The following is a 72,089-nucleotide window of genomic DNA, read 5'->3' as shown; positions in this document are numbered from 1 at the left end:
CTTGTGTTTTTGACTCTTTTCGTTTTGCGTGATTTTTCCTTTTTTGTTTTGTTCGTTGACTGCGAGTGTCGAAGTAAGCCAGCGCCTAATTGATTAATTGCACGATTTGATTGAAGTCTTATGCGCATGTTAGGAATATGTGCAATGTTTATATGCAAGTGTGTGTATGTGCATGCATATATACATATATTTAATAGCAATAGTGGCAATTATTGAAATTTACTCAGATAGTTACAATTTTCGGCTCAACAGGGAGCAAAGCGGCAAATGGCTTTTTTCAGCGCCTCGAGATTGGTGAATCATTTAGTTGGGTCCTTGCTCTCCAAAATGGCCCAAAGAGAATAATCCATCGGAATCGCGTATGGTGAATTTAAGAGCCATTGTGTGGACATTATGAAGTTCGGAACGTTATTTTTAACCCTTCTTGGTTTACTCGAGTTTTGTGAGACGGTGCCGGTCCTATTGAAACGTCTATGCTCTGCCACTGAAATATTTGTCTGCCCACGGCTTCAAAGCCACCTCCAGAATACTCTACCGATAATATTTCAATTTGAAAAATTTTCTCGTCACAAAGCAAAATGTTCGGAAATTGACCGCTTTCGGCTAAGCGAAGGAACTCCTTCGCTCTCGCAAGTTTGACTTGTTGTTGCTTTGGTGTGAGATCATGCGCCTTTGGATCTTGTAAGGCCTGACCTTGAGATATATTTTCAGTATTCGGCGGATGCAATGGTCAGATATTTGCAGTTCTTTCCCCATTTGATTGAGACTTCGTCGGTGATTTCGCTCAAGTCGCTTCTTCACTTTTTTAATAATTTTACGTTATGTTGCAGTCTTTTGAGGACCACCTCCATGACGTTTCGCGATGTTACCAGTATCATTGTAACGAGTAATGGAGCGATAAACAAAAACTTTATTTACTTAAAGTACTCGAGCTCACAACCAATCGCTGGTTGTGATTTTCCAGCCAAATATAATGCAAACACACTATTACGTTTGAAATCCATTACTGGTTTTCTTTTTTCGCGTTTACTCTCGACAAAATGCTTCCGCGCTCTGGTAAACAATACCCTAGACTGTCATTTAGCCAACTAACAGACATCAGCTGTGCGAGTGGTCTGAAGTTGGTTACTTCGAGTGCCGGACTCTGTACATCACAAACAAACATAAGACCCTGAGCAGAGAACTAGTTTTCGAGTTGCTTTACACTAATTAACTTATAACATATTGTAAAATATAAGAAATAAGTGGCTCTTGAAATTTCAAATCATCTGCAGAAAGAAGAGAAGAAGAAAGGAAGAAAAATTGAACTTTTTGGAAGAAAATTTCAATTCTTTAAACCGAAATATTAAATTTTATTAATAAAAATAATAAATAGAAGACTACTTTATGGAACACCTGAAGATGCTATAAAAAGTACAAGTTTTTGAAGGCTTCGGAAGCATAGCGTGCCTATTGAAGCAAAACGTGATCAACATCTTCTACCCTCTCCGTAAAGATTAGATAATTTGGGGAGTTTTCATGGTCAAATCTATGTAGGTATGTGCGAAATACTACGTGTCCTGAAAGTAATGGCGTTAGGTGGTAGTTTGTTCCCCCACAGTTCGTTTCAAATCAAATCGTAAGGATTGGTACTATACATAAGTCCATGATCAAAAAGTTTCGGGCACAACCAGTCAGGTGACACTCTAAGTCAACTGCAAAGAGTTCCCTTTTTTTTGGTTTTTTAAATTGCAACCTTTGTGATTAATATTTCTACTAAAATTGTATCGCTATTGCTTGACAGTTGTAAAAGTTACGCGGCCTTAAGTCAATTTATTTCTGTGATTGTTGTCAATTCTTAGCAGTTTTAAAAATGGATTTGAATTTGCAGCAACGAGTTTGTATTAAATTTTACATTAAAATTGCGATGCGAATATATTGGTGTGAAAATGTTAGAAATGTACGATGCACGACATGAACGCTTCAGAAGAGATCGTGAGTCCATCGAGGATCACGAACGTAGTGACAAGTTGTCGACATCGAAAACTGATGAAAACAGCGATAAGGTGAAAGAAAAGTTGGTCAATAATTGTAAATTAACCGGCGAAGAGCTGACAGAAGATTTGAACATTGCTTATGGATCCTTTTAGGACATTGTACTTAATGAAAGTTGGCCCCGAAAGGAACTGAATTTCATGCAAAAAGGGACTGCGTAGATATCGCCAAAAACAAAGGCTGAATCTGACCCAACACTCATCAAAGGTATCACTACTGAAGACGAGGCAACGAACTTTGTACCGCACCAGAATGTGAGACAGTAAATAAGAATTATTTTTGGGCATTGTGAGATGTTTACGTGAAGAAAGGATTTGTAAGAAAACAACTCGTAGATTTTGCATCACGATAACGCACCGTTGCACAGTGCCATTTTTATCCGTGAATTGTGGACCAAGAGCGAACCCCCTACCACCCAACAGCCAACGAATTCACCTATTGAGGCTCACTACGATTTTTTCTGATTGATCGAGTCCAAACGCCACTACGGGGAATGCTTTTTAACAACTGAAAGCAAGTAATGGAAAAATCGAAGACAGTTCCGATAACTATACTGAAAATAGAGTTCCAGAAACGTTTCGAGAGCTGGATCAAACGTTGGCATAAGTGCATTGGGGAGTACTTTGGAGGCGATAATATCATTTTTGAGCAATAAACTTGTATTTTCAATCTTCTGAACATATTCCGGGACCTATTTGATCAAGGCGGTATCTTCACCAGGGTATCTTTTAAACACAGTTAAATGGGTTTGAATTATTTTATTTGTACAAAGGATTTAATTCAATCTGAAGCTTCTCAAAATTCCCTTCCAAGTCATCATGTGTATGTTGTATGTGTTTGCGTGCTCACGCTTAAACATGCGCCTGAATTTGGCACCATGTCAATTTATTTTTTCTTTTCAGTTTATACTTTTTTTTCGGTCCAATTGTCTCACGCGGTTTTCATTTCAATTCCACAGACTCGCTGTCGCGCTTTACTCACTGTGGCAGCTCTCTTTTCCTATTTTCCATTCAAAGGCATGCCTTTTTTGTTACATATATTGCTTTTTGTTTTCGTAGTAATTGCTGTCAGTTCTTTTCAAAGCCTAGTTAGTCGCTACTTTGCCTGCTTTGCATGGCCATGGCCAATTGATGACTTCTCGATTCGATCGTGGTTGGGTAATTTGAGTTTATTTGCTTTTAATTGCTATTCAATTTACATTTTAATTCTTGCCATTTGCCTGCTACACTCGCATTTAGTGTTCTGCCACTGGCAGAGTGGAGTTCACTTCTCTCCGCCGTAGCAACAAAAACAAATACTTGCAAACACTTTAATAGGGTCTGCACGTATGCCAAGCTGTCTGCGGCTAATTCGATTTGCTTTTATTGCTGTGTCAACAAGTTTGAAATTATTTTGACATAAATTTTCGTAGCGTTTTTCAGAATGAAGGAAAATATTTAAAACAAATAACACTGTGCGACACCAAAGTATTTTTAGAATGGGGTTATACATATGTAAATACTTATTGAACATGCGAAGAAAGGCGTAGTACTCTACATAGTGGGATACTTTTTCTTTAAACGTCAAAATATTTGTTTGCGCCCTTTTCAACTTTTCAAAATTTGCGTTGTTTTGCTACAATAAAGTATAGAATCGGCGAAATAGAACCAGAAGTGGATGAAATAAAAACGTACACCTTTTGGAATTTTTTTGGACCAATAGACAAAATTCGTGGTTTTGTACTCCGTTATTACTCGTTCTGGAACAAAAATGAGATAAGACGGAAATTACAAGGTGAAGTCCTATTATTCGTGATTGTTCGTAAATTTGTCAAAAATGAATCGACATAATCGTTGAAATTCATGAAATCGAAGTTGAATATCTCCAAAACATCGATTTATCGCATTTTAACTGATCATTTTACGAAAGGTCTGTGCACGTTTCATTCTGCACAAGTTAACTGAGGACCAAAAATTGCTCGGAATTCAAGATTCCAAAGACCTCATTAAAGAGGCGAGAAAATACGAGAACTTCCTTTACAATATTGTAACTGGTGATGAAACTTGGTGTTTTCAACATTAACCTGAAACTAAGCGTCAAAGTGCCGAATGGAAATCCCCAAATGAGCCACCACCTAAAAAATCGCGTTTGGAGAACTCAAAAATTAATTCGACGTTCATTTGTTTTTAAGATTCCAAGGGAATTGTCCACAAGGAGTTCATGCCAATGGGCCAAACCGTCAATGCAATTTTCTATCCTGAAGCTGGTGCTTATTGCATTATAATGCATCATTTCATCATGAATCGTTTAACGCCAGAACAACGCATTCAAATTGTGGAAATTTACTTTGAAAATATAAATCTGCTCACAAAGTTCATAGAGCACTGGCGGCATCATCAATCCTTATTTTTTTTTTTTTTAATGAAGAAGGAGATGCTGTTATGGTAAATGGGGTGCGCTATCGAATCATGCTGACTTAATTTTTATTTCCAAAAATTAGTCATCTAAACATCGACGACATTTTGTTCCACCAAGACGGTGCAATTTGACATGCAGCGGGCTTCACAATCCATTTATTGCAATAATCAAGCCACCATTGACGCCATACAACCAGATTTATTCAAAAAAATAGTCAAAAATTGGACCGATCGAATGGATCATGTAACTCGCAGTCTGAAAAAATAAATGTCATAAAATTATGTACCTGATTATAATAAAAAAAAAATGTATTCCGACGATATTTCTGTTTGGTATTATAGTATCATTTTAAGTTCTCAAGCTCTTAAAAAAATAATAGTACCCGATAGTACTGGGTTTGTCTTTGGTGTAAACGTATTATTATTATAAATATATAAGAGGTGTTTTCAAAAAGTATCGGGAATTTTGAATTTTCGCAGGTTACGTATATCCGAATTTCCATTTTTTTGTGGCGATATGTTGGTACTCATGTCTCTCACTCATGCCGACGAGTTCGGCCATTTTGAATGTGCAGTTAATTGTTGACAACTGCTTTGCTTGTACGTGTTCCGGCTAGTCTTTGATTTTTACCTATTCAAAAAGATGGATCAAAGAACCTGTATCAAATTTTATGTGAAAAACGAAATTAACTGCGCGGATGTATTCCGAATGTTGACTGTGTCATACGGAGAGAAGTAGCTGAGGACCTAGACATATCGATTAGCTCGTCCCATTCGATTTTTTTCAATGATTTGGGCATGAGACGGGTCGCCGCAAAATACGTACCAAAACTACTCAATTTCGACCAAAGGCAGCATCGGATGAACATTGCTCCAGAGGGTCATAACTGGTGACGAATCGTGGGTTTATTGTTATGACGTGGAAAACAAAGCTCAATAATCTCAATGGAATGGAATTGGTTCGTGGGACAGCACCAAGACCGAGAAAAACGCGTCAAGTTCGGTCGAATGTAAAAGTTTTGCTTTCCGTTTTCTTCGATTGCAGGAGCGTTGTGCATCATGAGTCCTTTCACAGGGTAAAACAATCAAGAAGAAATATTACCTGCAATTTATGCGCAGTTTGCGCGAAGCAATTCTCCAGAAACGCCCGGATTTGTGGAAGGACAAAAATTGGCTCTTGCATCACGATAACCGCCCTGCTCACACATCGTTGCTTGTGCGCGACTTTTTGGTCAAAAACAACAGACTAATGATGCCACAGCCACCGATTTCCCAAGATCTGGGAAACTGTTCCCGAAACTGAAGAGGCCCATGAAAGGACGACGCCACGCTACGATTGACGAGATAAAGACGGCATCGAAGGAGGAGCTGAACAAGATAAAAAAAATAATTTTTTGAAGTGCTTCGAAGATTGGAAGAAACGTTGGCACAAGTGCATAATATCTCATAGGGATTACTTTGAAGGGGATAAAATAGATATTAATGAGTAAATAATAATAATTTTTGAAAAAACACAAAATTCGAGATACTTTTTGAATACACCTCATATATATATTATATAATTAACGAGCACACCCTTTTTTGGGTATTTAGCCGAGCTCCTCCTCCTATTTGGGGCGTACGTCTCGATGTTGTTCCACAAATAGAGGGACCTACAGTTTAAAGCCGACTCCGAACAGCAAATATTTTTATGAGGAGCTTTTTCATGGCAGAAATACACTCGAAGGTTTGCCATTGCTTGCTGAGGGGCGACCGCTATTAGAAAAAAAATTTGCTTCATTTTGGTTTTTCACTGAGATTCGAACCTACGTTCTCCCTGAATTCCAAATGGTAGTCACGCACCTACCAATTCCGCTACGGCGGCCGCCAAGTATTATTATTATTATAATATTGTAATATTTTATATCAGTAATAATCGGCCGCCGTAGCCGAATGGGTTCGTGCGTGATTACCATTCGGAATTCACCGAGAGGTCGTTAGTTCGAATCTCGGTGAAGGCAAAATTAATAAAAACATTTTTCTAATAGCGGTCGCCCCTCGGCAGGCAATGGCAAACCTCCGAGTGTATTTCTGCCATGAAAAAGCTCCTCATAAAAATACCTGCCGTTCGGAGTCGGCTTGAAACTGTAGGTCCCTCCATTTGTGGAACAACATCAAGACGCACACCACAAATAGGAGGAGGAGCTCGGCCAAACACCTAACAGAAGTGTACGCGCCAATTATTTATTTTTTTTTTTTAATAATCGGCAAATTCAACGATCCGTTAAGCATCCAATTAAGGTTCACGTTTGGAGCTGCTTCTCCGAAAAAATGTTTGGCCGTTTATTTGTATTTACCGCCAATATGAATGCAGTTTTGATTAATAAAATTTGCAATATTACCGTCAGCTGCAAGGATGTTCGGCAGAACTAGGCGACCCTGTAAATTACAGGAAGCCAATAATCCCAAGCATCAAAGCTGAAATGTGTAGGGTGAAACCAGTAAAATAGGATTGAAATGTTTGATTGGCCTTCACAGTCATCCCATGCCAACCTTTTTGCAACTGCTTGGGCAAGAGTTAAGCAAAGTCTCAAAGGAAAAAAAATATGGATGATCAAAGTCTTATCAAAACAAATTCGATTGATATGGAGCCGATCATCTCCACAACTTGCGCAGAAATTAACACAAAGTATGGCTCGAAGATGTGAAGCCATTATAGCTAATGGTGGCGAATAAGTGGCGCAATTTATTGAAAATGTTGCGTTATAAAATTTTAAAAACCCATACAATACAGTTTCTTAAAATGATTGCAGTTATCCATTTGAAAAACAGCGGAAATATAATTGAACTTTTTAGTAAATAAATAAACGGCGCTTCTCTCTCGACGGCCTCGATTTGTCGCACAGCGTAATAGCGCTCGTGAGAGGAGAAAAAACAACAACTTAATAAATAAATCGAACTATTCTAGCTGCCAGGCAATATAAAGCCAATATTTTTGCTTTCAACCGTTGCTGTTTTTAACTGCTGCCTTCCACGCTCAACTACTTGGCTTCTACTCGTCTTTTTGGGCACTTAAGTGGATATTGTATATTTTACATTTTCTCGATGTTGTCTTGGGGTTTTTTGTTTTTTTTTTTTTTTTGGTATGGGTACCCATGTTTGTCTTAACATTTACATGCTAATTAAATACGCTATCCGCACATAATTATCTCGCTTCGCACAGTAAAAACATAAGAGAACATTTTTTATATATTTTTACTCTTATCGCAGTTTTTGCTAAGCCTCATTACCTCAACTTACAAACGACCTTGATGGCATACAAATAACAAAATAAACGAAAAATATATCGCATTTATAAAAAAATACATAAAACTACATGTTTGTATACAATAAATATTGTAAAAATAAATGTATATGCCGGCATACATACATTCTATAGGTAACTACGACCACAAAGTGGCCACTTTAGTCGCACAAGTGTTTACTTTAGTTGGCTGCCTGCAGCTACAATGTCTCACCACCTATTTCGATTTTGTGTTTTTTTTTTTAATTTTCGTTCTCTTTTTTTGATGCTGCTTCTTTTCCAGCAACAAGCACTTGTTTGCCGGCTATTTTAGTACAATACATTAAGGGTCTGGTTCTGCTTTTTGATAACTACAAATTATTTTTCAGCTGCATTTACATGACTTGCAATTTTGTATACACACATGCACATACATCCACATAAAACTTGTGTACATAAATGTAACACCAACTATCCTATTTCTTCGTCTGGCTTGTAAAAAACGAAGATTTTTATTAAATTTATAGCTGCAAAAGTTAACTATAAAGTAGGGGCAATATATAATATTTGTTGTTGTTTTCTGTTTTGTGTATATTTAGAGCTGTGCTGAGAGCAAATATGATCAGATTGCAATTGTTAAGTCAGGTACAAGGTGGCGCATAATTAAGCATCCAATTTTGTTTACAAACAACTTTTTGAAGTGAAAACTTCTTTAGAATCGTTGGGAGTGATTTGAGACTCGATGAAACGAAAAAGCGACACTACGAAGCGTTATATGTTGATATACGTATATGTGTGTGGCTGCGTACTGCTGAGCCACGCTAGTATAGTGAGTATTGTAGTATGTATACTACACTGCCTATTACTTGCTTTGGTGTTTAGTTCAAGCGTCATACGTATGTATGTTTGTATGTATGCTAGTACGTATGTGTGCGCGCCTGCATATTACGGAGCCACGGTGAGCGAGAAGGCATTATGTATACCTATACTACACTACCAAATTCTTGCTTAGACCAAGCGTCCTACGAATGTTTGTGTATATGTTAGTACGTCTGTGTAATATACGCGTTACGACGCTCATAATAGCAACCGCGTGTGCTGTATTGCGTCCTTATTTTTATATTCGTAAATATTTTCATTTTTAAATATTTACCGCAATTGCAGGTGGTGTTGCAATATACCACAATCAAAATGACGGTGCTCGTATTGTAACTCCACAGATATGTTAGATCTGAATGCACAGCAACTAGAATCACTGTCTGTTGAGCTCTCTAAAGTGGGAGAAATATGTGCATGCGAAACCAGATTGAGCAATGGAAAAACAGTTTTAATTGTGGCAATTTATATTCCACCGAATCAATCAATAAATAGCATCACGGAATTCATTCACGAAATTTTAATAAAGTATACACCAGAAGTATCGCGAATACTTAGAAAAGATTACAATAAAGTTCCAATGATTTTAATTGGCGATTTTAACGTAAATTTTGCATTGGACACAGCGGTTCCTTTAATTGACTTTCTCAATACAACATTCAATTTAAAAATATATAACAATCGCACTGAATCGACAACACGATCAAAAACAACAATTGACGCGGTATTTCAAAGATATATTATGACAACATCGAAACCAAAGCATTTGTATCATGTTTTAGCTATCATAAGCCATTCGTATCATTTGTTGAAATTGAAAACATTGAGCATGAATAATTATACAATGAAGAAAATAAAATATGAACTTTATAGCAATATTATAATGAACCTATAATTGTCCCGCCCCTAATGCTGCTTTCGTCTCATTCTCTCTCAGTTTGTTTTACGGAAGGTTTCACTTCTATCGCGTCTAACCGTTAGACTGGTATTATTTTTACTAAATTAAAAAGTTATAATTTTGAAGAATGGAAATCTGGATTGAAATCATATATAAATATACATATACAACATATGTCAAGATGAAAATAGCAGTACTCTTAAAAAATTATTTTGAAGTCTTTACTTTTTTTCTATAATTCATACAAAAGACAATTTCAATACCAAATATCAACGACGGTGTAAGGAATTTCAGATATGTTGAGTTAACCTCAATAAATCTTACAACTACATAAATAACGGTTGCTTATCGACGTCCTTACGTTTTTAAGTGCAACATTGAAATAGCAGTGCCTTCAGTTTTTTATTTGTTATACAATATTAATCAAATTTAGCACAGATTTAGACGAAAGTAGGTTTTTAAACAACTACGTTCTCCCGCTTTCATCGGAAGGTATCTTGGAGTGCTACACGTTGAAAATCCGATAAAGAAGGTCAGTATAGCCTTCTACTCCTGAAAATCTATGTTCGGTAAAAAATGGGGACTCAAGCCACGGGTCGTTCAGTGGATGTACGACCCAGTGGTTTTACCAACTTTAACGTGTGGATGCCTGGCTTGGTGGGCAGCACTTCGGAATGGCTATAATATCACTAAACTGGAGAGGGTACAAAGGACTGCATACATTGACATCACCGGAGCATGTAGAACTTGCTCCAGTGCTGCCCTTAATGTCGTTTTGCACTTACTTCCCATCGACTTTTACGTTATTTCTATCGCAGCTCAAAGTGCAAACAGGTTAATGGAGGTTAGCCAATGGAGGCTATCTTGCGAGGGACATGGTAGCATTTAGGCAATTAACAACGCATTTCTCTACACTTCGTACACACCTCTCTATTCGCAAACTGGAGTTTCAGGGTCGTGCCAGGTCAAACTCTTCAAGTAGACAGGATTCAATTATGCGAGGGGAAAATCTGTACCGAAGCTGATACCTCTGTCTTCACTTCAAGCTTCCAAGATGGATTCGGGAGTCGGAGAAGGTTTTCTCTAAATCAGCCAATTTATCTATTTCCTTTAAATTGTCGAGTACTGCTGGTGTTTTTCAGGTAGAAGTTTTTGCGATCCTGCAGGCATGCAGAAGGCTTAGGGAACGCGGGAGTATAGAAAATTTTACATTTGTTCCGATAATCAAGCTACGAGGAGGAGCTCAAATCTCTTGGGTGTGCAGGTAACATTTCCCTGATCTTGGTTCTAGGACATAGGAACATAGAGGGAAATGAATTTGCTGCTGAGCTTGCTGAATTGGCCTCAGAGACCTCCTATCCAGTCATCAGCAACCCCCCTGAGTTGTTAAACGGGAACTGCAAAAATTATTTCTCAGGAATGCGCAAACAAGATGGAGCTCCATTTCTTCATGTGCTATTTCGAAAACCCTTTGTCCCGAGTACAATATACGATGGACTCAGAAAGTCCTTTGGACTCCTCGCGATTCAATTTCCAAACTCGTAGCTGTGTTTACCCGTCACTGGACGATCGGCACACACGCGGAAAAGCTGGTGTTACCATTTAACCCCCATTACAGATGCTGTGGGGACCTTTCAGAGAAGGAGACTGTTGAGCACTTTCTTTGTAAATGTCCGGACTTGACAGCTAGACGATTAAGGTCACTGGATGCTCCTTTCTTCGACAGTCTAGGGCAATGCGCCAGCCTAAATCCCATCAATCTTCTCCATTATATCAACAGCTCTAGCTGGCTGTAGATATCTGCCTGTTGGAGGTCTCATAATGGTATCAAAACGCCGCTTCAGTGCTACTTGAGGAGTGACAAACTGGCACTTCAACCATTTCACCTATCTATATTTTTATTTATATATATTTTTTTATATTTTGATGAATGTCATGCATATTTTTCTTACGTTTTAACTGTAGTGGGACGAACAAAGAAAATCGTATGAAGCCAGTCAAACAAATTTAAAAAGTAGTAAGTTTAAATGTTTCTGGCATACCAGTACGTAGAAAACTACGGGAAACTTTGTAAGCAGCTCACAATCCACGAAAGAAGCCACTCCTGACACCAAAGCATAAGGCAAAACGTTTGGAGTTTGCCAAAAAAACAAGCTAGCTGAACAGTTGGGATATGACGTTATATTTCATGGACTGACGAGTCAAAAAAAGTTTTGTATAGCAGCACGGGTTCTCGACAATATGTTAGACGTCTCTTGGCACCCAAAATCAGCCACAATACACTCTAAAAACCATCAAACATGGGAGCTCAAAAATAATGGATGGGAATGTTTCTCATATTAAGGCGCACACGCCATTAACAAAATTGATGGCATAATGGACACCAATAATACAAAATGTGGAAATAATACAAAATGTTACGTTGCCGAATTGCACGGAGGAAATGGCAATAAAATGGGTCTACCAGCAGGACAATAATCGTACGCACACGAGTCGGAAGGTCAAGGATTAGTTTCGCGCAAATAAAATTGAGATTATGGAATCGCTAGTTCAGTCCCTCGACCTCAATCCTAAAAAAGATCTGTGGGGGAACTTAAAAAGAGTCGTACACAATTCCAAGCCGAGTAAGAATCAACAACTTTGGGAAAGTGTTAAAGATGCGTGCCTGGAGACTCTGAAGTAGCGATTGGTGGACTCAATGCCCCGCCGTTGTGCTATCGTAATACAAAATTGAGGAAATTCAGTAAATATTAGTTACAACTTAGTATCCGCAAACTTTTTCAATGCAATTTTTCATTTGTTTATAAACTTGGAATTTATATTTTTATTCAGCTGAAGGCATTGTTGCTAGTGCTGCCACAAATATGTAATATATTTATTTATAAGTAAATTTCATTATATTAAATAAATAAATAAATATTTTTTGTTATGAAAAGCTTTGTTTTTCGTTATAGAATTTATTTAAATTTGTTAAAGAATGGAATAACATTTGAGGATAATAATAATAATAACTTTCTAGTCACATCATATATTAAATATTTTTTAAAAAAATCTAATTATTTTTGGTACTATTGTTTTCGTGTGCGCAACTGTATATTTATATATATATATATAAAATTGATTAACTTTTTTACTAAATAAGAAAAAAATATTTTGAGTGATATAAATATTTATTTTGAACTTTTACGCGCTCTATTGCCCGTCTGTTTGTCTGCTTGTAGCTGTCTAGTTCACATTTTTTTCACTTACATTCGGTAACGAATTGCAAATAAACAATAAGATAAATATAGCGGCCTAGATTAAAATGTGTTATTTTTTCCGTGTTCGAGTTTTTCTAAACTAAACGCTCTTAGTGCTGATTTCTTGACACATTTCTGCCATTTTCGACTACTCCATATTTCTCACTCGATATACTAGATATTTCTCCAGTTTGCAATTCTCACCATTTACCGGCTTTTCTTTATGTGAATTAGCAAAATTTCCATGCAAAAATTAAAATCGAATATTGGCTAAAATTATGATATGTAGTTGAGGTCACTCAACTCTGGCGCATTCATCGGCTCACGAAATAAAATGAAAGACTTAAGCAGCGAACCCGTATACTCCATAAAGAATACTGGCATACATTCCCCTGTGTATTTGAATTTTTTCGATAAATTTTTATAGCTTTATACAATATATTTTTATTTTATTATAAAAGCAGAGAGAAAACAATTAAATATACAATGCATGTCTACATACGCACGTATAAAGCCATTGTTCGCTCAACACAATTAACTGTTTCAAACCGTTTTGAAAACGTAAAATTCCTTTGCCATTGTTATTATTTATTACGAATTTTAATTATAACAGACACATGATTTTGCATATACATATGTATACATATTTATTGTGAACACATATAATAAATGAGATATTGTAGCAGAACTCTTTTGTTTGTGATTCACGATCGCCATTGACATATTAAAGGGGCAGATACCTGTAAACGGCCATATTTTCCTAGTTTTTCATTAAGATTATTTAAAATGAAGAAGTCAATAAATTTTTTTCAAAGTGGGCATACAGTTTATTTATACATTAAAATAATATAAATTTTTCTCTTTTTATTTTAATCTTTTAAAATGGCGGATGTACACTCAATTCTTCCAGGAAGGTCGCAGCGGGGCTTCTCAATCGGCGGGCATTGTAGCAACGGCGTCAGTGACCTGAACACAAAAAACCAAACATTTGTTTCTTTATTAATGTCATAATTTCTATATGAATTAACAATAAATGGAAAAAAAATTCATAAAATAAAATGTTTCAAAACACAAAAAATGAATTTTGGAGCGAATTTTCCTACCATTTTTGATTCCAAAAAATTATTTTTTTGAAAAATTTTCGAAAAACTTGAAACACATAGAAAGTAATATGCTAAGAAAGATGTGTGCAAAATTTCAGGGAGATCGGGCAATAACTTTTCGAGTTATCGTGTACGCCAATTCGGAAAATGAAGTTTTGAGAAAAACGCGTCTAAAGTTTGAATACAACGTAACTATACCTCTCCGAGTGCTCAAACGCAAAGAATAGAAACGTCACGGTTGACGATCTATAATATTTATAAAAAATACTTAAATTTACGTTCTAAAAATTTTTGACATATTCTCAAAGAATTATATTAACATTTTATGAAAAACAAAAATGTTTTTTCCAAATTTTACAGGTATCTGTCCCCTTAAGGTTGATATTGGAGTAGTCGAAAGTTTGCAAATTTCATTAAAAATTCACTTTACTGAAAGTTTATTTATGTCCCAAAATATTGAAAGAAAAGATAACAAGTCGAAATAGAAATAGAAAACATATAAAGGGCCGATGTTGAATGTGAACCACACATAATTGTCAAGTTTTTTTCTGCATTTCATTTGACATTTTTCAATTTCAGACTAACTTAATTTGAACCATTGAAAGATACACAATCGAGCAACGGGTTAAAGTTATTCAGGCTTATTATGAAAACGGGCGTTCAAATCAAAATGCATATCGCGCACTTCGTGATTTTTTCGGTCAATTTAATCGTCCAAATGTGCGTACAGTCGGAAAACGTGTACAAAAGTTTGAGCAAACCGGGTCTGTAGGAGATGTGAAAACACCGGTGCATGTTCATACAGCTCCCATTGCAGAAAAAAGTTGATGCTGTTCGCGATAGTGTGGTTGAAGAGCCGCTCACCTCAACTCGTCGTCGTGCCCAACAATTGCTCCTCTCACGCTCGTAGTTGATGAACATTATGCATAAAGACTTACATTTACACGCTTACAAGGTGCAATTGACACAAGAACTAAAGCCTCTTGACCATTTCAAGCGTCGTCAATGGTCAGAATGCTGGCAGGAAATGGCAACAGTGAATGACCAATTTTCGAAGAACATCATCTTCAGTGATGAGGCACATTTTCACCTCAGTGGATTCGTCAATAAACAGAATTGCCCCATTTGGGCGAACGATAATCCAAGAGTGATTGCTTAAAAACCAATGCACCCACAAAGAGGGACTCTTTGGTGCGGTTTATGGGCCGGCGGAATCTTTGGGCCGTATTTTTTCCAAAATGAGGCCGGTCAGGCAGTTACTGTGAATAGTGCTCGCTATCGTGAGATGATAACGAACTTTTTATGGCCCGAATTGGAAGATATGGATGTGGACGATATGTGGTTTCAACAGGGCGGTGCCACTTGTCACATAGTTAACGAAACAATGACTCTTTTGCGCAAAAAATTTGATGGACGAATAATCTCACGTCGCGGCGATGTCAATTGGCCGCCAAGATCATGTGATTTGACACCGTTGGACTTCTTTCTTTGGGGTTATTTGAAAGAAAAGGTATTCGTCGATAAGCCAGCAACAATTCAAGAGCTAAAGGATGAGATAATTCGGCACATTAACGGCATAGAAGCTCAATTATGCCTCAGCGAGGACGCGGCGGTCAATTGGCCAATATTTTGTTTTATACGGAATTGAGCCAATATTATCATAATAAAGAGAAATGACAATAGTTTCCTAAAAAAATTGTATTTTATTCAAAACCAACACCGACCCTTAAAACTTAACCACCCTTTATATAAAACAAGATATATAAAAAAACATTGCAATACTTTAAGCCTGGATGAGATTGCCGAGTAAAGAATTATTTTCAAAATAAGACATATGTGTACTAAATAACAACTAGTGATATGTGAAACAGCTTGAATGAATAAAGAAAGGTAAGATGAAAAATGCAAAATGGTCTTTTTTAAGGAAATAAATATTTTATGTTATTTGCCTATTTTTCCTATTTACTTATTTATTTTAATTTCAATTATTTCTTTCCAAAAGTATACTTCACTCTATAAAAAAAAAACAATAATATTGCAAATTCAAATTTTGAACAAGATTTATAGAAATTCGAAAAATTTTCATCAATATTTCCAAATTTTTACTCAGCATTTAGTTGCCAAAGATTCCAGTCAAAAATCCTCAGAATGATTTCAAACGCACCATATTACATCACAAATGCACGCATACATCTTGATCTCAAATTTCTCACAATAGCTGAAGAAATAAGAAAGCCACGTCTGGCAATAAAAGACTTCAGTTACACACAAACCCTATAATCACAGAAATAACTCTCAACCTACCATCTCCTTTAACAGACTGTCAACAATGGCCTTATTACGCTAATAAACAAACATTTTAGGAATTGTTGCAACACAGGATGCTGTCCATACATGTCTAATAAAATGTCTTAGTTTTAAGTGCAAATATTTCTGAATAACAAATTGCAATAAACAAATGGATTCAAAAAAGGATTTATTTAAAAGCACGCTGTTTTATAGCACATTAATTATTTTTGACAAAGAGCAAGTCGCTTACAATTTTCATTGATTTTTGATAATTTTTATGCACAAAGTTTTCTCCGTCAAAAAAAATTTCATACATTAGTTAAATCGAAAAAATGCGCAACACCTTCAAGGAAAAAAAATTATCAAAAAATTTAATAAAATCGTCTATTCCTCTTCCTCATTTAGACAGCTTCTGCAGAAGTCATGTGCCTGCACATCATCCTCTATGCGAGGCAGTGCCTTATTATAACGGAAATCGGTATGCGAAGGATATGCTTATTTCGACTTAGCACAGATTCTGTGCGTTTAGCATTGAGAGTCGGCCATAATTTTTGGAGCGATTCTGCTTGTGGGCTTTTTCCGCCATCTTTCATTCGCTGTGCTTACAACTCCCTCAAAAATAAGTAGCTTACTTGTCTGTAAGGATAAGTCTCTGTCATTGACTATGTACTCATTAGTCTGCTTGGTACCAAGTTTCGCTATCTCATCAGCCCTTCGGTACCCCTCAATGTCACAATGGTCGGGAACCTTAGAGATTGTCGCCTGGTTTTTAAGGGATTTCATTGCCGTCCAGCCATCAGTGAAAATGTAGATATCATCTCCAGGTATTGCGTCATTTAGCCTAAAAAACACTGCAGTAGTCAGTTAGACGAAACCTGAAGGAAATCGCCAGATGTTCAGCATATATACCCCAGCCCACCCAACTCTCGAGCGCTGATTTAACTGTGTGTATATGGACGCACTGTCTTCCATCACTCTTCCCTTGGGAGTAGGAGGTTCGTGCACCTTGTGAAGACAGTTGTAAGCGAGAATGCATGGTGCACCAGGTTGGGTAGCTCCGAAATACCAGTTAGGATCTTATCGTTTCCGTAGCCCATGTTGGGCCACTTACTTAAGGTGTTCAATCTTGTTTCCGCACTGCTAGAGATACATAATATTTTGCCTGCAGATCTACTGGAAGGAGGTTTGTTGCCGCACATAATGCTTTCGATGGCGTGGTCGACATTTCGGAGGCTATGCGAGTTGCGAGTCTTTGAACCTTGTCAGCCCTTTTAATGGCCGTACGCTTTTCAAGGACATCCCACCACACTACTATGTGGTGATTTTGTAATAATTTCGGAGGGTGTATATTTAATACTGGAATACTGGAATCTATGAAAATAAATAAGTCACAAGCATTGATGGTATTACGGCTAAAATACTTAAGGCAGATGCAATGACAAGTGCTAATATGCTGCAGCATCTTTCAAAGCTATTTGGGAAACCGAGGAGTACCATCTGATTCGTTACAGGGCATACTAATCAAAATACTAAAAAGGGATCGCCAACTGATTGCAATAACTGGAGAGGAATCTTGCTGCTTAGCTCAACATTGAAAGTCTCCTGCAAAATCTTGCTTAACCGCATATAAGGTTGAAAAAAAGCACTCCGGAAGGAACAAGCTGGTTTCCGAGCCGCGCATTCATATATTGACCATATTGTTTCCCTTAGAATTATTATTGAACAACCTAATGAAATGCAACATGCTTTCTACATGACCGACCTGGATGTAAAAGGCAAAACCAAGAAACTCTGTAATCTGATAAAAACGCAGTATTTCAACTGCAAATGTAAAGTAATGCACGAAGCAATGCTGTCACCCCCAATCAAAGTAGCTGCGGGCGTCAGACAAGTATGCATTGTTTCTCCTTTACTGTTTCTGATTGTAATTGACGAAATTCTACACAATGCACTTGACAAAAATCCCCGAAGAGGTATTGTATGGAACTCCTTAACCGTTGAGCATCTAAACGACTTGAATTATGCTTACGACATCATTCTTTCTCAAGTAAGCCGTCTCATCTACGGTCCAAACTGAATGATTTGCACGATACGGTCTCGAAGTAAATATAGAAAAGATGAAATCAATTAATATAAATGCTACCCAGCCTAACAATATTATTGTGCCATTGCTGGCCAACATATTTTTGTTTTTTTTTTATTAACGCATCTTAAAGTATAAGCAGAATAACGTTTAGAAATTACAACTAGTACAACTAAATAAAGATACTAACGAGCAATTTTTATTGAACATATCGCACCCTAAATACAAAAGGGTCACAACTCAAAATTTTCCACACTCGAGCTTGACTTGTTTACAGTAGCACAGAAAACAAACTATGTGACATATCACGCTGAAATTTGCCATGTAAGCTTATAACAGTCCTACCAAAAAACAAAAAATTTACTTTTGCCATATGTCATCCGCGGACCGTTTTATTGATAACGTCTCGTTCATATTTGAGCAGAAGGAACATTTTGAGTTGTGACCCTTTTGTATTTAGGGTGCGATATATATTAAAAAATGAAAAACTAAGATGCCTCAATATTCATAAATTCATTATGAATGTATAAATATATAAGGTACAGCTGCTACTGGGTGCCCATCTGGTCTAAAACTGTTTTACGCTTGAGCCGACGACGATGAGTATTTGGCTGAAGCAAAGCCAATGCTTCAGCGTTGACATGTGCACTTAAACGTTGTCTGTGAGCCATGGCGTATTTTTTCGCCACGTCAGTGATGAGTAGGATATCAAGATCACGATAGAGGTCGAGATTTCTCACATAGTATGGAGCATTGACGACGTTGCGCAACACTTTATTTTGGAATCGTTGCACAATAGTCATGCAAGATTCGCTTGAGCATCCCCATAGCTGAATGCCATACGTCCAGACCGGTTTGAGTATTTGATTATATAGCAGTAGTTTGTTGTTCGTTGACAGAATAGAGTGTCTGCCAATAAGATAAAGAAAGTTTTTTGTTTTTAATTCCAGCTCTTCACGCTTTTCCTTGACATGCGCCTTCCAACGCAGTTTAGCATCAAGGGTTATACCAAGATATTTTGCCTCGTTGGCGTACGGTATATTTACGCTGTTTAAGTAGACTGGCTTGTAAATTGTTTTTTCAGGCCGAATACAATGCGATCTGATTTTGAATTATTTAATTTTATATGCCATTTTTTTGCCCATGTTGCAATAGAACGCACCGCTGATTGCAATTTCGTCGTTGTAGTCTCTATCACTTCTCCAACTGCTTGGACAGCCGTGTCATCTGCAAAGGTTACGGTAACGTGTTGCTCGTGAACCGGTAAGTCATACGTATACAAGAGGTACAAGAGAGGGCCTAGGATGCTTCCTTGAGGTACCCCCGCGCGTGCTTTTTGCAATGATGAATAGGCGTTGTCAAGTCTGACACGAAAGTATCTGCCATCAAGGTAGGAAGAAAGGATTTCGCAATAATTCCTGGGCAAAATCAATTTTAGTTTGTGGAGTAAGCCAGTATGCCAAACTTTGTCAAACGCCTGCAAGACGTTCTAACAACCCTGTGAACTTGGTCGATGATGGAGTGATTTTTTCGAAAGCCAAACTGGTGCGTTGGAATAACTCTCTTTTTTTCTATAATCGGCAACATTCGAGTCAGTAACAGTCGTTCATAAAGTTTGGACAGCATTGGTAGCAGAGAAATAGGTCGGTATCCTTTGGCGATTTTCCGGCTTTCAGAATCATATTTACTTCTGCTGTCCTCCAGTACATAGGAACATATTTTAACAAAAAACACAAATTAATCAATTGAGACAGACAGGTAACACAATTATTGGGCAATCTCTGAAGAATTTCTGCAGTTATGAGGTCGAAACAAGGCGTTTTTTTTTCGTTTTCATTTTGAAAATTTCGCTCATTACTTCTTCGTTCATAACTGGCTCAATGCTGGCATCGCTTTCAATCCAATTTGACGAGATGTCAATATCTTCAGATTCATCATTGGCATAGAAGGTTTTACGAAGATTCTCTGCAAATAAATTTGCTTTTTGCTCATTGGATTTTGCCCATTGGGTGTCGTTTATTTTGATGGGTGCTATGTGTTTTATCGGTCGATTAAATGACTTGCTGCCTTCCATAAAGAGTAGTCAGTGGATTTATCAGATGTGATGCTCTTAAGAAATCGATTGAAATTATCATTTTTGAATGTCTGAATTTGAACGTATGGTTTTTTTGTTGTTTGGTTGAGTTTTAATTTGTCCTCAGGATATCTGCTTTGCTGCCAGCAGCGTCTAAGTTTTCGTTTTTTATTTATCAGCAACTTGATATATGATGGGTATTTTTTCTTATTTGATGTGACATCTTACTGGGTCGTACTGTTCCATGCTGCGTTTTGAATTATTTGCGTGAACTGAAGCACGGCGTCATCAAGATCATCAATAGTCACGATACGGTCGGTGTCTACCACTACAGCTTGTAATTGCAGTTGGAAGTACTGCCAGTCGGTGAAGTTATTAAATAGACGAGGAGACGTTTTATTTAGTACCGCATTCCCTGATATTTCTAAAAGGATCGGTGAGTGGTCGGAGTTCAGATCGAAGCCTTCGGAAATAGAAAGATGGTTTGTGGGAATATTTTTGAATACAAAAAAGTCAATCAAATCAGGTGCTTTGTTGGTGTCTGAAGGCCAATATGTTGGCTTGCCAAGCTCTTTGTCTTACGGCAAAAAACAAAATTGAGGCAAAACGCAAACGATACAAATAAATGGAAATCATTAACTTAATAACATAACTTAATACTAATAATATTTAGCACATTACATGTAAATCACTTAATCGAATTGACAACCGACCACCTATTTTGTTTACGTTTTGGGAATACAAATTAAAATACAGGTACTGTTCTCTGAAAAAACAGAAGCCAAACCAGTCATGCCTTCTGACATGGTTCAGAGCAGCCAGTAATCGGAAGATTCAATATCTGGTGCTTACGGCGCATAATGTTGAAAAACTCCTCGGACTTCTGTAATACTTACGATATCCAGTTTCACTGCTTTTCAGTCATGCCAAGTATTTCCAATACTTTCGTAGGCCTTTTTGTGTGACTGTTCATGAGTCTGAATAATTTTCAATTGCATTTCACACAAGTCTTAATCGAGTAATAGGTACCAGTTCACGACACGTTCTCTCAGTGGTAGCAGAGAGCAGAGGTTTCTTAAGATTAGATAGAGTTGTCAATCATATAGGCTGGATGGATAAGAGAAAAATTACAGGGCCTTCCAAATTGGAGTATATTTTTTAGCAAAGCTTTGTTTTCACAACGGTAACAGCCGCAGTATTTGACATTTTAAAATTTTTTCCTTTGATCCTCCTTCTTCTTATATTGAACAGAGCGAGCAACATCTACACTAAGAAAACTTTTTTTAATACAATTTCATCAAAACCCTTAGTCAGAATTTTTCTGAGTTGCACATCTAATTCAAATAAAGGGTGGTTAAGTTTTAAGGGCCGGTGTTTATTTTGAATAAAATACAACTTTTTAAGCAATTATTGTCGTTTCTCCTTATTCTGATAATATTGGTGTGGCTCAATTACGTATGGAACAAAATATTGGCCCAATGACCGCCGCGGCGTTGGCGGTACACCTCCATCCGATGGTCCAAATTTTCGATGACGCTGAGTCATAATTGAGGTTCTATGCCGTTAATGTGCCGAATTATCTCATCCTTTAACTCTTAAATTATTGCTGGCTTATCGACATACACCTTTTCTTTCAAATAACCCCAAAGAAAAAGTCCAACGGTGTCAAATCACATGATCTTGGCGGCCAATTGACATCGCCGCGACGTGAGTTTATTCGGCCATCAATTTTTTCGCGCAAAAGAGCCATTGTTTCGTTAACTATGTGACAAGTGGCACCGTTTTGTTGAAACCACTTATCGTCCACATCCATATCTTCCAATTCGGGCCATAAAAAGTTCGTTATCATCTCACGATAGCGAACACTAATCACAGTAACTGCCTGACCGACCTCATTTTGGAAAAAATACGGCCCAATGATGCCGCCGGCCCATAAACCGCACCAAACAGTCACTCCTTGTTTTGGTTTTTCGGCGACCACTCTTGGATTATCATTCGCCCAAATGCGGCAATTCTGCTTATTGACGAATCCACTGAGGTGAAAATATGCCTCATCACTGAAGATTAATTTTCTTCGAAAATTGGTCATTCACTGTTGCCATTTCCTGCCACCATTGTGACCATTGACGACGCTTGAAATGGTCAAGAGACTTTAGTTCTTGTGTCAATTGCACCTTGTAAGCGTGTAAATGCAAGTCTTTATGCATAATGTTCATCAACGACGAGCGTGAGAGGTGGTGCAATTGTTGGGCACGACGAGGAGTTGAGGTGAGCGGCTCTTCAACCACACTATCGCGAACAGCATCAACTTTTTTCTGCAGTGCGAGCTGTTTTCACATCTCCTACAGACCCGGTTTGCTCAAACTTTTACACAAGTTTTTCGACTGTACGCACATTTGGACGATTAAATTGGCCGAAAAAATCACGAAGTGCGCGATATGCATTTTGATTTGAACGCCCGTTTTCATAATAAGCCTGAATAACCTTAACGCGTTGCTCGATTGTGTATCTTTCCATGGTTCAAATTGAGTTAGTCTGAAATTGATAAGTGTCAAATGAAATGTAGAAAATAACTTGACATTTAGGTGTGGTTCACATTCAAAATCGACCCTTAACCTTAACTTTATAATAAAGAGCAAATTTCAAGTGCCTACAAAATACCGATCTTGTTGAAAAAATTCGATCTTGTCGAACTTGTCAAAATGTTATTTAATTTGCTATAGTTTTTTCGCGGGCTGTGTTTGAGAAGGAGGAGAATATAAATATTGTTGTCAGACTGCTCCAACCTCGGTTCAGGGATACAAACTGTTCTCTAGAGAACATCTAAATCCCAGTGAGTTCCTCGCTGGGTAATATCATAAGCACATGTACGTAAGGGTATTCTAGCCAAACACACAAAACGCGGAAAGCACGGAAACACAAAGAAGTAGAAATTATGTGCATAATTATAAATTTCTTAAATTGCCACTCGCTTAATAACTCAATCAAAGGTGGCCTTTTAACAATTTTTTTTTAGTTTTTTTTCTTTTCGTTTCTTTGCCAAGCATTCAATATTTTTACTGTTGTCATTTTTACTTGTAGTGGAATTTGAAGAAGTGCTGACTGACAATAAGTGCGTAGACCCTCATCAATATTTGCACATATTTACAAACATGCAAATAAGCAGCCACAAATAAGAAATGAAATAAATTTGAAAAAGAAATGCAGTCGAAAGGCGTAGAAGTGAAAGAAAATATTTACAATGAGCTGTGTGACGAATGGATGTCCGCACTTGCGGCTTTCGGCTCTCAGCTTAGTTGTGGCTATCATTGATGCAGTAGCATAAACACAGCCACACACATACACTAGCACCAATGTGCAAATCTCAAGTGTTCGCGCATGCGTTCCGCTTCATTTTCGCTCTGCGATCAATAGCAGCAAAAGTAAAACACAAAAAAAGAAGAAAAAACACAAATTGGAATCTGCTGCAGGGAAAGTGTAGCCACTTTTATAAGCTTTTGGGCGCTTTTGTTTCAATTTCTGTCAATGCAAATACCAATTTCTGTAGAAAAGTATGTATCTTTGTTGTAATGCACGCGCGTTTTGTTTTGTGTCGCATAATTTTCACTGCTTTATTGTGGCTGCCGCAGCTTGGCGTTTCTGTGCTATTGATTACCGTTACCGCTCGTGTCATGGCTATTGTGTTGCATGTAAACATGCAGTTTGGATGTTGCTACAAAAGCAAAATTGCCAATGTTACCGATGTTACCGTTGCAAAGGCAAAAACAAAACAAAAAAATGTACACTAAAAAAGACTGCAATAAAATCAGCAAATAAAACAAAACGGAAAAATGGCAAAAACGCATGTTTTGACACATGTTATGGCGCACCCTTTCGCTTCAGCTGTCGCATGGTTGCCATTGAAATTCGAGTGGCACAAAGCAAGCGCGTCCAAAAAGATACCATATGAGCCTAAATGCATACACACATACATACGTAAACATCTTCATACTCACTGCTTTATGCTTTGCACAGCTGCCTCCACAATTAACCGCAACTGATTATGGCTTTGTGATATTTTAATTTGTAAAATTTGATGTTTGTATTAATTGCGTGTGGAAATTCAAGTGGAATATATTTTTACGAGGAATTCAATAGTTTTAAGTATTAAAAACAAAAATGCATATCGAAGAGGCTATCCAAGTAGCCAAAGCAACTATTGCTAATTTTTCATGCTGCTGTGATCTGGAGATTAAGAAGTGATTTTTTGAAGTGAAAACTTCTTTAGAATCGTTGGGAGTGATTTGAGAAAAAGTGAAACGAAAAAAGCGACACTCTTGGCTACGAATATTACATATACACGTAGCGACGAACTAAATAACTTTTAGGCCAGCGCCGACAGCATGGCGCGATAGCCGAGCAGCTAGCAATGTGAGCTTCCGATCCAAAATCCTTGGTTCGAATCACAAGAAAAAAATTTTTTTTATACAGTTATTTTATTTTTTTATTTTATGATATGTTTATGAGGAGCTTTTTTTCATGGCAGAAATACACTCGGTGTTTTGTCATTGCCTACTGAGGGGTGAGCGCTATTAGAAAAATAGTTTTCCTTAATTTTGGTGTTTTCACCGAGATTCGAACTGACGTTCTCTCTGTGAATTCTGAATAGTAGTCACGCACCAACCCATTCGGCTACGGCGTTTGTTTAATTTTACTGATGCAAAAATGAGGAAAAATATATGAATAAAGTTTGCTTACTGTTTACACATTTTCCAAAGGTGACGGAGAACCAAAAAAAAAAGTCGATTTTCAAACAAATACGGAGTGCATATGTGTAATTGTGTTAGAGTTTCGGTCACGCCCCAGCAAAACCTGCGTGCATATGTGTTTGTAACATTCAAAAAAATGTAATTGTGTTAGAGTTTCGGTCACGCAGGTTTTGCTGGGGACGCTCATAATAGCAACCGCGTGTGTATTTTTATATTCGTAAATATTTTCATTTTTAAATATTTACCGCAATTATGCCGAAAAATAATGCGGAAAAGTGTCGTGAATATCGACAGAAAAAAAAATCAATAAATAGCATCACGGAATTCATTCACGAAATTTTAATAAAGTATACACCAGAAGTATCGCGGATACTTAGAAAAGATTACAATAAAGTTCCAATGATTTTAAGTGGCGATTTTAACGTAAATTTTGCATTGGACACAGCGGTTCCTTTAATTGACTTTCTCAATACAACATTCAATTTAAAAATGTATAACAATCGCACTGAATCGACAACACGATCAAAAACAACAATTGACGCGGTATTTCAAAGACATGTTGACAACATCGAAACCAAAGCATTTGTATCATATTTTAGCTATCATAAGCCACTCGTATCATTTGTTGAAATTGAAAACATTGAGGATGAATAATAATAAAATGAAGAAAATAAAATATGAACTTTATAGCAATATTATAATGAACCTATAATTATCTTGCTCCTAATGCTGCTTTCGTCTTATTCTCTCTCAGTTTGTTTTACGGAAGGTTTCACTTCTATCGCGTCTAACCGTTAGACTGGTGTTTTTTTTTTTTATAAATTTCAATATCTTTGTACTTTTCCTGCCATAAGTTCTGTTACAAGGTAAGTCCGTTATATTTTTTAGTTAAATTTAATAATGTAAATATTAAAACAAATATTTTTAATTTTCATTCGAAATGGTCACCATTTGCTTATACACAAGAGCGCTCTTCGAAGTTCTCAAAAAACGGTTTGCCACGGGTTAATAACCTCACCCTCCATAGACCAGGGCATTCACAGAGGAAGTATGTAGAAGACAGTTGCATTTTTCTCCGGTTGATGACAACAATGACAGTACCTATAAATTGGAAAGAATACTGATGTTGTTGTAGCAGCATAAACATTCCCCGTGCATATACGAGGAATGCTACGGAAGTGGCAGTCCTTAGCCGGATATAAATACGGATCGTTCCGGTTACGTAGATCTGAATGCTGCTGAAGTGACAGTCCTTGTCCGGATATAAATACGGATCGTTCCGTTACGTAGAACCGACTGTCGTGGGAGCGTGGAAAGAATACTCATTTTGGCTGCTTATTCAACTACGGGCCAGAAGCCAGAATCACTCCCCTGAGTGTGCACTCATCCCTTCGTTTCATATTTATCAATGTTGACATTTGTTTGTTGTTTTGCTCACTTTGCATGTCATCTGATCCTTCAATCTTCTGATGTCCCGGGATCCAAATTAAGGTAACTTTATGGTTTTCACTTAAGCTGGTAAGGCTATTCCTTCTTTCTTCCACCAGTTTAGAAGTTGTTGTAGCCGAGTCCAGTGGCTGGATTACAGCATAAATAAGAGAAATCTCCGTATAGTAGGCTACATGTTGCTCCTATTGCCAATACTTCCGCCTAGAAGGCACTCAAACCGAAGATTGTTTGAGACTCTCCAAATTTCTATGAGGCCTTCGGCAGGCTATGTTCTCCAATTCTTACCACAAACTATAGTCCAATGGATTCAGATCTGAACTTCCAGACGGCCAATCTTCTGCGGCTATGAACCGAGGAATACTGTTTTTTAGCCACTGCTGGGTAGTTTCTGCCTTACGGGCTGGAGCGGGATCTAGCTAGAAGATGCAGCGCTCTCCATTGAAAAGAGTACCTACTGCTCAACTGCTTCACCACACCTTCTAAGACACCCTTCTGGTACACTTTTGCCCCGGTCTTAACCCATTTCTCGCAAAACGCTATTCAAGACACTCCCCGCCAAACCATTACGGAAACTGGATGGTGCCCACACTGAACCCTTGGAACAACATTTTTTGCGTCTTTAGAAGCTTTAGCATAGATTTTGCCGTTTTTGCTTATTAAAAACTTCTTCAAGAGTATAAATTGTCTCATCTGTGAAAAAAATATTTTCATGGCTGTTGACCGCGTGCGGCCAAAGAAGCTGCTTGTATTTGTGGCGTTGCAAATGATGACCAGTTCAGAGACGGAAGACTTTTATGTGGATGTCTTGACATGGATCTGGGCGATACATTCATTTCCCTGGACATGATTTTTTGCCTTCAAAGAGGATTTCTGCGAATTTTTTCTCGAACGGGTTTTGCGGCTGCACGGGTTCGAACCGTGCGCGGACGACCACTTTTTTTCTGTCTGTCACTTCAAACGTTTGCGAAAAACGATTGGTTGTGCGCTAAACAAATATTCTCGAAATATTAAGTTTTTTCAGCAATTCGTAAATCTCACCCTCAGTTTTGCCACACTTTTGTAATGCAATCACTGCAATGCAACTTTCCTTGGCTCCCCACTCCGTTGCTTGGAGCGTTCGATCAACAGAAAAAACTAAAAGTAATTTCACTAATTTGGACACCTGCAGATAATCTCGTTTACCTTGGCCAATACGCGATGAAGGAATCACACGAAATTTACTGAGGCTCTCCAAAACGAGTATTCAACTTCTGTTGGAATAACTCAAGCGGCATTGGGATTCCCCGCAGAATTGGGAATAGAAAGCTGGGCAAGTACATCAGCTTCGACAGCGCCGTCGTAGTGGTGGAAAATTTTTCGTTGGCGTTCTCTATTTGTGCATTAAAAGACAGCCTTTTATCTAGATTATTTTGAGCTAGCCAATATTGCACGCTTAGTACTGCCTAATTTTTTAGCCGTTTCCACAACCGCTATGTCGTCAGCAAAGCCACTTAGAATCCTTACACGGAGAACACCATCGTACATTATATTCACAGCAACGGCCTGAGAACCGAGACCTATGGAACGCCAGTCGTTAATCCAACCTTCTTCGTCCCTTTGACGTACTGTACCACAGAATCCGACCATCATAGTAACTGCGCAATATTCTCCTCAGGTACGTGGAGACCCAAACTCTCTGCATTTCTGACGTCTATAGCGCTAATCAGCAGTACTCTTTGGTCCCATTTAGCCAACTGCTAACGCTGATTGCATTCGTTGTGAACTGGATTGCTGAAGAGACTGCATCTGATGTTGGCTTTCCCTTTCTAAATCCGAATTGATTTTCAGACAGGTCTCCCTTTAGTGAATAAACCAACAAATTCAAAAGGAAATGACTAATACCCAACCGGCGCCACCTTGTACATACACACATACACATTTTTATCAACATATTTTGCAATTTTTTTTTTAATTAAATTATTTACGCTATTTTTCTTGTCGTACTCAATTCATTCAATTCAATTCACCTAAATATTCTTATTTATTAAGTTACATTTGCCAAGGCCCACGTTTTTTTAACAACGAAAGTTGATAAATGCGTAACATTTTCGTTGGCATATAAAATTGAAAAATTTATTAATCGCATGTGTCATTTATTGACTGCTTAAAAGTAATAAAAGTCTCGTTTTCACATATAAACCGCGTAAGCTTTGCAATATCATAAACAAGCGCCAAGTTCAGCGACCAATCGATGGAGCACTACGACAGAAACACAAAAAGGGAGGTGGAGAAAGGGCTGCGAAAAAGGAGAAAATATAAAAAAATCATAACAATGGCCCCACACAAGCCCAGCAAATTAAATCCTCGCAATTCCAATTTCACTTTTTGGCCCAAATTCGGGGCTATAAGCCAAGCTTATGCACACACACACACGAGCTCGCAGGCATAAGAAGATAGCGAAAGAGCAACACAATGCGCAACAGCAAAAGCATAAGCGCCTGCGCACTTAACACGCACTGGCGGTTGGTTTACAAACACATATACACATATATGTACATGTATCGTCAAAGAGGCGCACTGATTGGCACAAATGTCGAGTGTCACCCACAGTTAGCACAGAAATTTATGAAAATTTACCAGCTGCATGGCAAAATGCAAAGATCAGAGAAGAAGCGAAGGCTCGGAAGACGCGGCTAAGAGACGTGCGCGGCGGTTGAAAGCAAAATATTGAATCAATTGATTGTAAAGCACAGATATTTCAATTAGCGTAAATCGTGCAAGCAAACAAGCTTAATAGGCTGACTTTAAGCGTAGGAATAAGAGAAAAATTATACCAAAAGCGCTGCGATGCACGCAAATGTGTAGTGAAATCGAAGATGCAAGCGTCGCGTTCATGCGGAGTGCATTGAAATCGAAATGCAAATGTCAGATTACTTTCATGCTACTACTGGTGCGCATACAAAATGAGCGCTTATCTATTGGGAGCATCGAGAAAAGTTTTGCATTCACAGTCATCTCATTGCATGCCACCAAGCGCGTTTTCCGATCATTAATAATTACCATAATTCGCACGCATCATTGAAATGGGAGCTAAATTACAAAACGATAAGCTTTAAGCGATGCAGCAGCCATTGGCGCTACGCATCGCATACTTTACTCAATTCGCTATCATTTGCCGCATCTTATTATTTATTTACTTTGCTGCTACGAGTCACCGTTAACAAAAGAAAATGATTTATCTGATGTTCAAAATTACGAGCGCCTTAAAGGTGGTCAATATGTTGACCCACACATGGGCAGTGTCAACTTCCACGAGCTGAAAAAACGCATAACTAAAACAGCATTTAAAAGAAAATGGGAATAAAAGCGATTGAGTAAATAAATATCGATATGGGCAGCATATTTAAATAAGATAACGAAAATGAACCGAGTCGTGGCGTGGTGGGCATAAATCATAAAAGGTGTTTTACAAAATTGGTGTCGCCGGGTTATGCCAAGTGGTAAATTAGTTTCGTTTTTTTCGAAATGCTGAATGTGGTCTTGCATGAGTTGGAATATGCTTGCAAATCGCTTACATTGTTGTTGATTTATGTGCGAATGTTGAATATTTATGTACATGTACTTTTATTTTATTATAAATGCGCCTATATTTTGCATTCACTTAAAATTACTTGTGCGTACTTTTATCACTTAACTTTATACGCACTGATTTAAGCAGCTAAATTTATGTGTTAGTTTTATGTTTTGTTTTCCATTGCACTGCTGCATTAATTTTTCAATGTATAAGTAAATGAATGATATCGGTTTTATTTATCGTTTGTTTCCTAACCTCAAAATATTGCTTCCTTAAATTAAAGAAATTATTATGAAAATATCGTCTAATTATCTCTGACGCTTCCTAGTTGCCAGAAGTCGGTGGGCAGTGTTGTTAAACTTTAATGCTTTTCTAAACAATGCCCGTGTGAAATGCATTTGTGCTGGAGTATATCAGGATTTAAAACTCTATAAACATTTTTAAGGATCTTCAGGCACAATTTTCACAGCCATCTTTTTCATCCCACGGTAAATAGTTATATTGAGCGATTTCGTCTTATCAGCTAACACTTCATAAACGTCTGAAGAGTTCTTGATTTCCTTCTCATTGATCTTCGTAACAATATCACCTGGATAGAGGCCGCCACTAAAATGAACGAAAACATTTTGCATATTATAGCTTGCATTTCATTCTAGAGAATTATAATTGCATCTGGCGTGTACTTACGCGTGCGCTGGCGAGCCAATGATTACTTTCCACACCAACACGCCATGTGTTAAATCGCTCGGTACATTCTGCGAACGGCTCTTTAGCTCGAAAAGTATGTCGGGCGTTAATGTAAGCATTGTTATTCCCATATAGCGTTTTTCTGGATAATCCATTTTGCTAATACCCGTCTTACGACGCTCCTCGGCTTTTTTGAGAAATAGTTTGACATAGTCAATAGGTATGGCAAAGCTTATGCCTGCAGTAACTTTCATTGAATTGACACCGATAGCTTCTCCATCCAAGTTGACCAATGGCCCGCCAGAGTTTCCGAATGTAATAGCTGCATCCGTTTGAATATAATTAATATCACGATTTCTCAAACCCAATTCTTGTGAGGGACGTTGTGTTGAGCTGACTACACCAGCCGTCACTGTATTACTCAAAGCCAATGGGCTACCCAGCGCTACTACCCATTCGCCGGAACGCAGCGTAGCACTATTGCCAAGCGCCATAACGGGTAAATCTTTGCAATCTATCCGCACTATCGCTAAATCTGAAGATTGATCTACATCCTCTACAACACCAGGAAAAACACGACCATCGTTTAACCTTACTTGCACCATTGTGTGCGGTTTATTGATGACAACGTGCGCATTTGTCAGAATGAGACCATTGGAATCGATTATAAAGCCCGAGCCATTCGACGCTGTAACTGGCTTACCGGTATAGTAATCAAATTGCCGCATATCTTTAATCTCTATGTACACTACCGACGGTGCACATGCATAAACCACATCAGCAAGGAAGTTATATTGCTTACGTCGCCCGGAAAGTGGAGGCAACGTAAACGCAGACACATGTGGGATTATAGAATTTCTGTGTTTATATGATAAGTACGCAGATACTGCCGAAATAGAGGCGATTGGCAACAAGCTATAGCTCCAAAACTTTCGGTGCCCTTTCTGAGAGTTGTTTCTATCGTGATTGTGCTTCTCATCGTTGTAGTTTCTTCTTATTAGTAGCTCGTAAATAGACTGATTAAGTGTCGGCAATAATGCACGCGAATTGAATTTTTTTAATGAAACATGAAATTTATTAAAATTATTTAACGCCATCACTAACTGAAATTCGCCCTTCCCCAGCTGTTTTGCGCAAACCAGCTGATTTGAGAGATGTTCTTCTTCTTCTATGCGTAGTATTCACCATGAAAGTAAGTAAGAAATTGCTTCAGATAAATGGTAAGTTTAATGAAAATGAGTCGAAAAATAAAGGAAAAAATTCTGAAAATTACAATAACATCATTAAGAAAACAACTATTATACTGGAAAAAGAATAGTTCACGAAGCGAAGCTAGTTACTTAGAACATAAATATATGACGACCACACATTTAAGAACATTAAAAAGAGAATAAGAATACAATTTTTTAATCCAAATTTTTGATACTACCTTCACATCGTGTGAAATTTTGCTTAAACAAAAAATAAATAATTGGTGTGACACTCCTGTAAAGTTCTCGTACTTCTAGCATGCGCCTTGATGTTGTTGCACGAGTGGACGGATCTACAGTTTAGCCGACTCTGAACGGCAGATATTTTTTATGAGTAGCCTTTTCATGGCAGAAATACACTCAGAGGTTTGCCATTGCCTGTCGACGGGCGACCGCTATTAGAACTTTTTCTTCAAAATGGTGTTTCATCGAGATTCGAACCTGGATTCCGAATGGTGGTCACGCACCAACCCATTCGGCTACGGCCGCCGATTATTTTAAGCATCCAAAATAAAAAAAAGTATCTTACATTATGTTAATATTATTATTACTTTGCGCAAATCATATTCACTACACGATTCAACAAGGACGTAGACAGTGAAAGGGGTTTCCAAAAATGTTTCAGATTATTTCGCTTAATTTATAGCGTTATAAAAATATATAAAATAAAACTAAATGACATTCATTTTTCGCTTGTTTTTTGCGAACTCATCCAAAATAAGATCTTTTAGTTCCACTGCATTTTCAGCAAACAACTTTCTGTGAGGAGTCTGCGTACATAAACTTTGAAAAATATATATATATATAATTTATAATAGTTGCTATCTTTAAAAATATTTATTGAGCAATTACGCGAGGGTCCGTCATGGAAGCTCTCAGTCAAGTCTTTAGTTTTCTTAGATTGTAGCTGTAGTTCAGGGTATTGCGTATGAAATTTCAAGCGTGCTGATTGATCACATGCTCAAATCAGATCTGTATTTTCTTGTTTTTGACAAGCATTGTACCACATTTCTAAAACATTTCATTATCTATACCCTCCAAATTTTATCAAAAAACCGGCATTCGTTCATAAGCGATGCAAAATAAATTCGAACGAAGTTTTTAATAGTGAAAAGTAGTTTCAAATATAAATACAGAATAAATCTTCAGCTAGATATTCTTAAATAAACAGGGTAGAAATCAACCTCAAGTTATACCTACCACTTAATGCTTCCGCAATTTCAAAGGAAGTATTAATTATGTGGATCCTTGGTAGTACTTTAATTTCATGCACCTCAACACTGTTTTACCAATTGTTCTTTTAGAAGTGATATAACCTGTTTAAAGAGTTTCCTTGAGGTTAACCGACGAAGTCTAGCAAGACGTAGTCGTTCCCACGACAGTCGGTTCTACGTAAACGAAACGACCCGGATTTATATCCGGCCAAGGACTATCACTTCAGCAGCATTCCTCGTTTATGCACGGGGAATGTTTATGCTGCTACAACAACATGGGAGCATAAACATTCCCCGAGGGATGAAGCTTCAAATCTACTAATTTTGCGCGAATCTCTCGACTTTCTACTACAATGTAAACAAAGCAGATGAGTAAAATATTCAAGCCACCAAAACGAGTGAAAAAAACGTATCACCTGCTTTAATAACCCACTTTAAATATCGCTCTTGTTACGTTAACGCGTAACAACTCAAAATCTGAACATTTTCAGTAGAGACGAAAAACTGTTTCCGTAAATATTAATAATATATTACAAGGAAAAAAATATGTAATTGCACGAAAATATCATTAAAAACAATATAACGGTTGTTTCATTCTTATTTGTTTAGTAGTTGCGCTAAAATAACACATTTAAAATAACTCTTTTCCTGAATTTTTTTTATACACTTAGTGGTATATTTTAAACAAACCGTTTGGTTGTAAACAGACACAATTCAAAATGTTACACTTTATGTGACACAAATTTGTTCAAACACTTGGAGACAACTAAAAATGTAACTCTTTAGTTGAGACAAAAGAAGTCATTCTGAAAACAAAGAGAGAGTCATAACGGGTTTTTTAACGAAAGACTAGACAAACCACTGAACGATTTTTACAGTGGGTAGAGATGACCACTGTACATTGTTTTCTTGCAAAAAACTAAAATTTGGAAATTTTGAGTTGTTACGCTTTAACGTTACAAGTGCGATATATTTGATAAAATCAATTCGTTGTCTTTCCATCCGAAAAAATTTATTAAAATGTATTTCAACCAAACATAAATTTCAGTTATAGTAGTTTCTATAAATTATAAATACTAATAGGAATATTTGACGTTGCTTATTTTTTTTTCATAATTTTCAAAAAATTCTCTAAAACACACGTTTATTTTATTTAAATATAAACACCGAAAATGAACAATATTAATTTAAAAACATGCTTTATTAATTGAAAATTTGATTTAAAGAAAAATAGTATTTTATTAAAATTCTATTAAATTGCTCTTCTAAAATTTTGTTAAAACCGTACAAAAGAAGTGTCAAAGGAACTATAATACAAAAAGAATGAAACGAAACAAGAAAAACCGCAGTCAAATAAAACGGAACAATTTTTATATTTAGTTGGAAAATTTAGTGTGAATCAACTTTTATAATGCCGAAAATGTGAATGTTTGTTTAAAGTTTTTTTCTTTTCCAATAACTGGTTTCGGTCTATTAATGTTTCTATTATACTTCCATTAGCTTTGTTTCTTTATTCCTAATAAGAATTATAGAAAAATTCCAATTATATGGTAGCACCAATCAGCTGAGGTATTTGACATTTTACAATCTCCGTCAATTTATTCCTCTTCGCTTTCAAAGCAAATATTTCGTGGTCATTCACGTGAATTTATTGCTTTGGTGGTGTTGTTACGAGAGAAAAGTGAATCCAAATGAGTGTTTTGTGGAAATAAAAGTGAAAATAATAGTAGAAAAAACAAAAATAGTGTAAATTCATTGCGGTTAAAATGGAAGTGTTTCAGACGGATAACTACTATATTTTCGTGAAACGTGAAAAAAGTTTGTGGTGGCATCGCAAGACATCGGAGTTTACAATCAAAGCTGGTAAGACAATGAAATGTGTCTAAAATATTACAAAATAATGCCAATTTTGTAAACCAACTTGATAAACAAGCTTGTTTTAGTAGAGTCGTTCCCTGCATATCGCATTGCAAATAAGCGTTTAATTGAGTGATTCGACATGACTATACACACCCGAAATCAAGTTTGTCATTACTTGTGTATTAGTGCATATCCGTCGCCCTCTCACCAGATATACACCTATTAGGGATCCCCTCAATGCCAAACGTGCTGCAAGCGCTTGTAGTGGAGTGGTATTATTGTTTATCATTATTTTTGCTGTTTCCTCTTTGTCGAATTGGTAAAAGAAAAGTGGGTGGAGGAGGGAGTATATACGATTTGCTTTGAGTCAGTGGGCTTGAGCGTACATAGACTATGTGGCGCAATAAAGACGTTTGTTATTGTGCTTATGTGAAGCTATCCAAATATAATGAAAAAGTTGTATGTGAAGAATTAACAATTTTCGTTTTAAATGAAAGGATATTGTCAGGGCGGATAAAAAATGATCTCGAAAACTTATTTTAAGCGCTTAAATAAATGCTTCAAAAATGATTTTAAAATCTTTATAAGTCTTTATAAGATTTGCTAACATTTTATAATAGTAAATATTTAGGTTTAACAGTTGACATGTGTGTACTGTCACATAAAACCTAATTCAAAAAATGCTTTACATAAAATTCATGCTGTGTATATTTGTACGTGGTTATAAGTACAGTGTACTCTCTCTTAAGCGCACACCAAAGGTACTGAAATATTTGACCGCTTAAGAAAGGTGTTTATTAAGTGTAGGTACCCTGTACATACATATGCATTTACCTTTTCAATACAGACGAAAATTTGTTTTGTGAAAATATCAGGTATCAAAAAAAGTTTTTCAATAAAAATAAATAACACCTTCCTGCTATAAAAATGTAATACTTTTTAAAAATTTGAGTTTAAAAAAATTGTTTTTGGAATATTATTCAATAAAATTTAATTTTGCAGTAGATTAAGCTTTGTCTATTGTTACGAAACAAAGATTTATATATTTTATATATGGGAAAAGTCCACATAACATCAAGCGATGTAATAGATGCATATGTATTTGATCTTAAAAACTCGTTTCAAAAACGTTTCCACGACAGTCGGTTCTACGTAACCGGAACGACCCGTATTTATATCCGGCCAAGGACTGTCACTTCAGCCGTATTCCCCGTATATGTATGGGGATTGTTTACGCTGCTACAACAACGACAACATCAATCAGCCTAGTGCTGCGACTTGAATGTATGAATGCATCTACATAGTTACACAAATTCTCTGATTACTGTTTTCTTTTATTGTTACTTTTTAATGCTGCGAGACATGAAATTTAAGCACCAAACATTTTTAAATTTCGGTGGCTGAAATGACATCCTCTTCCTCGTGTGAGTCATACAAACATGTCAATTTCCATTGACTTGAATTCGGTTTGGGCTGATGCAGCAGAGCGCGAGTTTATTCACCTTAAAATAATGGGTTATTCAATAGGTGCGCTTCAACTTTTTTCCGATAGGGAGGGCGAACGACGCAATATTTTTTATTTTTCGCTTGTCATTTGTAAACTTCATTAGTATACATTTCATCATGGAACGCTACACACTTCAGCAACGATTGCAAATCGTGCAAATTTTTTATGAAAATAATCGTTCTGTTGCTGCTACTTTAAGAGCATTACGGCCATTTTACGGTCCATTTAACAAGCCGTCCCGTTTTGGGGTTATGTGAAGTCATTGGTCTACAGTAACAAGCCGGCGACGATTTGTGAGCTCAGAGCCAATATTGAACGCGAAATTGCTGCAATTTCGGCCGATTTATGCAAAAGAGTGGTCGAAAATTGGGTTCAACGGGTTCGTAAAACGTGCACGCAGTGGTCATGCAAAAGAAATCGAATTTCATACTTAAATGTATATGTTCAAACTCGATAATAAAAAAAAAATTAGTTAAAAAAGTCAAACCGTTTGAGTTTTATTCAAAAAAGTTCAAAAGTTGAAGCGCTCTTACTGAAAAACCCTATACATATTTGTAATTTAATAAGTGCACTATGTATATATATGCGTTGAATAATCTATTCGTTTGTTATATTGCGATTGACTTTTAACTGAAGTTAAAAAGAGGTATCCTGTTATCAACAAATTCTTTGAAGAAATTGTTGTTACTTCTTATCTTTTTGTAAAAATTGTTAATGGCGATTGCACATGTTCTATTGAAAAATATGTATATACATACATAGGATTATATTATATTATATATATGGAGTATTATATGATAAGCTCTAAGAATCTTTCCCATTAAATGGCAGGCAAGTTCAATTGCTATTTTTATTTTTTATTTTATTTTATTTATTTTAACAAAAGCTACATATCGTCAGCTTTTGCTTGAATTTGCGATTTAATACTCGCGTAAAATAATATGTCAAACATTTTTTTTTGTAATGTATTACCAATCGTATTTGTAATGTATTATTATTGGCAAGATGGAGATTTTTTTATGAAATTGTCGGATGTTGTCACCGTCCACGCTTCTGCGTCATACTACTTAATTGCCTACTTAGTCCAAAGTAGCACTTGTTGGCAAGGGAGATTTTACGTTGGATTTCAAGGCTGAAATTGTTATCGGTGTTAATGCTGGTTCCTAAGTATACGAAGCCCTTTACAACCTCAAAATTATAACTGTCAACAGTGACGTGGGTGCCGATACGCGAGTGCGCCGACTGCTTGTTTGATGACAGGAGGTACTTCGTTTTGTCCTCGTTCACTACCAGTCCCATTCGCTTTGCCTCTTCATCCAGTTTGAAGAAGGCAGAACTAACAGCGCGGTTGTTAAGGCCGATGATATCGATATCATCGGCATACGCCAACAATTGTTCGCTCTTATAAATTAGAATTACATTTGCCAAAAATTGGAATTTCTACTTTACTGCATTCATTGTACAGAATTACAAGTAAAACACTCTTCTTCTTCCTATTTTTTTGACAGGCGCCCTAGGTATGGGTTTTACAAGCACTTAGGTGCGTAATAATGTGGGTGCTTGGTATTTTTACTTAAGGGGGGGGGTAAGGGATAAAAATCGATTTTTTTTTTGCATGTTATTGTAATAAAACATTTCAAAAATACCGTGTTAAAATTTTAAGTCAATCCGAGCAAAACTTTTTAAGTTATAGAGCATAAAGCCGAGCCGCCTCAAACATCTGCCGAGACGCAGCAGTTGCGCGCGTAGTCCGTTACAAACTTTAAACGCGGTTTTCTCGAACCTTTTTTTTAAAGTGCGTAGTCATTGGCATTTGAAAACTACTCAACCGATCCTTTTGAAATTTTGCACACATATTTTACATATAAAAAACCTCCCCCCAACGTCATTTTTTTTTATATTAAGGTGGTTTTACACCTACAAAATGGCGGCATTTTTTCGTCAAAAATCACTTTTTACTTCAAACGACTACCAAATGGCTGAAAATGAAAATAAATCGTCAAAATAAACGTTGGGGGGAAGTTTAACTCATACTTTAACTAAATTATTCGATTTTTTTGATTTCAGATGATTCTACGCTGAGATATGCTGACTACTGCAAAATGTATTTTTGAAAAGACGTCTACGTAAATGTGCTCTCATTCGCTCATTTTGCAATATTTTTACATGAAAATTTTATCAAATATTCTTGAAATGTTACTTTATAATATGCAACAACTTTTAATAAACTGACTTGAACCGTTTCGCTACAATAAATTCATGAAAAAAGTGTTTTTTTTTAGCGTTTATCCCTTACCCCCCCCTTAAGTGTATTGGCGGGGTTGCTATGCCAAATTATAGTAACCTTAAAAAAATCGACAAAAAAAAAGATACAAAATAATATCTTTGACTTAGAAAATTTACAGTAACAAATATTTTTTATATATTTCTTAGCTTTGATAATACTTTTTTATTGACATTTCTGATATTTGTACGATTTTTTAGACCTTTTGGTACAATTTTCATTGAAATTTAATAATTTTTTATGCAACCATGTTACGTTTTGAAATCAGCTGAACTCAGTTGTGGACATTTTTTGGCGACCAACTGAGAGTATTTTTACTTATGAATCTGTAAAATGACTGCATTACCCAATACAGTGAAGCCTCGATATAGCCAAAGTGCATTAATTTGTTTTGTTTTGACTAATAAAAGTTGGTTTTCAAAAAGTGAAATTAACCTAATCGTTTTTTATATTCAAAAATGGGGAATTCACATACATATATACATTAAACAAACAAGTGAATGTTTTTTTTTAAGAAACTTGAATTTGAAATTGCTTGAGTGAGTTAAGGTGCATTGAATTAGTAGAACAGCTGATTTGATTTTTTTCTTTGCATTTATTTGGTATGTAAATTGTCAAATTTGGTTTTAATTACTCTAAACTGTGGATTTTTTTTATAGAATTTTAGTGGCATTTTTATACATTTTAGTGGCATTTAGCAAAAAAACAAAATATAGTATGATCCGCAGGAAAGCATGGCCGGGTATATATATATGTATATATATATATATATATAATTGGCGCTTACACCCGTTTTGGGTGTTTGGCCGAGCTCCTCCTCCTATTTGTGGTGCGTGTCTTGATGTTGTTGTGAGTTTTTTCATGGCAGAAATACAATCGGAGGTTTGCCATTGCCTGCAGAGGGGCGACCGCTATTAGAAAAATGTTTTTTTTAATTTTGGTGTTTCATCTAGATTTGAACCAACGTTCTCTCTGTGAATTCCGAATGGTAGTCACGCACCAACCCATTCGGCTACGGCGGCCGCCGTATGCTTGCTAATAATAGGCCTCTTCGTTTCGCCAAGCATTAGCAAGGACGAATAGATGAATCAACTGGTATAAATAAACATAACTTGGTAACGGTGGAAAAGAGCTGCAAAAAAAAAAAATTCATTTGTTTCTGAAAATAGTGAGTTATACCAGTTTTATGAGGTATAGCCATACTTGCTAGCGGCGAATTCTGCTCGATAACTTTGTTATTACTTTCGCCAAGTGAGCAGAGCCCAGAGATAGCGAGCAGAGAAGTGGCGCATCGCAGCCGCCTCATATCAAATCAAAAGAGTGCATGTATTCCCTTATTGTTTGATCTATTAAACAAATTGCATTTTTCGTTATGTCCAGGCTTTGATATTCTATAAATTTGTAAAGCGAGACTACATATGTAACGAAGAATTAGTCCCACCCTCTTAACTTCGTTATATCGAGGTTTTACTGTATAACTTTATTGATTTTGATTAAGGGCGTACAACTGTTGTAGCGAAAACAGCTTTAATTCTGTTTATTTATTTTTCATTGGAAATCATATTATTTTCATGTTGCTAGCTGATTGGGGTAATTGGGTCAGAAAGCTTTTTTATGTATGTATTATGTAGGTATATATATACAATTACAATTATTTCTTTCACTTGGCCGCGTGCATAGCTAATAGCACGGTTGGCTAGATTGACGCTAGTCTTAACTCGGCACGCAAAGGACTTTGGAGCTTAGGGCTGTTGGTGTGATTGATTAAGGTGGATATTTGTTGCTTTGGGGACATGAACTTGAACTCACCAATTTAGCATGTTTTTGAATTATTTTTTCTTCACTTATAAATTCACAAGGGTGGAATAAAATGTGTGTTAGTTCTCATATTTTGTGTCACGCTAGATGGACTACCCTGTATTTACACATGCATATAATTGGCGTATGCATCCTGTGTGGCATGCATTTCTATGGAGGCAGCCTAAAGTTATGTATGGGCCATTTTTAATGCGAAGTGTTTTCATGAAAGAAATGCAAGCAGCGGCTTGCCATTGCCCGCCGTGGGCCAACTGCTATTACAAAGTATTTTTCTATACCTTCATATCTCATGCTCACAGTAAACATTGTGCCTTGGAGCCCAATTGGCTACGGGCCCATAAATCTACTTACTTGGTATGAAATTGAGATTCGTTTTTTTATAATTTTTTAAATTCGAAAAGCGTCTGACACTGAATATTTACTGCGAAACAATTGAATCTCCACATGATTTGCAACGTGGCTTCTTTGTGCACTTTGCATGGACCATCACGCACATTCCATACGCCATATTGTGCTGCGTTGACATGTGAGTCACTTGACCATGACTCTTGACTCTTCAGTTTCATAAAGCGAATATACAGTGATACCTCGATATAACAAAGTTGAAGGGGTATGATAAATGATTCGTTATATCTGGAATTTCGTAATATTTATGGAAAATGGAAACCTCGATAGAACGAAGAATGCAAATTTGACGAAAAAATTCGTTATAAGTAATTTTTTTTATTTTGTGTTTATTTCCAAATTAAACAATTAAACAAAACGTACAAGGTTTTAATTTCTTATTAATAAATACATCATTGAAAATTTTAAATTTACGCTGCTACTTTATTTTTTACCCTCTTTTTTAATAAAACAATTCTCATATTTAATGAGGGATTTAATGTTTCGCGCCAAAAAATTTTTTAGCTTTAACGGGACTCTAACCGTCCACATATTCAGAATTCACTATGTAGAGGCTTCTGAACCGACACTTCGTTATGTAGAGGCTTTCGCTAGCGTCAATCAACTCTGAAGGTTTTCATGCCCGAAATGTCTTATTTATATATATGGCACATTTTTGTATGGAAAATTTCGCAACCACGTGCTTTCTTCTGGGAACTCAGTTGAAATTTTGTTATATCGAGTTTTTCATTTTATTGTGTTTCATTACATCGACGCTTCACTGTACAAGTACAATGGTTACTGTTTGCCTTATGACTTTCTGTTCGGCTAAACATTTTTGTGTCCTTTTCATTTATGTTTGAAACTAAGATTTATGCGTTTGGATGAGCGCCAGCAATTCACAAATTCTTGGCATGGTGTGTAGATGAAAGAAGAAGAGATTAGAAAATACAATTCATAGTCAGCCACCGTCGTCGAATGGATTTGTGCGTGACTAACTCTTGTTGTGTCCGGGTTCGAAACTCAGGGCACGAAACACAAGATGATAAAAAGTTTGTTTCACTTGCGGTCGGCCCTCGGTAGTCAATGGCAAACCTTCGCATGTATTTCTGCATGGGAAAGCTCATCATGGCAAAATCATCTATCGCTCGGAGGCTACCTAGACTGTAGGTTCCTCCATTTGTGGACCAGCATCATCAAAACGCCCACCATAAATGGGAGATCCGCCAAATACCCAATAAATGGTGGGTGAACAAATTTTCAGTGTCTTTGATTTTATAATGCGCGTATAAGTAAATGAATATTAGAATCGCTAATAAGTATGCTGATTTATGTTTTTTTTTTGTTTTTTCTTAGCAGTTCAAGAGGATCCGTAGGTCCTTCTATGTTTCATCGGCGTGCGGATTTGCCTGGGTGTGACTGAATGAATCTTACTGATGCTTGTATTTCTTAGAATGGTCAATTATTTGGAAGAATGCGTTTGATGAAATGTTGGGGAATGGTTTCAAGATGTCTAACGCTCGTAGGCTAGTTACTCTTGACGGATTTGGTGGCCGAGTAGTGGTGAACGTAATTACTCCAATGGTTGTTAAGTGCTGTGCGTCGTAGTTCCGTAATTTTCGACGGAATGTCCATTCTGAATATGTAGTTGTGCATAAAGCAGGGCGTTCTGGCGGCGTTTTTTCGGCTGCATAGCTTACGAGTTCATTGCTCGGAATCCCAGTATGATCGAGCACCCATATAAGTTTGATTTTGTTGGGCTCCAAAGGTGCACTACAGATCGCTTTTTGCTATGGAAACATAAAAGTATGGCAAGCTCGGATGGTTTTCACATACGCCGATGGGTCAAAAGCGCCACACGACACTTCACTTGCAGTCACTTCGCAAGGTGGATTTCTGACAAAGCACGGTTTGCCTCACAGCTTTGCCCAGTGTTGACAGCAGGGGAAGGTTGCTGTGCTTCTAGCAACAAAGCATGCCCATCACAACAAAAGCAAATTTTGTCATATTATATACACCGACAGCCGTTCATGTCTTAACGCCACCGGATATCATGGTTTAAAGATGATGCCTGTGAGGTATTAATGTAAATTTGCATCATTTAATGACTAAATAAACGTGAAATATGTATGTATTCGTCACATAATAGTGGGATAATTAATTGTAAATGTTGTGCCAAATTATTTTTGTTATCAATAAATTTGATTTGCTTGCATTGTCTGTTGGTATCAAAGGCACTTACCTATATTCATATATACATATGTATGTAGATATTTATAATAAGCAAAATGTATAAAAATCGTTGTCTATTTTATATTCGCCATTAGCCTCTACATACAGTGTTGGACAAAACCTTTGCAACTGAAATTTGAATTAGATAATGTGAATACGGTCGCTCATGGACAGCTGTTTGCTGGATGTGATCTTTTCTTTTTGTTTTATTTTGGAGAATGGAAGATTATAGAAGATGTCAGTTTTTTGAAAACATTGGATATTTTGCCGATCAATTTTTTTCAGTTCTGCCCAAGGATGATCAATCGGTTTTAAGTCAAGAGGCTGCGACGGCCATTCTAAAACATTCATTTTTTATTTTTTTAAATAACTCCTTTGCTAGTTTTGATGAGTGCTTGGGATCGTTGTCCTGCATAAACTCCCACCTTAGGAGCATTTCTTCTCTTGCATAGGGAAGCACAACCGCATCCGATGTCTTCATTTGGTCTACCGCACACATTTTGCCTTTTATCCAAATTATTCTACCTACTGCTTCCTCCGAAAAGCATCTCCACATCATTACTGAGCCGCCATCGTGTTTTACTGTTTTTTTTTTTTTTGTATATCTGGGATCAAATGCTGTACTTATGGGTCGTCGAACATATTCTTTTCCGTCAGATCCAAACATATTTATTTTTGTTTCACCCGACCATAGCACATTTTTGCAGTTTCGCCGTTACATTTCATAATATTCTGCTATTTGTTCCATTTCCTAACAATACCTATTTGCAAATAACTGGTACAGTCGATTCGAAAAATGTAAGTACAGTGTTTCTATTACATTTTTCTACGGTGTATATTCAATGAGACCAAATAATTGTAACTTTAATGTTGCAGTACTTTATTTTCAAATTGCGAACGATGGTCTGGGGCATATTTCTCCATGCTTCCTGGGATCTTTAGAAAAAATGAGTTATTGCTGCCCATTACTGTTATGAATCCCCTTTTTTACAAATTCCCCCTAAGTTTTCTATGGTGTAAAAGTCTGGGGATTGTGGTAGCTAGTATTTTCTTCTTCTTCTTGATTGGAGCGATAACCGCTTAAGCGGAGTTTAACAAAGCGCGCCAGTCGTTTCTTTTTCGCACTAATCGGCGCCAATTGAACACATTCAGTGCAGCCAAGTTCTTTTCCACCTGATTCATCTGAACGCAGAGGGGGCCTTCCTCTTCCTATGCTACCACCAGCTGGTACCGCATCGAATATTTTCAGAGCCGGCGCGTTTGCCAAGTCCTTTTCCACGTGATTCACCTGAACGCAGAGGGGGCCTTCCTCTTCCTCTGCTACCACCAGCTGATACCGCATCGAATACTTTCAGAGCCGGAACGTTTCTATCCATTCGGACGACATCATCGAGCCAACGTAGCTGCTGCATTTTTATTCGCTGCGCTATGTCAATGTCGTGGTAAAGCTCATACAGCTCATTGTTCCATCCCCTACGATACTAGCCCATGTTTTGTTTTTCATTGGGGTAAGATTTTTACGTTGCGGGTCCCAAACCCAGCGCGCAACCTGATATTTTTGGCTGCTTCGCCCTCTGACGTTAGCTTGCTCTCAAACGGATGTTCGGGAGCTACTCAGAGGGTACATGGTCGAAGCCCGGAAGTTGTGAGCTGTATGCAGAAGAATCAACCTGGCCACTACCAAGTGAATAGCAGGGACTTCCCCACTTTCGTGGACGTTTACACACGGAACCATCCAATACGTTCCATTCCAATACGTTCTATTTATTATCCTGAAATCACGATTTTACAACCTTTGCCTCAGGTAATTTTTTATGGGAAGACCCATTTTAGATGCATATTTATCTATTGTACCATTGAAAGAAAGATCGCCCACCAGCAGTGGAAAAACATCTCCAGACCATAACATAACCACTACGCTTGACTGTCTTAACCTCTTTGTTCAGCGGTTCAGGCACTCAACGGTTCAACGCACTAGAAATCAAATGCCCTTGCTTTTCAACTTCTATATTAGTTTCATTAGTGTCCTATGGTGACGATTGCAATGACATACATGGCTTGTGTTGCAAAGTGAACGATTATTTTACGAGTCTTTCTCGCATTTTTATTGCGACGAATCTCCAGCTTTCTTCTACTAAATTCACGGCGACGCTATTAACCACCTGGACAAAGGAGGCAAGCTGCGGTTAAAAGTGAAAGTCGCCGATACACCAGTAGCGACCGTAAATAGTAATACAATTTTGGGGGTCACCTTCGACAGTTTGTGGCGCATACCTTGAACTCACTCACCTAACAGCCCTCTGCCTTTAGACACAACCCGTCGAAACAGGATACTTGTTTCCTGGGCCTACCGTTAGATGAGATAGACGATGACGACCGGTGACTACACTGTACTGACAGAGTTTGATGAACTGCTACAACAACAATAACAACTGCCTTAACATGGTGTGCTTTTTGGAGGCATTTGCCTTTTAGTCGTCGGACGTAGCATATACGACCACTTCCTTTCCTACCAAATGAAATTTGGACTCGTCGCTGAAAAGAACAACTTTTACTGACTTCGAAGTTGCAATTGTTTTGCAGTGCAAGTGGCTGCGTCTTTCAAGCTTTCTTCAAATATAAACGAGAAATAATACATAAATAATTTAATAAACATTTAAAATAGCATTTTAAAGGAAAAATTGCTTTGAACGAGAAATGAATGTCTGAGGATGAGTTTCAGTTGCAAATGTTTTGTACGCCACTGTATATTTTCTCGACATGCTTTGCTACTCGTCGTCCTCGTGGCACATACATTTAAGTGCTCTTAAGTAAGCAAGTACGTGCTTGGGTGCTCAAAGTAATAATGTACATATGCTTCGTCCTTGATCCTTTATGGACAGGTTAATGGCTTTAACATTGTACTAGTTTTTTATGCCATAAAAATGTGCTTCCACATTTTTTTTCCAAATTGGTCCGGATTTCTTTAGTTATCTTAACTCCTTAAATATTTAATTTTGTCATTAAATATGAATTGTTGACAATCGCCGCCAAGTGAATCAGCTCAAATAAAGCGCAGATAATTCTCGTGTCAATAAATGCACACAAACAAAAAAAATGCATACATACATACCTTCGCAATTAAAATGGAAAAAAAGAGTAACGCCCCTAAATTTCCATTGCTAAGCTTAACGTAGCGGAGAATTACATAAATAGTAAAAAAAAGGCGATAAAAAAAAAAAAACAAATAATAAATTTAAGCACAACATAGCGTGGAAGAATTTTGTTAGCAATGGGTTGGTCTGATAAAATTTTCTCCAAATACCACTCCCAAATTTTTTTTTATATTCTAAAGAACACCCGCCCAAAACTTTTCTTAAAGTTACTTGAGGGACCTGCTTTGAGCGATATAAATTCGGGCCATTACAGGATGTATGTAGAATCCGCTTCATCAAAGCCCTTTAGGATAACTCCGAAGTGGCAGTGCTAAACACAGACAATAATAGCGACAAGGATAGGCGTAAGGTGCCAGGCGTAAGGTTAGGTTGTCCCATGTCATCCCTTCTCTTCGCGATAGTCCTAGACGACGTCATGAGCCAATTAACGCTGACACAAAAGAGGCAGTATATGGTGTTTCACCAGGTATCTTGAGAACCTGGACTTCGTCAAAGTTACTGCTACAACAACAACATCCAGTTGTCCAGCGTCGATGACATCTGCCTCCTCTCTCACAAACTCACTGGCATGCATGCGAAGGCGAACAGACCGCATCACGCTGGTACGCACTGTCGGACCGGAGGCCAACATCGCCAAGACTACAGCCATGAGAGTCAACCACAATAAAGCAAGACATAATGGTTGACGGGACCAATTCGTCGAAAGCTTCTGCTACCTTGAAAATGTCAACTGCATGCTAAAAAAGCAAGGGCGGCGTTCGGGCGTATGCATAAAGTAAGGGCGAGTTCGCAAATTTCCAGGCGCTCTAAACTGCGAATATTCAGCTCATACGTGAAGTTAGTACCGTTGTACGAAAGTAAAATATGGCTGGTCTTTAACACTATCACACACAGGCTACAATCCAATCTTTCATCAACAAATCCCTCCACATCATCTGTAGAATATTCTGAATTTTGGAAAAACTGCGTACTAAGAACATCACAGACTTCGAGAGTTTATATAAGCAATACAAACCAGTAAAAATTACGCTAACTCTTATGGAGCTCAAAGGAAAAAATGGTTGAAAGTAAATCGAAAAACTTGCCCAACCATCTTTCGTTCACGCGTTGAGTGTTGTAAAGTTTACTGAATTCAAAATAGCATTCAGCGTTTCTTTGTACATATACATCTTGATTTCTTAGGCTACGTTCCGCTGAAAGACATTAGCATTGAGAAACCTAAATCTATATATCTGATATCTGAGCATGATTCAATAATAAAAAGTGTGCTCAGTAAACAGCTTTTTCGTTCTCTCTTGACAAATCGGCTTCCTTAGCAAGACACTGGGTTGCTAGCTCTAGAAATTTTGAGTAAAAGTGGAGGAAAAGAGTATCGGTATGTATGTCATGGATTATATCCCGACGAACCGCTTATGTCAGGACATGATAGAGTAATTGAGGCAATTCGAGATCGAGTTCTATTGTGGTTTTGCAAAGAGCGAACATTTCCCAAAGAGTTACAACGGAGAAAATAATTGGATAGTCCCGACGCGATCAATAACATTGCAGGCCTCATTATAAGAAAGTTGGAATTGACGGAACTTGTTTCCATTTAGCTTACCTTCACATCGGTGTATGAAGTGTTCAGAGGAGACTTAGCAAAGCGCAGTACCAGTTTTCTGAGTATTTCTAAAAAAACTGGAGGTAGTATTCAAAAATTTTAACAGCACAACTATTCGGTATGCGGCAGCTACTGGTAAAAGTTTATTGCATCCCCAGAGCTCGTGATTGTTAGCTCCGACGCCAAAAAGCTTGGTCTCATACGCTGACGACTGCACGATAATGGCGTCGGGCAATGACATCGATGGCCTGTGCTCCAAAGTGAACAACTACCTCACCGACCTTTCTCCAACTTCCCCCCACTAAGTCCACGGCGACCCTCTTTACCACCTAGGCAAAGGAGGTCAAACTGCCCCTCAAGGTCAAAGTGGATGACACACCAATTCCGACTGTAAACAATTCCAAAATTTTGGGTGTAACCTTCGACAGTCTGCTCTCCTTTCCTGCGCACACAACCCCAATTGCCACCAAAGTCCAAAATCGCAACAACGCCCTCAAATCGCTTGCCGGCAGCACTTGTGGCAAAGACAAAGAATTGTTGCTATCGACATTTAAGGCATTTAGGCCCTCACAACCATTTTCTGAAACGTGTAAACCACTCATGAACTCTGGCTCGAGATAGACAATCATTGCCATACACTTTTTTCATCAATTCAAATGTTTCGGTAAACGTTTTACCGATTTTAAAACAAAATTTGATACTAGCTCTTTTTTCAAAACTCATTTTTGTATCGATGATACAAACATACTGACACTTTAGATGCAATAACTTCCACTGAACCAAACGACACAAAGCTTTCACTGGAATTCAGCTAGGGATGTAACTTCCAACGCACCAACTCATTAAAAAGATGATGCCACTAAAAACATATTTATGATGCCAGTCTTGTTTGTTTTGGACTTCACCTTGTATAAACTAAGCGAAATTTGAAACTACTAAAATAAGTATTAGCTTCAATAATCACTCAGTACCGCTTTCACTACCAATCTCCGCCTCGTTTTCAAATACGGTCACTGCATTATCGTTCCCCTTCGATTTAATTAAGAACATTCCATCGTTATCCTTAGCTATATAACTATCATTTTGCTGTTTGTTGCTTTCCACCCTCTTTTGCAGCATTTAGTAAAACTCGCCTGGGGTTTTTGTTGAAATCGCATCTAAAATAATTTTACAATATGAGTCAAGTAATTGAAAGTCATAAAAAAACACTCGTATTAAATGTGATTAAGCGATTCGTATCGCTGTGATAAGCTCTATTACAACGATAATAATGTGTAGTGCTGCAGCAAATCACTTTTATTGCCAAGTCTAGATAACAAACTGCAACACCAATTCAAGTATAATTCCAGATGTGTAGAAGTCTGCAAGCCGCGAGCGACGACTTGCAGCAAAGAAAGTGCAAAGGTATCAGGCAACGTTGCATAAGTAGAAATAGGAATTCCTTTAGAAAATATTTTTTAAACAAATTAATCCGAACTTGATACGGTCGGATACGGTACACTAGACAAGGCTAGTTTACTGGGGCGGCAGCCCTTGCTCGGGGAAAACCCGAGTCATTCCGGTAACGTAGAACCGGCTGTCATGGGAATGTTTCTGCTAGGGTGTTACCGCAGGCCTCACCCATGCAGACACCTGCTTGAGCCTGAGCCACCTCCTAGGCATGTCTGGAGGCATTTCCTCAATTACGCGGACGAGATCCAAGACAAAACAGACATACAGCTACTGGATCGGACAGTGTACAGACATACCATAAACGACATTCATCGGGAGACCATTACCATCTTTCTAAGCTCCCGACCCCCGAATACCGTTATCGGAATCCAACCACCACCAATCGCAGACGAAGAGCTCCAACTTCCCCGAGAGTCCCGCGTAACCTTGGCACAATTACGTTCGGGATACTGTAGCAGGTTAAACTCCTACTTATCCAGAATCGACCCCGACATACTAAATATTATATATGTCCGACATGTGAAGGCACCCCGCACGACACTAACCACCTTTTCACGTGCCCCATCAAACCCACTCATCTAACGCCCCTCTCCCTCTGGATCCAACATGTCGAAACAGCTAGTTTTCTGGGCCTACCGTTAGATGAGCTAGACGAAGACGACCGGTGATTACACTACACTGACAGGGCAAAGTTACTACTACAACAACTTGATATGGTATTTTCTCTAGAATCATATACATATATGAGATGAGGCTCATTTACCCTTATGTCGGTGCCATTTTATCAGCATTTTTATCAGCAGAGTCTCGAATAGCTTTTGGCGTATTCTCCAAATATTATGTAAATAAAAATGATAAAAAACAACAGTTGCAATCAAAGTTAAAATTTACATAGCTCTTTTCTAATTTCACCAAATATATTTTTTCTTCACACTTTTATCCGATGAGAAAAATCAGAGGCCTTGGGTGCAAGAGAACAATTAAATTTGCCTTAACACATGGGCTGAAAAGTCTCGACTACCATGAGAAGGGAAATGCCATCAACAGTGAATATTTTATAGCGTTATTGGAGTGTTTGAAGGCCGAAATTGCAAAGAAACGTCCGCATTTGGTAAAGAAAAAAATTGTTATAAATTGAACTTCGAAGTGCTCCCACATCCACCGTCTTCGCCAGATTTGGCTCCCAACGACTAATGGCTGTTCTCTGACCTAAAAAAAATGCTATTTTTCAATGGAGAACTATGAAGAAAATCACGAAAATTGCACGGTAGCGCCACCTATCGTAAATTCTAGATAGTAATAAAAATGAATAATAGGCCTCTTTTATTCGCCATTCCTCTGCTCGGCTCACTTGACGAAAAATTTGCATGTGGGAGCAACAACAAAGTTATCGAGCAATATTCCCTGTTAGCAAGGGAATACCTCATAAAACTGGTATAATTCAATATTTTCAGCGCTATCAAAATATGTTTATTTATACCAGTTGCTCCATTAATTCGCCCTTTGCTAACGAAAAGAAGAGGCCTAATGAATTCGATTCTAACAGTTAGGAACCATTGGTAGGTAGGTGAAATGCTCAAAGTGCCAATCTGGCACTCCTCAAGTAGAGCTAAAGCACCGTTTTGATACCAGTATGAGACCTCCAACAGGCAGATATCTACAGCCAACCAGAGCTGTTGATATAATGGAGGAGATTGATTGGAATTAGGTTGGCGCACTGTCCCAGACTGTCGAAGAAAGGAACACCCAGTGACCTTAGTCGTCTAGCTGCCAAACCCGGACATTTACAGAGAAAGTGCTCAACAGTAGTCCTTCTCTGAAAGGTCCCCACAGCTTCTGCAATGGAGATTAAATGGTAACCCTAGTTTTTCCGCGTGGGTGCCGATCGTCCAGTAACCGGTAAACACAGCTACGAGTTTGACAATTGAATGGCGAGGAGTCCAAAGGACTTTCTGAGTCCTCCGTATATTGTACTTTGGCCAAAGGGTGAAGAAATGAAGCTCCATCTTTTCTGCGCTTTTCTGAGAAATAATCTGTCAGGGTGATGCCGATACCCGGGTAGGAGGTCTATGCGGCCAATTCAGTCCCCTTCCTGGCAAGCTCATCAGCAATTTTATTTCCCTCTATGTTTCTATGTCCTGGAACCCAGATTAGAGAAATGTTACCTGCATACCCAAGAGATTTGATCTTACAGGAGTCAGAGCCATGGTACCATAACTTTCCAGAATAAGCCATAGTTCAAAAACAGCAACTCTAAATGCGTAAAGAAAAAAAATGGATATATAATTATTTTTATTATTGTTTGCTTAAGCGCCTATTAGGAGCGCATAGTGCCAAAAAATCAGATCCATAGCCAAATTATTTCGTATTTTGTTATGAGAGGTATCAGCTATTATTTAGTTTTAGGTTCATCAAATACGGAAACACAAACCTCCATTTTGTATTTATTGTTACTCTTATACCCAATTAGTTGCGCGTAACCTCACTCCATTTTTTTTACTTACTTACCCCTTCTTCAGGCTGGGATCTCTCCTCTGTAGATGACATCGAGTGCATCGGCATTACACATGGCATCGTGGGCGTCGTCAATTTGCCAAATGTGTACGAACCACATTTGGTGATTGTAAAGGAAGCTACTCCCGTTGGCGTACTTTACGCGCCCAGTTTGGTGTATAAAATCAAATCTATTTGCATTTTAAGCGCCGATGAACCAGACACAGTATTGACATCCTGCACAAGGCACACGCGGTGAGCTAATAAAAGATGGCAGAAGATCTAAAACAGCCACTAATTACAAATTTTTAAATTTATTGCGTATTACAGAAGCGCCAACAGCACTCCTACCCACTCGTCCTCATCGAATGCTTCCACTACGGGTAATACCAATAATACGCCCGCCCCCAAAACAAAACTTTTCGAAGGTGCGCAGTTGATGAATAAAACGTGGGGCGCTGTGAAAATTGCCGGCAACACTATCAAGAATACCACCCAACAAGCGGCCGCTTTGGCCTCGAATCAAATGAAATCCTCTGTGGGCATACGCGATCCATCGCGCATAGCGAAGCGCATCACAGAGGAGCTGCATAAAATATTCGATGACACGGATAGCTTTTACTTCAGCTTCGACAGCGACATCACCAACAACTTGCAGCGTCAGAGTGCGGCTGGCGAGCAAAAACAGCAGTATGATGAGCGTTTCTTCTGGAATATGCATATGATTGCGGATATTTTGAAGTTTAAAGTAAGCTGAAAAATTAATCCGCCATTTTTATTGCATTTACGATTTGTAATTGTAAATGAAATTTACTTCTAGGACAATACGTGGGTATTGCCGATTATACAAGGATTCGTGCAAGTGGAGCCTTGCGTGATAGGTAATGAATGCTTTACGTTGGCGGTGGTTTCGCGCCGGTCACGACTACGCGCGGGCACAAGGTGAGAATTGGCGTTTTAATTTTGGCCTAACCTCAGAATGCAATTAATTTCTACATTTTCTTACTCTCTTTGTTATTTTCAGGTATAAGCGTCGTGGGGTGGACGAACAAGGCAATTGCGCAAATTATGTTGAAACGGAGCAAATATTGTCTTTTCGTCACCATCATTTGTCCTTTACGCAGGTGCGCGCCTCCGTGCCCATCTATTGGAGCCAACCGGGCTATAAGTACCGGCCACCGCCACGTCTTGATAGAAGTGAGCAGGAACTACATTATTCTTATTTTCAATTTTATTAATGTAACTTTTACACCTCATTTTAGGCGAGCAAGAAACGCAGGAGGCATTCGAATTGCATTTTGCCAAAGAAATATCGATTTACGATGGTGTTTGTATTGTCAATTTGGTCGAGCAGAACGGCAAGGAGAAATTGATTGGCGATACGTACGCAAAGCATGTGATAAAACTCAATAATGATCGCTTAATTTATGTCACTTTTGACTTCCACGATTACTGGTGCATAATTACACGTTTATGCTTTTCTAGCCGACTCTTAATGAATTTCTTTAATTTAATTTGCAGTCGCGGCATGCGTTTTGAAAATGTTTCTGCGCTTGTAGAGGCGCTTGCGACTGAAGCAGGCGCTATGGGTTTTCATTGGCGTGACCAGCGTGGTGTTATTTGCAACCAAAAATCAGTATTTCGTGTTAATTGTATGGATTGTTTGGATCGCACAAATGTCGTTGAGACAGCAATAGGAAAAGCTGTGCTGGAATCGCAGCTGGTTAAGTTAGGCTTATCACCACCATATACACCGATACCCGAGCAATTGAAATCCCCATTTATGATACTATGGGCAAATAATGGCGACATAATAAGTCGACAGTATGCGGGCACAAACGCACTGAAGGTTTTTTAAAACGCGAACTTTGATAAAATGCATTTAAAATATTATTAAACTGAATTTTCACTTGGTTGCAGGGCGACTATACTCGCACCGGCGAACGCAAGATTAGCGGCATGATGAAGGACGGCATGAACTCGGCGAATCGGTTAGTTGTTTTCCGTGCTAGTTACTTATGTTATGTGTGTGTATATTTTTAAGTTCTCCCTCTTATGGGTTGCTGGTAATAATTTGAAATACGTTCGAAGTACAGGGTGGGCCAAATAAGGCCTACTAATGTTAAACACAAATAACTTTTGCAATAATCATTTATTTTGGTTAATTGTTTTTATAGGTACATTGAATATATTTTATGGAAATTATGTATGAAATATTACATCAGACAAATGTCCATCATTTTCCTCGATACAAAGATTGGCTTTTTTAACGCGTTTTCCATTACAAATCTTACGCAAAATATTTCTGGTTGAAGGCTCAGTCTTTCGTCTCGAATATTTTGCTTCAGCTGTCTAATAGTCTCTGGTTTATTAAGATACACTTTGACTTTTAAATATCCCCATAAAAAGAAGTCGGGCGCAGTCAAATCTGGCGAAAGAGGTGGCCAAGGGAAATCTCTGAATTTTTGGAAATCCAACGTTCGCCAAAAATTTCACGCAGCAGGTCCATAGTTTGCCTAGCAGTATGCGCGGTTGCTCCATCTTGTTGAAACCACAAATTAGGATACTGCTCCGCCATTGGCTGCAAAAAGTTTTCAATCAATGTTCTGTAAGAAGCTCCTGAAATCGATTCCGGCGTTTCATCCTCATTTTCGCAGAAATATGGACCGATAACTCTAGTGGCCATAACACCGCACCATACAGTACATTTAGATGGGTGCAACTGATGTTGGTGTGTTGCCCTTGGATTTTCAGAGCCCCACAATCTACAGTTTTGTTTGTTGGCATAACCATTTAAATGGAAATGCGCTTCATCCGACATCAAAACATTATTTAACAAATTAATTTGTGTGGCTAATTGTGTAAAACGAATCGCACTTTAAAATTCTACGCAATGTCGTTCTGGAAATGCCCAATTGGCTGGAACGACGGCGAGTTGAGACAGATGGATCATCTGCAACACTCTGCCGCATAGTTTCCACGTTGTCTTCAGTGCGAATATTTCGATGGGCACCTCGTCCAGGACGGTCGGCCACTGAATCCAGTTCCTCAAAACGACCGACCAAACTCCTAATCATGAAGGCTATGCGAACTGATCTGGAATTAAAATGTTGCCGATATTTACGCTGCGTTGACAAGAATAGAAAAACTCGATAATTTTAACGCGTTGTGTTGTACTGTAGGGTTCCATAATAAATTTTCAACAATTCAATTATAACCTACAAAAAGAGAAAAATAAATATTTCAAAAAACAAAAAAGTTATTTGCGCTTAACATTAGTAGGTCTTATTTGGCCCACCCTGTATTAGTAATTTACTCGTGGAACTTGGAATTTCGTAATTATAGTTAAAGATGCCTGCTTTCTGCCTTTGAAAACAGCATAACTCTATCAAATCGATTTTTTCCTAGTAGATTTTCTATTTCACATGCTTGTTTATCGTGTTTTGTTGTTTTTTATTTCAATTACAAGTCTTTAATAACAGTTTGTGCATTTTTCTAAACCAGTTCTCTACTTCAAACTAAAAAATCGTTACTCAAATCCAACATACATTACAACTCAATGGCATCATTTCTTAACAATACCTTTAAAAATTCGCTCTTCGTAGTTTCTTCATACAAAATTTTGCTGATTCCTTCCGGCAATGTATAATCGATTTAATGCAAGGCAAGCTGGTCGAGGCCAATCAATTGAAAGAGGATGAAGTTATGAAGACAATATTACACATTCTCTGCCCATCTACACCGGCGCCTACACGCGGTTACTATCATGCCGGTGTGCTCGGTCCGGAATTGCATTTTCTGGAAAATATCGTAAACGCCAGGTGCGCCGCACCCGCTAACCCACGAATGAAGTCGAAAACTCGTTATTTACTTAACTTTGTTGCTCCTTTTGTTTCCGTTATCTTACTACTCTCATTTAAAAAGGTATTTTTCTTTTGATTTTAATTTGAGTTTTATTTTAGTGCTTTTCGCCCCCCTTTTTATTATAATTTGTTTTTAATATAATTTCAAAGCACAGCTGCACTCCTTCATTGTATGCGATTTCTATTACAGTTTTCTCCCTTTTTTTGCTCACTTCACTCACCATACTCATTTGTGAATTGCTTCTTTATTTGTGGTTGAATTTCAGTTACTATCTCGCGCGTTTTAAAGATTCCTATCGTCAAGCCACCATCGATTTGATGCTCGGCAATCAAGTTTCACCGGAGTCGTTGAATGCGTTGGGCGGGCAGAATGTACCAGATGAAACAGATGCGCTGGAGAGCGCCGAGCAAGCCAAGTTGCTAGTGGAGGATTGTCGCCGCTTGCTGTTGGGCTCAGCTCAATACCCAGTGGGTTCGTGGGGTCTTATAGATGCCGATCCGACGTAAGTAGAGCGTGTTGGAGGTATAGGGTACACTTAATTTATATTTATTACGTTTTACAGTACTGGTGATCTGAATGAAACTGAGGTTGACACAGTGCTGCTGCTCACCAACGATTGCTATATTGTCGCCGAGTATGATTCGCATTTGGATAAGATTGTACGTTTTGAAAAGGTCCAGCTGCAAAATATTACACTGATCGAATTGGGGATGTATCAGCAAACAAAATTGTTCCAGGGCACGGCGCCAGCGCTGCTCTGTTTGCGGTTCAACTACACTGTCGACGGTGTGGATGGCTACTTCCATATGTTTCGCTCTGCCAATATACGATTTTTTAATAATATGGTTTTTGTGATCAAGACGCAGGAGGAAGTTATGGGTAAGAATAAGAAACTTAGTAGAAGTTATGGCACCATGTCAATTCAATCATGGTAAAAAAATTTGTACAGGTGTGGTCGATATCAGGCCGTTAACCGGCGCTCAGCGAATTTGACAGAATCAGCTAATGAGTTGACGTAACAGGGGTTGTAAATTGGTTTGTTTATGAAAAAACTGATATTATGTTGGTGATATAATGTAGTGGTGTGACGTGGCAGGCGAAGTTGCACGCACAATTTTTTTTTCATCAAAGTTAATGTCGAAAGTTGCCCAGGGTAGCACGAGAAAGAAGCGACTGGCGTGCTTTGATAAACTCGGCCATACTCTCCTAAGTGGTTATCGTGCCAATCAAGAAGAAGAAGTAATGTCTAAACTTGGTAAATCTATCAGCCTTGAAATGGAATGCCTGATTTCTCTCTCGGCTACTTCCGAATACTTCGATATTAGGCTCATTTGAGTTCCCGGTTACAGTGGCCTAGCGGGAAACTGCCGGGCTGATCAGCTAGCTAGACAGGGAACCCTCGCTGGCTAAGTTGGAGCTCCCTTGAGAATAGGTAGTCTGACCTTGGAAAAATGGGGCTCGTATCAACTCAGCGAGGCCTGGGCTAGTGTACAAACGTGCAAAATCGCAAAATCCTTCCGGTCACGTGTAGGTCGAGGGCGCTCGAGGGAGGTTCTAAGCTCTCAAATGACCCACCACATCCTTATCGGGCATTGTGTGTTAGGTATCCATGAGATTTGAGATTGTTTCAAGCCTTTTCTACAGAAGGTGTCTGGAGGATGAGTCGAACTCATTTCAGCACCTTCTCCTCAGCTGTCTTACTCTCGCCAGGCTACGATTCATACATCTTAACTCTAATTTTTTTTGCTACACCTGCGGATATGACAGGATTAAATATCAAATACCTGATGAATTTCATCAGCAGTTTGAAGCGGTTAACGCATTTGAAAATAATCAGTCTTTTGTTCGTCCTCTACTCCAGAGCTCCTTCCTTCTTTCGCACTATTTGGTTCTTCTCTCTGAAGTGGGCTTTTGCATGATATCCTGATAGCCTATACTCTTTTATTGTTGTTGTTTTCACGTCACGGTAGGTCCAGGAAACATGCTGTTTCGACGAGTTGGGTCCAAAGAGAGATTAAGGGGCATGTGAATAGGTGATAAGTATCATGTGATCATGTGACGGACCTTTATTTGTCGGCCATATATTGGGTATGCCAAGGTTGGCTGAGTTAACCAGGATTTAAACCTGCTACAATATCCTGAAGGTAATTGTGCCAAAGTAATGCGGAAGCTGAAGCTCTCCGTCATCAATGGGTGGTGGTTTAACTCTAATGACGGACATTTCCATACCAGTCGGTTCTATGTACCTGAATGACTCGAGTTTTTCTTGATCAAGGATTGCCGCTTCAATAAACTAGCCTTGTCTAGTGCGCCTTGTACCAGAACCAGAAATGGGATTCTGTTCGATAAAGTCTAACAATCCTCTAGCGAAGTAAGTGACATTATATTACCATTGATGTATAAGTTTTGATCTGAATTGTAATTTCTAAAAAATGCTAGCGGAAGTAGAATCAATTAAAAAGTTTTATTTCCAGCTCTGTTTACCGACTTCTAGACTAACATAGAAGCATTGCGAAAAATTAAGGTTTAGTGGTCTAAAAGCTAAAGTGAAAAGGTCGTTTTCTCAAAAGTCTCCCGATATGTGAATTTGTATGTATTAGAAAATGGCCCGTCATCAGTCCGACCAGTTGCCTACAGTCCCTTCGCTAAATAACAGGAAGATCTGCGACAGTCGGGCGGACATGACAGGCAACATCAGTTTAGTCCATCTGCAGCCTCTCTCAGCCTGCCAAGCTAGCTTGTGGGTTGAAGTAACCCGTTTTCTAACCGTGGCAGAAGGGAGTGTTAGAACGGGCTCCGGGCCAAAGAAGTTGGCCTCAGAGCCCATTCTAGCTAAAGAGCCAGAGGTATCGTTACCCGCGACAACCACGTGCCCTGGGACCTATGTTAGCATCAGAATATTATGTTTGACGACATAGTTCAGCCTGGATTTACAGGACTCAACTACCCTCGAAGTGGGTGGAGAGCTGTCTAAGGCCCTGCGCAGCTTTGCTGTCGCTGCAGATACACACAGATCTGCCTCTCTACCTGTTTTCAACAACAAAATTAATTTCTCCTTGCAATGCCTACATACACCTCCGCTTGGAACACATATGCGTACATTCCAAGAGCAAAGTGTAGTTTTGTCCCGCTGAATTCCAATGGATTGGTGCGTGACTACCATCCGGAAGTGCACAGATTCTAGATCAAGGACACGAAATACCAATTGATTGAAAGTTTTTTGCTAATGGCGGTCGCTCCTCGGCAGACTTCCGAGCAGACTCACACCCCAAATAGGAAGAGGCGCTCGGCCAAAACACCTAGTTTTTCGGACGCTTTTAGTCGCTTAGGAAATTTTGATGTATTTCAGAAAATAAAACTGGGATAGATACTTCTGTCGAGTAGCTTGCTAATGTTTTTGTAAAAAAAATTTTGCTGCAGTCTAGTCTATTTATTATTATTTTTAATTTATTATTAATTAAATTAAATGTTAATTATTACTTATTTGAGTTGTTAACAAGAAATTTTGCAGAAACCCTTCTAATCCATTTCTTTTTGGTGTAGGTTAGGTTAGGTAGGCTGTACAGTTATCCCATTAATAAATTTTCATATACTTTTTAATTGCAAACTCTTCACTTAATCTTCATAGAGTCACTTACGGCCATCGTTGAGATGTTCCGCATAGCACTGGACAATATCGGCAAGTCCGATGTGCGCTACATTACAGGTGGTGTATTGCAACGGCGCAAGAGTCGGAATCCATTGCTCGAAGTACCGAGGGTAACATAAAATATATAGCCACTTTTGCCACTTCTTAATATTACACTCCCACTTTAGGGTATGCCGCGTAATCTCTCCGAATCTCAACTAGTGCAATTTAGCTCGAAAGCCATCTCCAATGTTGCCGGTCAATTTTCCAAATTGGGGCAGTCGCTTAATCCGAATAAAAATAAGAATCTCAATGCAAGCACAAACGCACAAAAGCAAACGAATGAAATAGCTAAAATAAATCCGCAAGTTATGCGCCAGTCGGAGACGTCCATCGAGCATGCCGTTGAAGCTGAGAAGGCCATGTTTTCGGTGGGACGAGCACAACGCAATTCGCACAGTGGCAGCGATACCGATGAAAATGACAGCAGCATTTATGAGCCCGAACTGGATTCGGATGTAGATTTCGCTATTGCTGCAACCAATGTGGCCGCCGGCAAGTCGGGCTTTAACCAAAATGATTTTTTGCCCTCCGTTGGCATTGTAATGGGCAACACACTGGATGGTGAACAGTCGTCAGCGTCCATCGGCAATATGGATCATTTAGTGCAAAAGGATAGCATGATGAAAAATAGCGAAGATGTTTATGCCATTTCAATATCATCGGTTACCGATCATGTCACAATGCCCACCGGGCTGTTGGAGAATGCACCACCCATGCGTCCGATTACTCCAAATCCGCAAATTTGTGTGCAAGCCGATATGGGTGCGCAGGGAGCAGGCGGCGTAGCGCAACGTACCAGGTCGGTATTTTATTGTTGATGAGCATGAGTAATTCCATTGTTGGTGGCTAGATGTTGGTGGCTATGAGCTTCTATAGGAGAAGTTGCACATACATATATGTTGCTTTCTGTATTAATATTTATTGCCATTAGTAATAAGCCAACACTTTTCAGTGCTAAATTTATAGTTTAAATCATAAATAGTTCTAGAAGAATTATATGTACGTTATACCTTCTTTATATACCTACTTATGTGTATGTATGTATGTTTATGTACAACCGTTGATTGCTCAATTTAGTTAGGAAATGGAATGAAATAGTAAAAAAATATAAAAATTTATTTATTGTATATATAATTTATTTAGATACGAAAGTTATATTCAATATATTCTAGAAATATTGGATTTTTGGCATGCAATGTTGTACACGATGGCTTTACCACTTTTGTTAAAAAATTCAGTTAAGTGCCTTTTGAGCCATATACCCATAGTAAATACTCAAATATTTTGTAAACATTTTCTGCTCATAAAAGAAATTATACACGACAAACTTAAAAAATTGCGCGCAAAATAAAGACTACAATTTGCAATACTCATTTGATTTCATACAAACAGTGAAGCAGCTAAAGATCTCAACCTACCGCTTGGTACGGCGTCAAGCGATTCTGGTAAATTTAAACAATTGGCAAGTCCTTTATCGCGGACAATGGTGGTGAGTCCTTTATCGAAATTGGCAAAAGGTATGCAAAACATTGGCATGAACCTGGATCCACGTAAGATTGCATCGAAGGTAGGTGGCATTATTACAGTTTTGTATGTATTAAAATTATCATTCCCATTAACTGGTTTTTGTTGTTTTCTGTTCTTTTTTTCAGACCGGAGTATTGTCACCGACAAGCGCCTCTGCGGACAGCACACCGCCATCGGAAAGGCAAAGTAATCGCGCTCAATTGCAGGAATTATGGGCGGAGCATCAGTGCAAAACCAAGTTGATCGCATTGTAAAGGGAATCATTACTAAGAAGGGAATAGTTTTTAGTGTTTAAGAAAAAATTGCAGGAAAAAGGAAAAAAAAGGCATAGAACTAAAAAGCGCACGCCCTCCTACAACAACAACAACAAAACACCACATTCAATAGCAGATCATCCTTCAATGAGGGCCTGTTGTGCGAAAATATGTATGCTTTTTTGGGAATAGTGCGGGTATACGCATAAAATATTAATATTTGAGGAATTTTGTAGTAGTCAGTTTTGCATTGTATGTATATTTATATGGAATTATATATTTTTTATGCATGCATATGTACTATTCCATATGTATGTATATAGGAATGCGTGTGATAGCGCACTGTCGCTTTGTGTGCGTTTTGTAGTGAGTTCTTTAAGCGCAATAACTTAAGCAGAGCGCATTTTTTTATTAAACAAATTTTATGTGGTTACCATTTGCATGGCGCGTTTTCACATTTTTTTATTAGTGTAACTATATTCTATGAAGTTAAAAAAATACGTTTAACATAATTATATAAAGTATTGGCCAAAACTAAAGCACCCCCCTATGGCATTTCAAATAATGTCAAATAACTCAATAAAACAACATCGAATATTACTTACTTTTACACATTGTTTCTTCTTATTACCTTGGTGATTAATAAACATAACAAAAAATTTTCAACATTTCTTATATTAAAAATTAAATTAAAAAATATTAATATTATTCAAAACTTGTCTGGACAAAACTTAGGCACCCCCCATTAATAGCGAAAATAATTGTTTTTATTCTTCAGTATTTTGTACTAAACCCATTATTTTTGATAACTTCAGAACATCTTTTTGGCATAGAAGATATTAGATTACTAATAATTTCCGGAGAAATGTTGTACCCGGCTTCTTTAACCGCTTCAAACAGGGCTTCCTTTGTGCTGCAATTTTCCCTACTAATTTTCGAATGTACAATCTCCCACAAATTCTCAATGGGATTGAGATCGGGAGATTGAGCTGGCCAGTCTAAGACCTCTATAGCATTTTGCTGTAACCACGTTTTACAGTGCCTAGAGGTATGCTTCGGATCATTATCCTGCTGGAACCTCCATCTCAGTGGTTCCGATACAATACTTCAGATTTAGTCGCTGTTGCTTTGGCCTTCTTACTCGCCTTATTCCATCTGAATGTTTCAAATTATATTTGGATTCATCAGAGAATAATACAAATTTCCATTTTTGAACTGTCCAATTAATATGCAATTTCGCAAACTGGAGTCTCGCTTTTTAGTTTTTGGCGGAAATAAATGGCTTTCTAGCAGGTCGTCGACTAAAAAGTCCGGCCTCCACTGCTCGTTTTCTGATCGTTCTAGAACTTACCGGCAAAGTTAAATCAATTTTTATTTGTTCAGAAGAGACTGTGGGATCACTCTGAATTTTTCTTTTAATCGTGGAGTCGTCTTGTCGTGTAGTCTTTCGTGGCCTTCCTCCAATATGGATTGCAGAAATAGAACCCGTTTGTTCAAATTTTTTTATAAGTCGCGATATTACACTTCTATTTATTGAATATTTCTCACTAATTTTGTGTTGCGATAAACCACTTTGCCAATCACTTATTATTTTATTTTATTTTTAAATTCACTTGAATACGCATTTCTGGCCATATTTGCTGATTTCCCGTATGAAATGTTTTGTCCTACTAAATCCGCACGTGTTTTGCACAAATTATTCTAACGAACTTTGACTCAGCTTTAAATACCGTTAGGAAGAGAAATTAACTTAAAAAGAACAAAACAAAGCCGTAGTTAAAAAATGTGGGGTGCTTTAGTTTTGACCATTCAGTTTTTAAATAAGATGAACATTTCAATTTTTGTTTTTTCATTATAACCAAAAAGCTGTATATTTGGTATTATATTTTATAAATACGGAAACATAAACAAGGAAACACATGACATATGTATATGCCATATTTCAAGATGTTTGATTGAGAGATTTAGCATTATTTGAAATGCCATTAGGGGGGTGCTTTAGTTTTGGCCAATACTGTATATATAAATATTTATAAAAGTAGATATACTATATACAGTGTACTCGTTCTTTACTCGCCCCTCTCTTAAGGGGAGCACTCCCATTAGCCGACACTTTTTCAGTACCACAAAAGTATTTAGGGATTTTCTAAACTTTTCTCTTTTGCGTGGACAACCTTCCAATAACAGGACGCGGACACTTTTTTCGCTCCCCACAGATATTTTAGTTCTCTCATAAGCGGACAGCTTTCTAACTCTGCCTTGGAGTTGTCAAAATCAATAAATTTGTTAGATGTTGTTTATTTCATTCACAAAGCGTGGGACAAGTGAGTCCACAGCCAGTGAAAAATTGTTTGGGGAAAGCTCATGTTTAGAAAACAAACTTCCCTTATGAGGATAGGATGAGCTCTCACTATCGGCAGTTGCTCCGTTTGCCAACATTATTAATCTGGCTCAGAAACAAATTCAGGTTGACGCCGAAACTCTTAATTTATGTTATCAAATCTTTATAAATGATGAAGAAATGAAAATATCAATACTGAAGTGGCAACTTTCGTTGGCCAATTTTTTTGAAGATGAACTAGAAAATGAAATTGCCGACCAGTTAACTTCTTAAATGAGGCAAGAGAGAAACTGAATTGGAGGAGGATTGTTGATGATGCTATGGTCCACCACTCATAAGCTAAGAGAGAGAGAGAGTAAACTTCTTATAGCATCTTCCAAGTTGAGAGCTACACTATGGACAAAGCAGCAACAACGATAAGACTAACTTAAGAAAAAGACTTACCTCCGGCAAACTTTACCATTTTTGTTGCGATACCTCCATCAAGATCAAGACACTAGTCACAGTGCGCATCAACTCAAGATGTGTTAAAGAATCCGGGAGGTTCTTCTGGCTTATCCAAGAATACAACACAACACTTTGTTGGGTCCTCGTCCACTCTGGAGGGGAGGGGAATGAAAAAGCGGATGAGTGTGCAATGAAAAATTCTGAGCGAGTGTTCTAAACGAACTCTACACTGCGATTGACTTGAGCGTAATCGCGTAAACCAATAGAAAATGGTCTCTGACTACTAACCGTAGGGTGTCCAAAGCGCTCTGGCCAAAACTGTTTCCTAAAAGGACAAAATATCTGTTTGGGCTCAATAGATCAACCACCCGCGTCCTTACAGGTGTTATAACAGGCACCCTAGTCAGTATAATGGGTGTACCTCACAATGACTTCTGCAGGAGTTGTGGAGTTGAAGAAGAAATTTAGTCGATTCGACGCCTCCCCTGTGAATGTCCGGCACTTCAAAGCAGCCCTGCCAAATTTCTTAGTGGTTACTTCTTCGAAGATCTGGAAAATTTTCAAAATGTCACACTGGAGGTACTGGTGACCTTCTTAAAAAGATCTTAGTGGCGTAACCATCTTAGTTAGGGGATGGAAATCAAATGCAGGTATCACCATGGGCCTTAGGCTCACCGAGTGTCTTGTCTTAGACAAGCAACCTGGCTAAGCTAACCTAACCAAACTTCTTGGAGAGAGGCTCATTTAGCAGCGAGAAAATTAAATGCTCTTTCTTTATATCACAGTGGCCTCAAAGGTCTTGAATTGCTTAGTGATCTTCAAATAAATTTGAATACAATGCAAGGTAAAATTGTTTTTTACATTGCAAGTATTTCTTTTTCGTGATGAAAATTTTGTTTATTTTGTCAAATATTTATGTGTATATCTGTTCTGGTTTTGGAAATAAAACTTATTAAATATTAAATATCAGTCACAAATCAGTTTAACTTCTTTTTACACTTTTCTCATATGCGGACGCCTCCCGTAAGAGTAAATTTTTTTCAGTCCCTTAGGTGTCTGCTTAAAATAGGGTACACTGTATATAAATGTATGTATATTAGGGCAGGTAAATTGTTTTGTTTTTATATCGTTATTAGCAGTCTCGATTTCTATATAGAATTCTAAGATAAAAAGTGCGCTAAAGCATAGCTCCAAAGCTTATTTCGACCACCCAAATTTTAAGAGAAGCTATCTTTTGTGAATACAAAGCTAATATGAAGATTAATATTGACCAAAGTATTACGAACGATATTTTTTTTAATACATACTTAAACTTTGGAATTTTTAGTACAAAAAATTTATTTTTAATATTTTTTTTTGTATTTAAATAACGCCATGTTGGCTCTACAAAGCAAATTATATGTTTTTTATTTCGTATTTGTATGTATGTAATTTTTTTATATATAAATCAAAATAAAGCTTGCCAAATGGTTTATAAACAATTAAATTTTACGATATTTCAAAAATTTATTTTTGCCATTTTTTTTAATCATTAATTCCTTTTTTACAATTAACAATTATTTTGATTTTAGATCTCTTTTACTTTCAGCAGTAGCTGTATTTTTACTATTTTTCTTTCCACCTTCATTGTCATAACTCCTTAACATTTCTCATATTCAAATTAAAGATAGTCTTTTAAAATTTTCTTATTAATTATTTTCTTATAATTAAAGATAACTACGATTAAAATTTGAGAAACTCGAAATTGACTTTAGAGCTATGCCTTTTTCCTTAGAATTTCATGTATGATAGAATTCGAAGTGCTCGGAACGATATCGAGAGTATTCTTTATATACAAATTGGCCCATCTTAAGGTATATACATATATATTATATATATGTTTTGCGATTTTAAAAATATGCAAATAATAACAAAAACTCTTGAGAACTCCCATGATAAAATAATAATTAAATTTATGCACCAGTAACTCAACTAAACTTTTCTGAAAAAAATAGGAAAAAAAGAAATAGTCACAAAAATAGTTTTGAGCGAAAACAAAAAAATTCAAAATTCCTTATTATTGTAATTAATAACAACAGCCCAAATATTGGTGCATATTGCAATACAGGAGCATAAACATTCCCCATATATGTACGAGAATGCTGCTGGAGTGACAGTTCTGGGCCGGATACAAATCCTGGTAGTTCTGGTAATGTAGGACCGACTGTCGTTGGAATGTTGCCTTATTCGTCTTCCCGTTTGTATGATAGTGGATGATCGAACTTTCCTCTAGTCAGAAGAAAGTTTAGCCACTATGGGTGTTGCATTTTATCTGTTCGGTTAAACAATTTAAAATAAATTCAAAGGTGAAAAAATAAATTTTCAATACATCAAAAAATTTAGCAAATCTGAATGCCGCATAAGAAAGATATAGTTGAGTTATTGGATAAAAAAATTTTAGTGCTAAAGAAAATTTTAGCATAAAAAAATTATTTTCATTTTATAAACTGCTTCTATTTCGAAACTTTCAGTATTTTTGTAAATTTGACGGTATTGCGATTTCATTGTTAAAACTATTCAGTTAAAATATATTATGTTTTATTTTTAATAAATATGAACTTTATCTGTTTCTTCTTATTTGACATGTGTTTTCTTTTATAAAGTTGTGGCATCGCAGCTAACAAATTGTTTTGTTTTTTTTTTGCTTTTTCTTGCTTTTTTTGTGGCCTAACAAATCACTAATTTGGTTTTCTAACATCTTATCCTGCTTCATTTCATTACATAGAAATTTATTAAATTTGTTTTCACTTAATTACATCCATTTTTGTTTTATTTAATAAAAAAAACCTGCACATAAAAAAAATATCTGCCGTTCGCAGTCGGCTTAAAACTGTCCTTCCATTTGTGGAACAACATCATGACGTACATCAGAAGAGGACAGAAATGTACGCGTCAGTAATTTTGTTTTTTTTTTTTATTTAAAAAAATCTTTAAATTGTTATAAACGTACTTCAATTTCTTTCTTTTTTCATTATTACGCAACTTTGAATTTAAATTAATTTTATTTTAAAATGAAAGAATATTTTTCTGTTACATTTATTTTATATAACTTTTTTTAGATTTACAATTTTTTTTATTTTCTTTGAATTTATTTTGACTCACTTATATATACTATACATATATACATATATAATTGGCGCGTACACCCTTTTTGGGTGTTTGGCCGAGCTCCTCCTCCTATTTGTGGTGTGCGTCTTGATGTTGTTCCACAAATGGAGGGACCTACAGTTTTAAGCCGACTCCGAACGGCAGATATTTTTATGAGGAGCTTTTTTCATGGCAGAAATACAGTCGGAGGTTTGCCATTACCCGCCGAGGGGCGACCGCTATTACAAAATGTTTTTCTTAATTTTGGTGTTTCACCGAGATTCGAACCTACGTTCTCTCTGTGAATTCCGTATGGTAGTCACGCACCAACCCATTCGGCTATGGCAGCCGCCGTACTTACTTTCATTTAATATAAATTATTTGTATCTTATTTTATTAAAATATTAAAAATTTAGTTCACTTTCTTTCTTTTCTCATTATTACGCAACTTTGAACTAAAATGAATTTTATTTTATTTAATTTTGTATTGCATTTTATTTTATTATGATTTCTATTTTATATAACTTTATTTTAACTAATTTCATTTAATTTAATTTTATTTAAATTTATTTTCACTTAATTACTTCTATTTTTATTATGCATTATTTTTATCACATTTTATATAAACAAAATTTATTTAAATTATTATGTTTCTTTCATTTTTCATTATTGCCTAACTTTTAATTTAAATTTGTTTTATTTTCTATTTATTTATTTTAGTTTTATTTTTTGTTGTATATAGTTTTAGTTTTTTATACACAATTTTTTATGTATCATTCCACTTGATTTTATTTAAACTTATTTTCACTTAATTACTTCCATGTAATACCATATATTTTTTTAAATTTTATCAAAAATTCATTTAAATTATTTACTTCTGTTTTGTTTTTGTTTCATTAGTACCTAACTTTTAATTTAAATAAATTTTATTTTCTATTACTTTATTTAATTTATTTTTTTTTGTTTTTATTTCAGTTTTTGTTGTATATATTTTTATTTCATATAACTTTATTTCAGTTAGTTTCGTGATTTGATTTAATTTTTTACCTTTTTTGGTTTTATTACATTTCATTTTTTTTTAATCAAATTTATTTCTACTTAATTACTTTATTTACCATTTATTATAATTCCTTTTGTTTTATATTTTTAAAAGGAAAAATTCTTTTAAATTATTTACCTAATCTTTTGTTTTTGTTTCATTAATACCTAACTTTAAATTTAAATTTATTTTATTTTCTATTTATTATTTTATATTATCTTATTTTTTTGTTTGTTGTATTTTATTTGATTGTAAAGGGTTTTCCAATAAGAGGTGTTATTTTAATATTCAAAGAAAAAAGCTATTTTTTATAATATTATAAATGATCGGATGATTATTTCATTATAAAGAGGAAGGTATGCCGTTAATAGTGGAAAATAACATCAGGAAAATGACCACCACAGCCACGCTTACAGGACAATATCCTTTTCATGAAATTTTCCATAACCGAATTGCAAAGTGGCAGGCCTATGTCCTCGATAACCTCACGAATTCCATCTTTGAGGTCTTGAATCGACTCTGGGCTGTTGGCGTAGACCTTCTCTTTCTCGTGGCCTCTAAGAAAAAAGTCACAAGGTGTTAAATCACAAGATAATTTGATTTCTTATTTCTTTATTTAATTTCGTTTTATTTTATTTTATTGAGATTTAATGTAATTTATTTTAATTTTATTTCATTTGATTTAATTTGGTTTATTTAATTTTTAATTTTAATATTATTTCATTTCGTTTCCTTTCCGTTTATTTTCTTTTATTTTATTTTCATTTGACTTAATTTAATTTATTATATTTTTTAATTTGTTTTTTTTTTTCTTTACTTAATTTCGTTTTATTTTATTTTCATTTGATTTATTTAATTTTTTATTTTAATATTATTTCATTTCGTTTCATTTTATTTTATTTTATTTTCATTTGACTTAATTTAATTTATTTCATTTAATTTGATTTTAATTTTATTTATTCTTTTTTTAATTTGATTTCTTATTTCTTTATTTAATTTCGTTTTATTTTATTTTATTGAGATTTAATGTAATTTATTTTAATTTTATTTCATTTGATTTAATTTGGTTTATTTAATTTTTTTAATTTTTTATTTTAATATTATTTCATTTCGTTTCATTTCCGTTTATTTTATTTTATTTTCATTTGACTTAATTTAATTTATTCTATTTTTTAATTTGATTTTTTTATTTCTTTACTTAATTTCGTTTTATTTTATTTTATGTTCATTTGATTTAATTTTATTTTTTTACTTTAATTTAAATTTTTTCTTTCGTTTCATTTTATTTTTATTTGATTTAATTTAATTTAGTTTGCTTGAATTTATTTACTTTTTTATTTTTATTTTTTCCCGTTTGATATAATTTAATTTATCTTATTTTAACTTTAATTTTAATTTAGTATACGGCAGAGTCGGAAATATCCTGGAAATGACATTGAAATTCATTCGGAAGTTAATTAAAGAATATGCCCGATTATTTTATTTTATTTATTTATTATTTTAATTTATTTATTTATTATTTTAATTTATTTATTTATTATTTTAATTTATTTCCTTCAATTTCAATTAATTTAGTTTTCATTTTATGCAATTTTTTTTTATTATTTTACAGTTTATTTTATTTGGTTTTGCACGTCTGTACGTATGTTTTACCTTGACTTCCTCTTAAACTCACGTCATCCATTCCTAACCTCTCTACCATTCCATAAACCACTCTCGCAATTTCAAAAACAATACGAGTTTTGACGAATTGGTAAAGTATTTTAAAAATTTTACCAAATGAAAATTAAAAAAAAAAATTAATCTAGTTGTGCTTACAAAAGCGCTATAATAGCAATAACAATATTTATATAAAAATACTGATACGAAAATTAATATACACGAATACATACATACATATATGCATGTACTCTATAAACCATGCCTACACACGTATGTAGATGAACGTAGTCGTTAGCTGTGTAGTTTACTTTTTGAGCTGAGCAATTATGAAACAGACACACTGTGCTTATGATATTTATTATAAAACAAACATCACAAAAATACGATTATGTAATTACTTTCATACAGCAATCAACTGCAATAGTTTTACACTCTCGACTGTGAAGACTTGCACGAACATACATACATAATAACAACAAAAACAATTAATAAACCAAAAATGCTGATATTTACACCAAAAAAAAAAAAACAAAAAAAAATATAAAAATAAAAAATAAAGACACAAAAGGTTTGCTGACATTTTATTGCTACATATATACATTTACACGAATAGACACTCGCGTTTTATTGTAGTGGTGGAAAATTGCAATTAATCAACGAATATTACTTATATACAAGAAATTTAAAATATGAAAATAGCAATAAAGGCTTAATAGCGATTTACTTGTTAAATACACGTAAAATAATCGAAAAACGAAAACCTTAAAAAATATAGCACCTACTTAATCCACCGGTAAATGTGAACCTATTAAATTGAAAATAAAGTTGATGACGTAAGCAGTTTTATTCTGAGAGCAAAGAGACACCAGGTTTGGGAGTTAGAATTGGTATACGATTTATGATTCAGATTTTTCTTCTACTTAGAAAATGAAAGTACCTAGCAAACTCAGGTGGTGGAAATTTCATCACTCAAAAACCATTTGGGACTAGTCGGAGACCAGTTTTTAGTGCAAGTTTAACTCCGCAATAAATTTTCATGACGCGTTGCAACAGTCGGGCGTACGGCCTAAACGGTGTTTTGAAGATTCATAACTTTAACCCTCCGTTGGGCAATCGGGTATGGTCAGACTGGGTTTTTCGGCTTTGGACGTGAATTTAACATATTTCTATTGTAGATAACGACTTGAGTTTCCAGGTAGGTTCTTAAAATTTAATTTTCTATCGACTTATGGATATAACCTTTTAAAAAGGGTCCTCGAACAGGACGAAAAAAGGCCAGACCCGGGTGCCCAATCGAGGGTTTTAAAAAAAATGTCCAACGGAAGATTAAGAAAGAGCTGCCGTAATAACGGACTGACAAGCGCAATTGGATGTTAAAAAAATAAAAATGAAGTGGAATACTCTGGCAATTTGTAGATTTTTATCCCGCCATTTAAATAATAGTGAAAAAAAGTTTAACTCTTCTTTCCAGTTAATGTAACAGCCCTATTCTTGTTTTGCTATGGTCGTTCGTTGTTATATCTAATTGGATGATTAATTTTGCGCCACCTATAAACTCAACAAACAGCGAGAATTTTCGCAACTCCACTCTCCGCTTTGACGTCACTTTCACCACTTCCCAAATTTTATTTGGAGACAATTGCACTTTAGTGTGCCCACAAAAAAGAGAATTCGAGTATTATGAACAATGTCAGATGTAAGCATTATCGGAAAACGTGTACTTTTACTCGACTGTAACAAAGTGCAAATAGTAATTTTGCATCATTTTCAAACCTCTCAACAAATAGCTGCATTTCTGATTGTGTGCTGAACACACCTATTGAGAGAAATAAAATATTTTCAGTTATTGACACCCTGCATTGAATTTGAGAGAGAATGGAATTTGCATTATTTTATAGGGCATACTTTAAGGCGCGCGGCATATTTGTGCACAAGGTGCATGATAAATTATTTTTTATTGATATATACAGTTCCTCAAAGGAATGGATCGGATTAAGTCTGTGGCGTCGCCTGCTTGATGTTCAACGTAGTTACAAACAATGGAAAGGGGAGCAAACGCATAAGCAAAATAATACCTGCGTATTGGCTAAAGCACATTTAACAAGGCAGAAGGAATTCGAATTTTTCTCTTCTGATAATTTATTTTTCATTTATTTATTTAACCCTTTTTATTGACTCCATTTTTATTGCTTCTGTAA

At 36.8% G+C, this 72,089-nt stretch overlaps 2 protein-coding genes across 4 annotated transcripts; one reads left to right on the top strand and one right to left on the bottom strand.

Moving 5' to 3' along the window:
* Positions 1 to 30,227: 30,227 nt before the first annotated feature.
* On the bottom strand, positions 30,228 to 31,849 carry LOC128855100 (serine protease HTRA2, mitochondrial). The gene is made up of 2 exons (XM_054089729.1): positions 30,692 to 31,849; positions 30,228 to 30,610 (listed from the first exon to the last, which is right to left on the bottom strand). The coding sequence occupies exons 1-2, from the start codon at positions 31,786 to 31,788 to the stop codon at positions 30,445 to 30,447; spliced, it is 1,263 nt and encodes a 420-aa protein (XP_053945704.1). The 5' UTR covers positions 31,789 to 31,849; the 3' UTR covers positions 30,228 to 30,444.
* A 2,930-nt stretch (positions 31,850 to 34,779) lies between these two features.
* Positions 34,780 to 61,886, top strand: LOC128855099 (phosphatidylinositide phosphatase SAC2). Of its 3 annotated transcripts, XM_054089728.1 has the most exons (15): positions 34,780 to 35,018; positions 51,967 to 52,195; positions 52,271 to 52,688; positions 52,761 to 52,882; positions 52,965 to 53,137; positions 53,203 to 53,395; positions 53,462 to 53,789; positions 53,861 to 53,931; positions 55,546 to 55,761; positions 56,070 to 56,306; positions 56,367 to 56,683; positions 59,433 to 59,563; positions 59,621 to 60,294; positions 60,888 to 61,062; positions 61,148 to 61,886. In XM_054089728.1, the coding sequence occupies exons 1-15, from the start codon at positions 34,922 to 34,924 to the stop codon at positions 61,274 to 61,276; spliced, it is 3,510 nt and encodes a 1,169-aa protein (XP_053945703.1). In that variant the 5' UTR covers positions 34,780 to 34,921; the 3' UTR covers positions 61,277 to 61,886. The 3 variants fall into 3 exon arrangements, with proteins under 3 accessions (XP_053945703.1, XP_053945701.1, XP_053945702.1); XM_054089726.1 differs by lacking the exon at positions 55,546 to 55,761; XM_054089727.1 differs by lacking the exons at positions 56,367 to 56,683; positions 59,433 to 59,563; positions 59,621 to 60,294; positions 60,888 to 61,062; positions 61,148 to 61,886 and having other exon boundaries at positions 55,546 to 55,864; positions 56,070 to 56,191.
* The last annotated feature ends 10,203 nt before the right edge of the window (positions 61,887 to 72,089 follow it).

Source organism: Anastrepha ludens, chromosome 2 (genome assembly GCF_028408465.1).
Source record: "Anastrepha ludens isolate Willacy chromosome 2, idAnaLude1.1, whole genome shotgun sequence".
NCBI classification, from domain to species: domain Eukaryota; kingdom Metazoa; phylum Arthropoda; class Insecta; order Diptera; family Tephritidae; genus Anastrepha; species Anastrepha ludens.
This window is presented reverse-complemented; position numbering and strand designations above follow the sequence as displayed.

Excerpts from the sequence above, each read along its gene's own strand:
- LOC128855099 (XM_054089728.1), top strand. The coding sequence starts at position 34,922 with ATGGAAGTGTTTCAGACGGATAACTACTATATTTTCGTGAAACGTGAA. Across the intron at positions 53,396-53,461 it reads TTTGACTTCCACGATTACTG|TCGCGGCATGCGTTTTGAAA; the intron begins GTGCATAATTAC and ends TTTAATTTGCAG. Across the intron at positions 55,762-56,069 it reads GAAAATATCGTAAACGCCAG|TTACTATCTCGCGCGTTTTA; the intron begins GTGCGCCGCACC and ends GTTGAATTTCAG.
- LOC128855100 (XM_054089729.1), bottom strand. The coding sequence starts at position 31,788 with ATGGCGTTAAATAATTTTAATAAATTTCATGTTTCATTAAAAAAATTC. Across the intron at positions 30,611-30,691 it reads ATTGGCTCGCCAGCGCACGC|TGGCGGCCTCTATCCAGGTG; the intron begins GTAAGTACACGC and ends CGTTCATTTTAG.